This window comes from Topomyia yanbarensis, unplaced genomic scaffold (assembly GCF_030247195.1).
Source record: "Topomyia yanbarensis strain Yona2022 unplaced genomic scaffold, ASM3024719v1 HiC_scaffold_198, whole genome shotgun sequence".
NCBI lineage: Eukaryota > Metazoa > Arthropoda > Insecta > Diptera > Culicidae > Topomyia > Topomyia yanbarensis.
The window spans coordinates 4457-68000 of record NW_026683380.1 but is presented as its reverse complement, the minus strand read 5'-3'; the positions used below and the strand labels follow the sequence as shown (position 1 = coordinate 68000).

The 63544-nt window shown below is 40.2% G+C and overlaps 6 protein-coding genes across 8 annotated transcripts; 3 read left to right on the top strand and 3 right to left on the bottom strand.

The window, feature by feature from the left end:
• Positions 1-3020: 3020 nt before the first annotated feature.
• LOC131694915 (dynein axonemal assembly factor 5-like) lies at positions 3021-18811 on the bottom strand. 2 transcript variants are annotated; one of them, XM_058983432.1, is made up of 7 exons: positions 18732-18811; positions 17848-18669; positions 16763-17792; positions 16526-16601; positions 16208-16317; positions 5041-5380; positions 3021-4312 (listed from the first exon to the last, which is right to left on the bottom strand). In XM_058983432.1, the coding sequence occupies exons 2-7, from the start codon at positions 18660-18662 to the stop codon at positions 4197-4199; spliced, it is 2487 nt and encodes an 828-aa protein (XP_058839415.1). In that variant the 5' UTR covers positions 18663-18669; positions 18732-18811; the 3' UTR covers positions 3021-4196. The 2 variants fall into 2 exon arrangements, with proteins under 2 accessions (XP_058839415.1, XP_058839414.1); XM_058983431.1 differs by having other exon boundaries at positions 17848-18809.
• Positions 18812-24885: 6074 nt separating this feature from the next.
• LOC131694910 (general transcription and DNA repair factor IIH helicase subunit XPD-like) lies at positions 24886-27761 on the top strand. The gene is made up of 8 exons (XM_058983426.1): positions 24886-24992; positions 25068-25656; positions 25724-25847; positions 25905-26001; positions 26060-26723; positions 26783-27309; positions 27373-27511; positions 27576-27761. Exons 1-8 carry the CDS (start codon positions 24988-24990, stop codon positions 27711-27713), a joined length of 2283 nt encoding a protein of 760 aa, XP_058839409.1. The 5' UTR covers positions 24886-24987; the 3' UTR covers positions 27714-27761.
• On the bottom strand, positions 27744-30230 carry LOC131694911 (transmembrane protein 104 homolog). 2 transcript variants are annotated; one of them, XM_058983427.1, is made up of 4 exons: positions 30026-30230; positions 29363-29877; positions 28348-29306; positions 27744-28276 (listed from the first exon to the last, which is right to left on the bottom strand). In XM_058983427.1, exons 1-3 carry the CDS (start codon positions 30062-30064, stop codon positions 28349-28351), a joined length of 1512 nt encoding a protein of 503 aa, XP_058839410.1. In that variant the 5' UTR covers positions 30065-30230; the 3' UTR covers positions 27744-28276; position 28348. The 2 variants fall into 2 exon arrangements, with proteins under 2 accessions (XP_058839410.1, XP_058839411.1); XM_058983428.1 differs by having other exon boundaries at positions 27744-28273.
• A 3636-nt stretch (positions 30231-33866) lies between these two features.
• LOC131694909 (uncharacterized) lies at positions 33867-35048 on the top strand. The gene is made up of 3 exons (XM_058983425.1): positions 33867-34065; positions 34145-34310; positions 34375-35048. The coding sequence occupies exons 1-3, from the start codon at positions 34048-34050 to the stop codon at positions 34944-34946; spliced, it is 756 nt and encodes a 251-aa protein (XP_058839408.1). The 5' UTR covers positions 33867-34047; the 3' UTR covers positions 34947-35048.
• A 2320-nt stretch (positions 35049-37368) lies between these two features.
• Positions 37369-39400, top strand: LOC131694912 (beta-1,3-galactosyltransferase brn-like). Its single transcript, XM_058983429.1, has 3 exons — positions 37369-37685; positions 37750-38782; positions 38859-39400. Exons 2-3 carry the CDS (start codon positions 37767-37769, stop codon positions 39052-39054), a joined length of 1212 nt encoding a protein of 403 aa, XP_058839412.1. The 5' UTR covers positions 37369-37685; positions 37750-37766; the 3' UTR covers positions 39055-39400.
• A 24-nt stretch (positions 39401-39424) lies between these two features.
• LOC131694914 (microtubule nucleation factor SSNA1-like) lies at positions 39425-40426 on the bottom strand. Its single transcript, XM_058983430.1, has one exon. It carries the CDS (start codon positions 40261-40263, stop codon positions 39913-39915), a length of 351 nt encoding a protein of 116 aa, XP_058839413.1. The 5' UTR covers positions 40264-40426; the 3' UTR covers positions 39425-39912.
• Positions 40427-63544: the final 23118 nt, after the last annotated feature.

Genomic DNA, 63544 nt, shown 5'->3' with positions numbered 1-63544 from the left:
CATGCCCCAGCACGGTGTGGTAGTGTGACAAAAAATCACAGCCACTTTTTCAAAAGCACCATTTAGCGAAACCGATAGTTTTTCCAGCAGCTATTTTGTATGATTTGAATCGTTGTGATCTGATAAATCGGCTGATATTCTTCTTTTAGAGTTTTGAAAAGGTTTAAATGTATAATCCGGTGGCAAAGCTGAACACAATTTTTCCTACCCATACTACCCAGCGTTCAAAACTAATACATGCTCAAAAAATGTAACTTGAACCTTAAATGATTCATACTTAAAATATTTAATCCAATTTCTTTTGTTCATTTCATCTGTCTTACTATCAGCTTAAACAAAGTTTCAATCCTGACGTCCGTTGGTAATACATTGGGACGGGAAAATGTTGCCTAACGCAGACGGTAAACGTGTTGATCGGCTTCCCATTGTTGTCACTGGAGCAGGAATATCAAAACTACTCTCGGTACCTTACCTTTCATGTGGCACAGCAAATGCAGAAACTGCTGCTATAATGGAAACAATTGGCGAGTGGGGCCTGAAGGATAGGTTAGTTGGAATGAGTTTTGACACAACCAGCGTAAATACCGGCATAAAAACTGGCATTATAAGCCGTCTTCCAGCATTACTGAAGAAAAAGATGCTAGCATTAGCATGCCGTCATCACGTTGCTGAAATAGTGCTTAAGCATGTTTTTGAGTTGTATGGAGATAAATCCAAATCTAGTAATCTCGATTCTTTCAATGACTTCAAGAAAGAATTCAACGAAAACTACCGCGATCGAAAATACAGAACAGTCCTACACGATCCTAAGCTAAAAGTCCTAACTGCACCGTGGAGGGATACCATCGTCGATTTTTGCCATAATCAGCTGAGAGTACGTCAACAACGTGGAGATTATGAGGAGCTTCTCGAGTTGGTTATAATGTTTTTAGGTGGGTTGCCTCTGAAAGGGCAAAGATTCCGCAAAGCAGGTGCACTAAGTTGAGCCAGATGGATGGCGCGGGCAATATACGTGCTGAAATTGTGGATGTGCGATGAAATTTTAGGAGACCAAGAACTAATGGACCATTATACAACAGTGGCAATATTTATTTCACAATGCTTTATACGATATTGGTACCGACTAAGTAACTCAGTTTCCGCCCCTCGTGTGGATTTAGAATTTTTAAAAGATATGTATAACTTTCACGAGCAATACTTCGCCTCAGTCGCCATAAAAGCGTTTAAGAACCACTTATGGTATTTGTCCGAGTGGAACGTGGCGTTGAGTTTTTTCGATGCGGATGTCAGCAGTAATGAGAAAAAGAGAATGGTAGTAGCTTTGAACAAGCCAAGAAAATCGTTTGAAACACCACGTAAGCGCAAAAAAACAGAAAATACGGAGGACAAGACACCAGTAAAAGCTGTTGAGGCAAATCAGTGGTCAACTTTGTCCTGCTTTATAACGGAAGCTTCAAGAGAATTTTTCACCATTATGAATATATCGACGGATTTTCTGTGCGAGAATCCAAAATATTGGGACAAAAATCAAGAATACCTGAGTGCACAAGAGCGAGTGAAGGCAATTGTAGTGGTAAACGATGTCGCGGAGAGGGCTGTGAAGCTTGTTACAGACTACAATAACAAAGTCACAAAGGATCCTGAGCAAAACAATTACCTACTACAAGTCATCGAACACCATAGGAATATTAAGCCCATGAAATATTAATTTTACACAATCATTAAATGTAAATAAAAATAATAAAAAAACATTCTTTTGACTCATCAAAATGTACGACAAAGTTCTATTTTCAAAATATCATTTATTCGCAGCAGGGTTTGTAAACCAGGACTTCATTTTCTTAGGAATCCCGAAATTGGCATAGGCTAGTGCTATAATTCTAATGACACTGAGAAGCTACACTATCATGCACATTGATCTTATTTTCGCGTTACATAAGTTTTTAAAACTATTTTAGTATTTTCGGGGTCGTAGAATGTCAAGAAATTGCAGTTCTATTTTACACCAAAAAAAGAAAGGCAATATTTTAAAACTACCATATCTTTTCAACTACAAGAGATAGACATTCGATGTCTTTGGTAAAGTTACTGCATTTTATTCATTCTTAAACTTTGCCGAAGAAACCTACTTTGTATCTCTTTCATTTAAAAAGTTTGTTTCCGTAGTGTCTTTACAGTGATATTTGGAACATGGTCGTTAACTCCAAAAGATGCCTCATTTTATCCCTAAAAATTCTTGTGAAGAGACCAAATAGCTCAGATCAATGGTTTGGACACAATAAGAGAAAGTTGTAAAATTTGCATACAATTCGACCGGCAGCAGCAGTGGTGCTAGAATAATTGAATATTTTACCAATCGTCAGAGGACCAACCGGTTTTTGCTTAATAACTTTTTCCATGAGCCTCGGATTGTTTAGTGATCTTTGAGACTTTTTTTCCTTGTTAAATTTGCTATTAAAAACACATATCGATTTATTTTTAGGGACCAACGGGAGAGTTCTAGAGGAATTGTTTTGTAAAAGTCAATTTCCCCATAAGAAATCCCATATAAACTTTAAACCGCCGGCGCGAAAATATAGTTTCACCGATCGAGCTGAGATTTTGCACAATTGTTCTGGGACCCAAATGGAAGCTAAAAAGTTGCTCGGAGCAAGATTCTATTTTTTTCATACAACCATGTCCCACTCTATTGTTCATATGTCAGTGGCGCCATAATTTCAAATGTGGCCACAGTCCCAACGACAAATATATTTAAAATGACCGTTAAAGCGGGTGAAGCTTTGTTTTTGAGTGTTATGTCTGTTAGTCTGTGCTTAAATTCTAACTACAAAATCTGTCATCTTTGAACAGGAACGAACCATGACGATTCTATAGTTCAAACAGTTTAACAGTTCAATAAATATTTGAAAAAAAAGTTTGAAATTTTTATTTGGTTCTTATGTGAACTACATCTCATACCTAGACTAATAAGGTTGAATCTTTTTCCAGAAGAATTCTTTTGAAAAAATGGAAACCAAAAATTCAATTCAGTTCAGTTTTATTACAAAGCAGTAGGTTCAAATACTTCTCACATCAATCCGGTACGTCTAAACTATCCTCGCAGCCGTCGCCACCGCCAATCGCAGTCGATTTCCACGCCAACTTTGGCCTTCGTCGGCACGAACGTCGTTCCATTAGGTTAAAACGCACAAAGCATCATAGATAACTAAATTACATACAACATTTCCCATTGGTAAGGAGAAACAAGGTGCAAAGTGACAGTAAATACCAGATGCAAAAATCACTTCTATTCTTTCGCGCATTGCCTGCCCCACAAAACACAATTTCATCACATCACAAAGGAACGATCTGGGGGCAAAAAATTGCTAAAAGCTTTTTGGCTTTTTCCTTCAATGAACAGGACATTGTGTGAAAAGATAAAAAATAACACACAAAGAGTATAAAATTATGCGACATCACCGAAATAGGGATAAAGTATTTAATCGAGCTTTCACAATCCATAAGAAAAAATTGATTGATCAAGGGTAAATAGAATCGATAGCGTGAAGAACGCGAAAAAAAACCCACTCAGATGGATAAATTGAAGATGAACCAATAATAAATTTTATTTATTGATGCATTACTGACACAGCTAGAATGTGCTCAGAACGAAAATGGGATCGGAATTCATCAGATGCGACTGGGACAGGATTGAATGGATAACTTCCGCGTTTCGATTCCCTAGCACGATAGATAGAAGAAAGAAAATTCATAATTGCAATTACGAGTAAAAGGATGTGGCGTAGCATCAATTGCAACTCGATTTCGGCCGCTATGCCTCTGATGAGCAGTAAAAAGCTAACTGTGAAAAAATCCTTTGGAAATCTCTACAAAACGCAGACCAATTTCCCATGCCACGCACCAATTCGAATCTTTGATGCGCCGGCTTCATAATCAATAGAACAGAACGCGCAAAAAGAACAGAACGCGACAAAAAAGCTCTGGAATCCCTTTACACCTAGCTCCAACGAAACAGTGGCAATGCTGAAGATTACGAACGACTCGAACACGATTTGAATCAATTATCCTGATGGTTGTTGGTCGCCACTTTGTATTCGACCGGTACACGGTGATGCTGCTGTTGATGATGAGGATGATGGAGATGATGCTCTGCTATTTGAGGCAATATAGAGGGAGAGAGACAGACAGCGCAGTGTTTATGAACGAGCAAGGATTTCATCCAGATCCATCTTGTATGGGCATCCCGGAGCAACTTCATTAACCAGGCCTTTGATTAGCGCGCGATGATGAACGACCAGACGTGCGATGGAATCTGTTGAGTAAATTGGAAGAAATCAAGCGTTGGTAGAAACGGATTAGCAATCGTATACGCAGTGGGAGCTTAGTATGGTTTATTTGAAGTTAGATTATAAAAAGTCTCACGATAAATCTATTATTCGATAAAAGCAATGGTTTTGTGTTGATTTCTTAAAAACTAGGTATATGAATTTAAGTGCAAATTATTTTTTAAATAAATGTTCATTAAAAAATCGACGAATAAGGCACATGGATTAAGGAAGTAGTCTGCTTTACCATAACACAAAAATTAAATTTTCTTATTATTTAAATAGGTTTATAAATAATCTAATGCCGTTTGGCTTGAGCCCAAAATTGAGTCAGGTTACCATTCCAACCGCAGTCAGATCATACATTTTGACAGCAGTTGGGGTTAAAACCTGGCTGAATTTCGCTTCAGGCAAAACTGTTAATTTAAAAAAAACTCGAAAAAGGGTTACGTATTGAAGGCGCTTAAGGTTGACTTCTTTACCTTCGCTTTACTTAAAACCTGGTTCAAATGTTAGGCGAGGGTGAAGAAATCGACCCTTATTGAGCTATAATACCGCCATTTTGTGACATCTTTTAGCGAAAAAAATAATTTGGGCTTTTAAAATACGTATACAAATGTATCTTAAACTTCACGATCTCTAAAAAAATCGCGAGAACTTATTTTTGGTCTCCTACAGCACACGGCGAACTACATGAACCGTTCTGTTCACTTACCTATAATCACCTTCCGCAGTTTCAGTTCCGGATTTTCCAAGTGCAGAAACATGATCGTTAGAATTGGTTTGAGCGTTTCCTCCCAGTGCGTGTGTTCAGTTTCGCTAGTGCCATCCGCCTCCAGTTGTAAGCAACCCAAACATCTGGCCGCCACTTCGCGAACCTCCATGCTCGGATCGTCCAAACGAGTGACGATAGGGAATGCAATTAATTTCAGGCTTTCGAAATCTAGCGGACCCATCGCCAGCAGGGTCCTAAGCGCGTAGGCCCGTGTCGCGATACTATTGTCTTCGATTAAACCGACCAGGAGCTTGAGTCGCTCAGGAAGTAAGGTTATAAACTGGAAGATAAATGACATCAAAAGAAAAATGAATTAAATTAAGATTAAATAACGCAAGCTATTTCAATTCAGTTGATGGAAATTGACTATTATCTATGTTTTAATTTATTGCTTTTGAACGGAAAGCACTTAACCATCCATAATGATTTCTGATTAGGCTTCCAACGATAAATGTGGTCAAAGTTGAGCCATTTTCCGAAATAGTTTTACTATAGTTCAATAAAAAATAAAGATGCCCAATAAAACCGAAAACATCTGCTTCCGATCGATTAGATTTGCACGACAAGGTCAACCCGAATCTTCGAAAGGAAAACGTTATTTCGCATCTTACTGTGAGCAATCTTAATTGGGTTCGTCATAATCGTCGACACTGGCATCGGAAATAGTATCATACACGTAACCAGGAGGAAGGGCTTAAGGAGCTAAAGAAAAACTGAGTCCAGCGAGGAACGACTGGTTCACATTCGTGATCCATAAATTTTAGAAGTAAGGAAGAACATCTGATCACTGGTATGACATAACGGCATGTATATGAATGATAACGAGAGAAAAGTTAAGGTTGGACAGAGAATGGGCAAAAATCGAAAACGAAAAAAGCAGTTTTTTTTCCACACCGTTTGTTACATCATCATCCCAGGAACCAAAGGAGTGACATTAACCCTCTTAGCAAAGTCACTCCCACCGATTTATTAAACCCCCGTCAAATGGAAATGGTTGCGTACGGTTATCCACGTTTCTTCCTTATTCAAGGTTCACAATAATCCGTTGATTAAATTATTCATTAAATGAATAATTTTATTGCCGTATAATTTTGAATCATCTTTATTTTGTACGCTGCACAGTTGGCCTGGCCGCTTTAATATGTGTCATATTCAATATTCATATTCAATATGTACCACCAACATAATAACAAGAAAAATTGTGGGAGAACGACTGCAAATTTCCAGGATCCCTACATGTATCGGCTGTGTATGTGTAGACTAGACTAGACTAGAAACCGTTTGTTAGATCATCATAAAAATCAATCAGCTTATGTAGAATGTTGTTACAGTACTGCTGATTGATTTTTATGAAGATCTAACACACGGTATGGAAAAAACTGGGGCCACATTATGCAACCAATTCGAATCGACTTTTTCATACAAGCTCGCATACAATAAACCTTTCGTTTCAAGATGCGTAATGTCACCCCTGTTTTTTTCGTTTTCGATTTTAGCGATTTTTTTTTAGATTTTTTCTCTGTTCAACCTTAACGATCCCCAAGCTACCGTTGGTAAGAAAAGAAATGATTCCCCGCCGCGAAAAAGAGATCTCGCGCAATAGTAAGTTGCGTGCAATTGACAGACACTAATAGTCGTTTAATATAAATATAGTTAAAAGACCGACGACTGCGTAAACTATCGCGTTGAGTTGTGCTTAGTAAACGGAGGCCCGTAACGTGCGTTTGGGCATGTCGGCCTCCGACAAAAACGTCAACCTTAGGGACGAAATTTTTATCTGGTTTATAAAATAAGTCAGGATAAGAGTGCCAGTTTCTTGCGTCGTGCTGGCACGGAAAAAATCCTTTCATAAATTCATGAAAAAAGATCACGATTTCGTGAACTGAAGGATTTACGAAAACCATGACCAAGTTCCCAAAGTTATTAAAAATAAACCTGGTATTAATGTAACTATCTGGGTTTCTAAAAAATTGGTTCGCTCCGAATATATACATGGCGTTTCATTCGAATGTTTGGTAGAGTTACCTTGGTTGTTCCCTGGATATGTTTAGTTTTTGTTATGATCTTTGTTCATAATTTGAGAATACACCACTACGTCAATAAAACGAAGTTCATGATTGCAGGAGCTTATTCGCGATTTTTGTGTGCGTGCGTGTTTTTTTATAGTAAGGTTTAAAAAGCTTCAAAAGCCTGGCCTGTAGTGTATTGGCGCTGTGTGGGACTCATGACTAAACAAGCCTTACCCTTCTTCCCCACGGATCTACGACATGGTATTACTTCGTGGGGGGATCGTTGTACAGTCGCCGCTCCTCTTTCTTCTGCTCTATCTCGCAGCCTCACCAGGTTCGTAGAGTGGCTCGACCTATGAGCTTTGATTTAACCCTCGACTCTTCTCTCGCTTCTTGTCGTCATCTATTACGTTTAGCTCTCGTCCTCGTGAGCCGTTTAGGTGCTGATTCCTTGAGCCATTTAGCTCAAGTTTCCGTGAGTCTTTCAGCTCCCGGCCTTATCACGATCTACACGTATAGTCTCCAACGGTGAACTCACCCTACTCCGACCTATACTTCCCTGACGGAGGAATTTCCTCCGACACCGATACTCGCTTCCCTGAGCCATTTAGCTCCCAGCTTTATCGACACCAGCTCGGATATTATCCTACTCCGACTGAGAGTCCTCCGGCAACGGGATTCCTCTCGGTACCAGTATTTGTTTCGTGAGCCAATTAACACCCTTTTTCGTCACGATACTGTCGGGTAGTCAACAGCGGCGGAACTAGCCTATCGTGAATTCCCAGGCGGTAGATTGCTCCCGATACCGATGTACCTTTCTGTCAGCCATTTAGCTCCCCGCTCCGTCTAATCGGTCTAGTCACCGGCGGTGGACCTAGCCTGCTCAACAGGCCAGACAGTAGGTGCTGAGGTCCGTCCAGCGGTTCCGGGTGGAGCGTTGCTTCCAGTTCACTGGCGCCCCAACGACCCACTACTAGCTATTCGACACGGTCTACTCGGTCTAATCCCCGGCGGTGGATCTAGCCTGCTCACGTGCTACCCGGTAGTGTGTCGAGATCGGTCCGGCGATTCCGGTGAAGCCTACCGTCCGGTTCACTGGCGCCCCGACGACCCAAGCCCGATGCTATGTCGCGTACTACTCAACTGGTCCTCGGCGATGAACCTAGTCTACATCGTCGAAGAGTTCCCCGGCGGTGGAATTTCTCCAGAAACACGATTTTTGGTTTCCCGGGGCGTTCTAGCAAATGGCGCTACTTTGTTGATCCCTTCGCCACTTCCTCTGCAGCTCGGAGAGTATACTCGTAACCACTCTGTTGACAGCGTCCCAGATACACTCCGGGCAAAGGGGTGACGAAGCTTGTCCAAACCGATGCAGGTACTTCCGGAAGCATCCGTTGCTGACCACCTCTACCTCGGTCTTGACGTCAGCCATCCAGGTTTCCACGATGCCTATTGTCTGTGCCGTCAACATCTACACCTCCTCAAGGGTTTCGCCGATTATCGTCAGGACAACATCACAGAGTAACAGACATAACACTTTATTCACAGTCCCAAACACTTATTTACTGGTGGGTTACCCCTCAGGTTTGGGAACAATTTTTCACTAGTGGTCTATCCCCCATATGCTTGTTCATATGTCAGTGGCGCCATAATTTCAAATGTGGCCACAGTCCCAACTACAAATATATTTAAAATGACCGTTAAAGCGGGCGAAGCTTTGTTTTTGAGTGTTATGTCTGTTAGTCTGTGACAACATCATCTGCAAAGCCGACGATCTCAACTTCACTGGGCAGTGCCAGTGTTAGCACTCCGTTGTACATTATATTCCAGAGCGTTGGGCCGAGTATGGAGCCCTGAGGTACTTCCGCCGTGACCCTAATCGACCTCTTCCCGATGTTCATTTCGTAGACCAGTACTCGGTTCTGGAAGTAACTTTTCAGAACCTTACATAGAAAGTACGGAATCCGCATTCTGTGCAGCGCTACGGCGATAACCCCCTGTTAGCACTGTTAAACGCGTTCTTTACGTCTATCGTTACCACGGCGCAGTAGCGATTACCCCTTCTGTTTCGCTTTAATGCTTTCTCCGCGTTCGCGATGACTGTGCGGATGGCGTCCACTATGCGATAGTCCGTTCTTACTTTCAGCGTAGGTCGTCAGCCTGTTGAGGATGACCCTTTCCAGGATCTTACCAAGAGTATCCAACAGGCATATAGGCCGACACGATGCTGGATCTCCTGGTGGTTTTCCTGGTGTTGGCTGCAACACCCGCTTCTGGATCTTCCATCTATCCGGGAAAAGGGCATCGTTCAGGCATTTCTTTAGGACTATCCTGAGCATGTCCGGAAACGCCAGGATCGCAATCTTGAGTGCCACGTTGGGGATACCATCCGGTCCGGGAGCTCTCTTCGCTTTCAGCCCTTTTGCCACAATAAGGAACTCGTCGTTGGAAACTCGATTGTCACCTGCATTTCCACCGTCTGCATCAACGTACGATGTAGGCGGCCGTGCGGTTGGCTCCAGCTTCGGGAAAAGGCCCTCCACGATAATTTTCAGTTTGTGGGCGCACATTTCGACTGGCGTCATTGGACCCTTGATCCTGGCCATACGACACGGTAAGCATTGCCCCAGGGGTTAGCGTCTACTTCTCTGCACAGCTCCTTATGGCAGGTGGACTTGCTTAGCACTATCTCGCGTTTAAAAGCGGCCCATAGCCGCCCGGAACGTTACCTTACACTCTCCTCTGACTGCCTCAGATCTTGCTCTCTGAACGCGTCTTCTGGCTCTTAGGCAAGCAGCCCGGAGGATGCTGAGCCTATCGCTCCACCAGTACACCGAACGCCGGTAGTTCCTCGGCTCCATATTCCTCAACGTTGTTACATCGCTACTGTTTCCGAAAGCTCATCGGCACTCGGAATTGGAATGACGCTGTTAGCACGAAGTGCTTCCACTAAAAAGGTCCTTGTCGAAGTCCTTTATTTTCCACTTCCGCTCGCCAGTCCTCACTCTCGGTGTTACCGTACAATTTCGCCGACCAATTGTATAGTGGACCGCTTGGTGGTCACTATGTGTGTACTGCTGACAAACTCGCCAATTCATGTTATCCATCGACGAAGGGCTGCAGAATGTTATGTCGATGATGGATTCTCGACCGTCTTTACGGAATGTGGTAGCAGAACCTTCGTTGAATATTCTCACATCCAGCTTCGCCAAGGCTTCCAACAAGCTGTAACCTCTTATGTTGGTCAGCCTGCTACCCCACTCCACGGCCCAAGCGTTGAAATCTCCTCCTATAATAACCTGCGTTCGCCCGACTAACGAGCCGGTTAATGCGTCCAGCATCCTATTGTACTGTTCTGGTGACCATCTCGGGGGAGCATAGCAGCGACAGAAAAATACGCTGTTGATCCTAGTGATCACGAAGCCTTCGTGTGTGTTATCAACCACCTCTTGGACAGGGAAACCGCCCATTACTTGTATTGCAGCCATCCCTGCACTATCCACCACCCAGTTACCGTTATCGGGAGGAACACGATACGGCTCTGCAATAATTGCAACGTCGCACTTCGTTTCTGTTGTCGACTGCCACAACAGTTACTGTGCAATGTCGCCATGATTGAGATTAAGCTGGGTTATCTCCATCCTCATTGGCCTGCCTTCGCCTTTATGTATGCAGGGCATTTTTCCGTCATGTGGTCGTTTCCGTCCTCCGGTTTGCAGATCATGCACCTTGGTTGCTTCGTGCAGTCTCTAGCAACATGCCCTTTTTCTCCGCATTTTCTACACGGTGCAGACCTGTCCGAGCCCTGGCAGTTCCTCGCCAGGTGTCCGAGGTCAAAGCATCTGAAGCATCGCTCCAACTGCTTGGAAACTCGCGGAGTGACTCTCATCAAGTACACCGACCATCCGACTTTTATCTTTCCGGTCTCCGCCAGCTTGTTGACAGCGGCCACCGGTAGTCGAATCGCCGCCGTTTAAATTCTTCCATAAGATTTCCAAATCCGGATAGCCACCGGTACATCCAGTTGGCACTGCTCGATCAGTGCACGCTTCAGTTCCTCGACGGTCGTTCTCATCTAGACCCTTGCACTCAACTACGGCTTCCTGCGATAGGGCTCTCACGTTCGCTTCGCATCCATACTCAAGCTCATGATACGTCGAGCTCTTGATGGAAGGATCCTTATTCAGCCCGAAGATCATCTCGCCCTTCTGAGTGCGCCTCGTTCTAACAACGTTCTCTCCCAACACCTTTAGCACTGGGTTCACTTCGACGATCAGTGCATCTTCTTTTGGCACCTTCTGACGAGCCGAAGGTTTTGCTTCCTTCTTTTGCTCCCTTTTTCGCTCTTCCTTCTACTTCTGCTGTTTCCCGTGTTTCTCCTTCTGACCTACAACGGTACTCCAGCTTTCTCCCGGTTGGGTGTCGTCTTTTTCTTCGGCATCAGACACAGCATCCTCGAGCGTCTGCTTTTTGGGTCCGCCTGGTCTTCCGTCTCCTGGCGAGGATCTTGTCCTCTTTGGGGTTACCGGAACTGGCGTGTTCTATACACCAATCTGCTTCTCCTTACCCTGCTTCGGAGGGGCTAGGAAGATTGTATCCTTAGCCGACGCCAATGCCCACTCAGCTACATCAGCGTTGCCGTGTCATACTCATACACGGCAGATAGTAGCGCCTTCCGGTGAGGTGTAATTCATCCCGCTCTGCTGTAACATGATTTTCTATGCTACTAAAATCTTAGCAGCAGGGAGGTCAAGCTAGTGTTGACACTATCCTTCATGGAGAGTAGTGTTCAGAGCCAGATCGGCGTAAAATCGGGAATGCTCCAACCGAACCTAGTACCACCTACCAAATGATGACGAGTTTCGAACGTGCTCGGAGACCTGCTAGGGTTTTGTTGGGACGGAGGCAGCCATGCTGTTAGCCTACTCGCCATTTCAAGTCGGTGTCATCCTTCCTTACTTAGGGAGTAGAACAGCACGCCTGTCAGTCCAAAGTCGCCGTCCAATTCGTTATCCGTGTCCTGTCCGTTGATGTTCGCCATAATCAGGATGTTACTGGCGTCGATCCTGATGTGCTGGTTGGCAATCTGGTTGGGCTAGAGTGCTTTTATTGCTAAGATCTTAGATTATTGGAATCTTAGGATCTTAGCTGAAGTGGCACAGAGTCGCTTCGTCGGAGCTGCTTTCGAAGTAATGGCTTTTTTAGAGGTTTAGAAGAGCCCAATCCAAACCCCGCCGTATCCTAGCGAAACTCCCCAACTCGCAGTAGGGCTGAGGGGCGGTTCGTTAAGACTCTTGTCCTTCCTGTCCCTGCTGCCCCCTGTGTGTGCGTGTGTGTGCAATCCATTTCCCACTTCCCGGCAGTGCTTTTATGGAAGAAACATGTCTGCATCTATGTATTGATATATTTGTTTTCATCCATAGATATACACATGTTTAACCCTGGAAACGAAAGGCGATAGCTCTACTGTACATCCAACGACACATTTCAAGAATGCCTGTTCCTACACGTACATCCTAAGGCCACCTTCATATACAATAAGCGCCGTGCTAATACATCCACGTATCAATTGGATATTTGTAATATATTCGCACTTTCAGAATGAAAAATATTTTTTTATTCTTGCACGTATTTACAAAAAGGAAAATATTTGGAAAAGTATACAAGTATCGAAAAGTGACATGAAATGATCTATCCAGCTCTGAATAAATAAATTCATGAGATTTCTGTGAAGAATTCTCCTCCGTCCGTGAAATTGTTGCATCAGCTACTCAGGTCCAGATGGCGCTGTAGGCGTTAAGGGGAACAAACGAACGTATTTTTTGGCGACTTGCTTCACATACTTCAATGGCAAAGTTGTGACGAAAAATCTATGCAAAATCACACTTTTTTCACTATATTTCAACTTACTAACACGTAACTCAACAGGAAAAACGATTGACTTCATTTTCCTGTTTAATATACTGTATATCACGGGAAAACTCTGAAAAATATTGAACTAATTCAGCATTTTTTATTAAAAACATAATGATTATTCTTCAAAAAACGTCGATGAATATTTGAGAAGGGGCCCTAGTCAGCCGTACGACGCAACTTAGTCGCGATGCTCTTACAAGAGCGTTGGACGACACTGATGTCCATCTTCCGGATACAATTCCGGATCCTGGTGGTCAATTGCTTCGCTTCCTTGGCCCTCCAATTATTTTTGTACACTAGGACACTGAGGGAGCCGAAAAAATCCTCAATGGGATGGCACTGGTGCAAGTTGGTTGAGTTCCTTTCTTTTGGCACGGTATCTTTTTCTGCTCAAGACTTCTTCTTGGCGCTATGGGAAGACGCCTTGTCCGACCAGAAGACGTACTTCCCATCCACATGATGCTCTTTTAAGAACTTTCTCAAGACACTCCTCCTGGTACACTAGTTGATTGATGGCCAGACCGCTCTGCTTGAACCACGACTGTGAAAACCCCCTGTCTCATATGGCGATGTACAGTATAACTTTTTTTTTCAAATTTATGCCTAAACTTATATTTTACTTCGGGGGGTGTGGCCGACTTGTCGCTGGAATAGTAGCTGTCATTTCCTGGAAAGAGGGTCGTCATCCAGCACGAATGACATGCCGCGGTAGTTCTTCGTCATCCACCAGCACTGCGATTTCACGATCGCTATCTGCTCATCCGCACGAGACTTGGACCATGCTCGAGGAGGACCTGCAAGCGCTAGGAGTTTTCGAGCGACGTGTGCTAAGGACGATGTTCGGCGGTGTGCAGAACGGTTGATGTTGATTCAGTTGTATCATGAAATTGATGTTGAACTAAATAAATGAATGAATCTGCTCAGCCGTGTACTCAGGGGGACCGAGTCTTCTTCCGACAGATGATGTCCTCCATCTTGAGGGTTTGGCGAATCAAGGTATGGGAGCAGTGATATATTCGGCCGGCGTCACGCAAACTAGTTCCGTCCTTGTTGTCGAACAGCTTTTTCAACTCTTCTTTCTTTTTCTTCGTCATTATCTTCGCCGGACGGCCGCTACCGGCCTTCCGCTCCACGCTCAAGGATGCCAGGATCCGGGGAACTGTACTAACAGGCACGGTTTCCTCTCGAAAAAGGACTACCGCAAGCTTTTTTCCACGATGACCACGCGTTTCGTAAAACCGTACAACACGCTCGAGCTGTGCTTGCTGTTTCGATGCCATCTTCGATTGAGCTGACAGCACCCGAGCGACAAGAAACATGCCATTCATTTCTAGGGAGCTCAGAGAGCAATTCTCTTGGAGAGAAAAAAATACACTCTGTACACCCTTTATTCAGCAGTAATATGAGAAGTGCGGTCACGCAAGTCGACAGGCGGTAAAGAGCGAGATGAAGCAGTTGTTCTACATTCCGCAACATGACGCAGTAATTTGGAAGGTGTTTTCCGTATGGTGCAAGGTTCACCGGTCTCAAGTGCCACAAATGGGCACGCTACTAGTGTAGCGGGTAACACCGAATCGTTGCCCCTTTAGCTACAGGATGAAGTTTCCGTCCGACAATGAGACAAACTTCCCAGGGGTAAGTAAGAAATTTGTGAGAGTTCGATAAATCTGCGAAGATTGTTCGGATCAGCTGACTAGAGCGAAGTCCCATAATTTATTAGATTAGTGGACATCAGTGTTGCCACAATTAAATCTGTACCGGGAGTTGAAAAATCTTTCCTATCTGTACTCTGCTATAGGAAAATCTGTACCGGATTCTGTACCGAAACAATAACAAGGTTGTTTAGAAAAAATCATTTTTCTTATGCATATTTTTCATTTGGGGAAATCAAAAGAAATTTTGACTCTTCTCTTTCACAATAAACCTCTTCACTCCTATGTGTTTTGCGCCCATGTGTGCATTCTACTCCATGGCCGCACACCTCAAAGAGTAGAAATAAAGAGGCTCTTTAGTGTGCATCATGGTCCCATGCGCACGGAAGCAGAGAAGACAACCAAAAAACATTTTAAAAACGTTCTTCCGATCAATCTTTATCTGAATCTGAATAGTTTGATTCCCCTTCCTCCCTGTTTGCCAGTGAGGGGAGGCACAAAAAAGTGGCTCTTCAAAGTGACTCAATGTGCGAAATTTTGCATCTCTTGGTGTACAGCTCTTTCTCTTTTTCGTTTTCAAGTTTCTCTTTAGGCGGGTGATCTCCACATCGCAGTGTTCTTGTGCCGCTCTTTTTTTGTGTTTCGCTCTTTGTGCACATTATGGGATGCATCGCAAGGTTAAATTATTTTACTCATCTGTCATCTAAAAAAATCTGTACCAATCTGTACTTTTTTACAAAAATCTGTAATCTGTACCGTACAGAATCTGTACCAAAAACGCTTCAAAAATCTGTACCTTTCTAGATAAATCTGTACTTGTGGCATCACTGGTGGACATACCGTCTCACCTATTTATGACGCTAACGTACGAGTCTCAGCAGTCGACGAAGTGGAGGCGCTCACTCTAAACGTGATCTCGGATCGTTGAGGCAAGAGAACGATTCTCCTGTGAGCCATAAGACTAAGTAGGTAGGAGACTTGATCTAGTGGAGTCATTGTGTCCGGCAAGGGACGAATTCACCAGGTCTGGATACGCAGCCAAGCTTCTTACTTACTTAGTCGACTATATTGAAGTTGATCGCACTTCACAGGGTGGTATTGTCTATCTCGAGATAATCTAGCATTTCGTCGAGTTGTTTCTATATGGGAAACAAACGAGTTGTTGCTATAACAAAAACATTCTTCGAAATGGTTTCTCACTCGCACTGATGCAAATTAAATGGGCGCATAATTTAACGCACGGCCCGGTGACGCATGGCTGAAAAGTCGCAACGTGGATTTAAGAAAAGATTCGCAATAATAGAAAAAAATGTATGCCACTGACACACAATTTTCAAACGGGATTCAGAATTATTCAGAACGGAAACGCTTCCGCTACACCTAAAGCCGTAGTGACCTAAACTACATCAAGATGTAAACTGCCGATAATCGCAAGTCAGTCCCATAATTCTATGAGATTTACCACCCACATGAGACTGACTTACGATTACAGGCAGTAAATGCTTAGAATATGAAAATTGTGATACTTACAACAGCATTTTCAACTCCCTGTGACATCGAACAGAAGCAAGCTGTAGCCATCGAGCGAACTGACTCAGCACTTCTACCTGCAGCCCATACCATGTTCGGGGCAATTATATCTGTAAAAAAAATAATTTAGAGTATTTTAGGGTTTAATGCAGTGATTGATTTGTTCGGTTAGATTTTTATAAGTCTGTCCAAGAGAATGTCTAGTTCGGCGATAGAATCTAGTACCGCGTTAGATTACTACAATCTACATATTTGATGAACAACACAGATTTAAAACGTACAGTTTATCATTATCATAAAGGGAAAATCCATGCCAACCTTCGATAAAATCTCGTAATAGCATAATCTGCTCCGCTGCCGGAATCAACATTGTTTCCCTCCACTGGAGCAATGCCTGCAAGCCATACGAATCCAGAAAAAAGAGAAACCACATGCAAAGACAAAGCAAAAAGAAATGTGATTTATTTTCCATCGACGATTACCTCTCCTTTCAAAATGTACTTCGTGTAACTCGTAAAGTGCTGATGAAAAGGAAAAGCAACATTTGCTACTCACGATAGATATCGAACTGAAAAGTTTGATTTTTCCCTGAGGAATCGCGTGCTTCAGTGCAGTTTCGAGTACCGTCTTGAGTATTTCGTGATAGGACTTCCTAAAACCACACATAAACACCAACCCCGCCAGTAGCACGATGCTGTCCGCTGAATCCGAATTGGATGATTCCAAATTCTCCAAAGAACCACAAACGTCTGCCAGATGACGCTCGTGAATATGTGCAATTTCGGAATCAAGCTTGAACAGAACTTCTAGAGCTCGGTCTCGAACTGGACCGACATCTTCGTAGCAGAAAGCTGCTACTTTCAGTACTATTGTATAGAGCATTTTTTCCACCTTGAGCTTATCGGTTTCATTTCCGAGACCGTCGATTTCGTTTGCGCTAAACACTCGGTGATAATCGGTGACAAGTACATTACAAAACTCTAGCAGTTCCAACTGGTAGTTCTGCTTCAGATTGTGACAAACTTCGGTGTCCGTTAGAAGAGACGCGATTTTCACCAAGTCTTTGAACTTATCTAAGCCAGCAGATTGATACATAGTCTTAAGACATCTTAAATGCCCCAAGGTTGGGAATTTTTTGAATTCGACTAGTGCATGTTTACTCCAAGTATTGTATTCTAATAAAATACCACACAGTCGAGCTGCTTTTAAAGCTTCATTCACCACCTGCATATCAGCGTCCATGCAGGTTTTGCAAAGAACAGGATTCACTTCCAGAAAATGTGTCGAGAAGGCCTTCTCGGAGTGGAGAATTACCAACTTTAGAAGTTTGGTAGAATGTAACCTGATACCCTCTGTCCACTCTTCCATTTCGTGAAGAATTAAATTGACTATTCTTAGACTGCGTTGAACTATTGCCCTGCAGGGGAGCGTAGGTCTTTCGTATTCTTCCGGGTAGTTTGCTGGAGTTTTGTCAATCAGTTTCAATTTCGAAAGCTCCGTCTCATTTTCTGTGTAGTACAGCTCACCGGCTTCTTTCCACCGCGGAAGGATGTCCTCGTTAACCACGGGTGTCTCATCGGTCAGGCTAAAAGCAAACAATAATCATTTACATTCAAATAATTGGTGATACCATTCCTTACCAATTCAAAACCAGCGGTAGTATCCGGGGAAACAAAGAATATCGATCTCTCAGTTTTAACAGCATCATGCATCCAACCCTGCCGCAGGTCATCCGAACAAAGGGTACGCTGTCCATAAGAAGAGGTGAAATATCGACAATTATTTTCATCACGCAATCCGAGTTCGAGCTAATATGAAGTGACAACATGCCCAGCGCTTCGATTGCAGCAATTCTGTTGGCCGAATGGCGATGCTTCAATATGGATGTAGCAGGACTCACTAAAGCTTCGGCACGGTAGTGCATACTTGGTGTGGACTCCGCCAACAACTTTACCAATTCACAGCTTTGTTTCTGCACTGCCGGGTAAGGATCTTTTAATGTCTTCACCAGAATATCAATTATATTATCGTAAGACTTTAGCAGTGGATCTCCTCGAGATCCTTTCGGATCGGCGTACTTCCGAACGATACTATTCAGCTGTTCCACTAGTTGTAGACGGATTTCTTCACTTTCCTCGTTTATTTCCGATTGGCCAATCCGGCGAGTAATAACTGGGACGATATAGCCTAAATAGAAATCGTTCGCGGGTAGTTTATCCAACAGCTGTCCTATCAGGGTGATGGCCAAATTTCGAATCATTTCGAACCGATCAGCGTAGCATCGTAGAATGTGTAAATACGTGCTGTCGAAGATTTCTGGCGCCTGTGCTGCAGTGAGCTTCTGACGAGCGAAATCCAGAAACTCTTTTAGGGCCCGTTGGCGTACCATTCTTTCGGGGCTTTGAACGTTGCTGCAGAAACTGTCCACTAGATTTTTGTGCTCGTTTTCGTCCATTTTTCAACTGGAAATGGCGACACCTTCTTGAAAACAAACGGGTAGGTATATATCGTGAGTTATAACTACTTTTTTCAACAACCATAGCAACTGTTGCTATTGGAGAATAATGGATGAAATAAACACCCACCGGGGGGTTTCACGTGTTTTTGGTTTTGTTTTGATTGCGAATAGTGCGCGCTAAAGGAATAATAAAAATATGCGCAGGCGTATACACTGAAAACTATATACAGATATTATTACGAAAATATGTCGGAGTGATGGAGCGGCCAGGAGTCGTTGGCCCAGAGAGTCACTTCAATAAAAAAAATCATGGTTCAGTTAAAAATTCGTGCACCTCAGGGAATTTCGGGATTTTGAGCCGGATTTTGAATATGGAAAATTTTCCGCCGTAATTTCTTCAAACTGTCAAAATAAAACTTCTGATGCTTCTAAAAAATACCAGCTGTTTCCGAAAGGCATAGATTTTTAAACATCGGAATAAATTCATGTTGAATAGGGTATGCGGGTTACAGCATTTTTTGATGCGGACTACAGAAAATTTTCCGCCCTAATTTCTTCAAACTGTCAAAATAAAACTTCTGATGCTTCTAAAAAATACCAGCTGCAGTGTTACGAAATTTCAAAATCAGTTACCTATTTCTGCTTGCATTTACCGAAACCGACATTCAGATTCAACGCCTCCCTCATTCATTTTTTATTATGTGGACAGTTTCAAGGCAGAAGTTAGCATCTTCTACATTTTCGAGCATAAGGGAACTGCGTAATCTATATTTGGTGCACTTTTGATCAATAATCCCTCTCAGAGCTAGAATAGAAAAAAAAATCACTTTGCTTCTGAAACCGAACATGTCCGTACCTGAAAGCGCTGCGTCGGCCGAACGAATGACGATTGAAACGAACCAAAAATTTCATTCATCGCTGCGGGCGTGAAATGAATTTTGTTTTCTTTCAAGTTCAGGCAACGATGTCAATTTTTTTAAGCTCTGACCAGCTGTTTCCGAAAGGCATAGATTTTCAAACATCGGAATAAATTCATGTTGAATAGGGTATGCGGGTTACAGTATTTTTTGATGCAGGTTAATACTTTTAATTTGTTTCCTTCTAGGACAATAACAAATTTTAAAACCCATGACTCTAGTACGACTCTATAGGTTGCTTTATCAGATTTATTATAGTATGCAATTGAAACTTCGGATTGCAAGCTGCTAGTGGATTACAAAAGTAGGAAAACTGAATTTTATTTGTTTTTTTTTTTAATTTAAAAATCAGAAAAGACTAATCGAGGTTTAAAAATAATATGAGTGCACTCATAAGGACGCCCGCCATCAATACACTGAGATAAATTCTCCAAATTAAAGATCCCCATAGTCGGTTGATATAGCTTTCCAACCCAACACTATATATTCCATTTTGTCGGCGCACTTCTACCCTCAATAAGAAATTAAGATCACCAGAATCCGTAATTTCCAATCTTTTCTTCAATTGTTCGTTCACTATTCGAATTTCTTCTTCGTCTTCACATTCAATCACTATGTTATCAATATACATAAAATACACTGTAATTTTCTTCCATTGCTTTGTGTACACACATGGATCATTTTGGCCTTGCCTCAAACCCATTCCCAGCTAACCAACAAGCAGTAGTGTATGCAGTAAAGTAGCATAAAATTTGCATTTCAGATACTTCTTGCAGTATATTAGCAACAAGATCCACAAATCGATTGCACGTCGCAAACATCGGTCTTCATAGCGATACCCAGACGTCGTTGCCATAAATGTTGCCATATTAGGCGACGCTAGCATTACCGTTTCCGGAAATTGCTTGAGCTGGTACAGCCCATCTTTACGTTGTCCCACTAACACTGCTTTCCCTACTCTCAACTCTCGACAACCCACCTTCTCGAAAATTACAGTAAAACCCAAATCTGCAGTTTTACTCACCGAAAGCAGCCTTCCAGCAAGCGTCGGAACATGAAGCACGCTGCCAAGTTTAACGTTGATGCGAGCACCAGCTTCGTTTTCGAAAATCAACGTACCTGTGTCACAACCAGGCGATTTGATGAACATTCTATCCGCCAGATACACAGTGGCCATTTTTGAACTGCCCAGCATGTAGGAATTAGCATCAGAATCAAGGTACCAAAAACCACTTCCAGCCACACCAGCCATCAACCACAGCTCCTGTTCACCAACGGTACATAGTACATTTAGCAATGTGTGCTTTCTCCGACGTTTACGTTTTCAGTCGGTCTTACTTTAACTTCCGGCAGTCCCGTCGAAAGTGGCCTTCTTTCTTGCAATAATGACAAAGATGTGTCTTTTTTGCTTTAGGCTTTTCACTCACTTTTGGTTTTCCAGATCTAGTAACAAAAACCTCAGATGAAGCGTTCTCAGTACGACAGCACCCTTTATCCAGAAGCCTATTTATTACGAAATCCACTGCGAGGTCCGTATCAGGGCGACTTACAAGCGCAATAATGAGGGTGGCGTAGAATTCAGAAAGACCAGGCAGCCTCAGAACAAACCAAAAATCTTTTACTTCTCCTAACGCAACCAACCGCAAATGCAAAGAAGTCATCTACTTCAGCTGATCCGCCATCTAGTATCAGGTTTAAATGGGACATGATCATTTTATTCCCATGATTTGCGAAGAAATAATGGTGTCAGAGATTCGAATAACAGAGTGAGGGTAAAAGCCAAAATACTTCGTGCGCGACTGGCATATTTTAAACCCTCCAGTCATTCATTCCTCGGCACGGAACTACCCCATAGAAAATTTGACATTTGTTAAATTTCCCAGCCGACCGACGAAATCCGGTGGTTTGGAGTAGACCGATTAATTGACCGACTAAGTTGGTGTTCGTCAGTGAACAATTGTCGTCACCATCGCAAGATTTAATCTGTGTAAATCTGATTCCAGTTTTAAACTACCAACTAATCGATCGATTTAATTGGTTAAAGTAGACCGATTTTAGCAGATTTCGTCGGCCGTATTTAATCGGGTGTCGCGTTGGCAGACGTGCACGTTAGGCTCCCATAAGAGTCGGTGCAACAATCGAGCGATTAATTGGTGGCATAGTCGGCCGATTGTGCCGACGCAAATCGATGGGATACATCTTTGTCGTGACGCTTGGAAGCCATTTTGGGGTTTGCTATAATATTTGCAGTCGATCCGCTCGCTTCAAATATATAACACAGAATGAATCGCTGAACTCAATTCAAAGCTTAGCGATGAAACGATCATGGTATGTTCTCTTTCCAATCTGCCATCATCCGTCTCTCTCAATCGTGCCCGTCGAACAAGGCGTTTACCAGCTGCTCGTTGGTGTGAAGCAATTTCAGCGCGTAAAACGCCCAAGAGGAAGGGGCGTAAATTTCGTCTGTTGCTTTACCGGAGGATTTAGACGATACAATTTTTCGTAGCTCCTTCCGGTAATTTGTGCGAAAGCTGTTGATTTTGCGTTTCACATCTTGTACACTCGCTTCCGGCTAATCTCTTTATATACCGGAAGTAACTTCTCTAAGGCCTGTTTTATTGGTTTTGTTCATGTAGTGTGGATGATCTGAGTTCCACAACTCCGGGAGACCTTCGAATGTTTCGATAAAACTTGCAAGTAAATCGTTTTTTGATTGCTCATTTTCAAAATCCTGCATTTTTAAAATATTCCAAAATGACTTCCGCCTTGCACGATCGAATAACAACTGCTGCTTGAGATTTATTTAAGTCTGTGTGTGTTAACAGTTCGCACGCACACAATTGAAAGTTCCCCCTCCCGAAGCAGTATAGCGGGCTTTACACGTTCAATATTTTTGTCAATACTAGACAGTATTGACTGAAGTATTGTACGTGTAATGGAAAAAAAGTTGTATTGACGACATACATTTCAAATGGGATTGACGTACTGAAGCAATATCGTCAATACTCGTATTGACTAAAATAATGAACGTGTAAGGGCCGCTTATTGTCAGAATTGATGGGAAAATCTGTTTTTTGTCAATATTTACGTCAATCGAACTTTTTTTCCATTACACGTTCAATACTTTTGTCAATACTTGCTAGTATTGACGAAAATATTGAACGTGTAAATATTTCTGCTCGTATAAGGTCCGCTATAAGGGCCCCGTACACGAGACGTTAGTAATGTCATTACTGAGCAGTAATGTCACTTTTAATGAACGTGTAAGGCGAGTTATGATGGAATTCTCATACAATTCCAGTAATGACACTACTTAGAAATGACACTTTTATTGCGCGTGTAAGGGTCCCTATAGAGCGCACAAAGGCGATTCCTTGACAGAGAACTTCGGCAGACGTCGCTTTTCAACTTCCGTCAGCAATACGTTCGTCGCATGCTTAAGAAAGTTGCGTTTCGTTTACACTGAGTAAAATTATCTGTTGAATTAGTTTGAGCCGTTGCTGCATGATAGTATCAGAAAGATGCTGAAATCATCACCTAATTATTATTACTATTATACAGTTCGATTCGCATTATTTTATTCTCCTCATATACCCCACAATCTTGACTTAGGAACTCCCGTTTTAAAGTTGCCTTCTATAACGTGGGAGCAGGAACCCAGTTGCTCAATTCTTGGCCGGATGTCACGCGGCCTTTGGGCAGGTTCGTCTGTACACATCGAAATTTGATAGACAAAACCCAGTGAAACTGCACTGATCCGCCGAAAGCCTCAGCAAATACAAATTTGTATTTGATCTCTGCAAACCCCTAGCCAACAAAAATAGTCGGAAATGAGCTGGAATTTCGGCTGGTTCCAGTTAGCACTCCGGCTCCAGTAACACAACCGGGCTCATTTCCGGTTGAACTTCACTGCACGGTAAAAAAAACTTTACCCATTTTATGTGTTCAAATTGCCCATTTTCAGAAGTTATTTGAGCTGTCAAAAAATGGGTATTTTTTTGTTTCTAACAATGAGTACTTTTTATCCATTCCACAACTACTCGATGAGGTAATGTCAATGGGTATATTGATCTTGATAATGGGTGAAAAATCCTTAAGAATTCTTTCAAGTGAGTTAACCTGCAAACTAAGGGTCGTAGTGAAACCTGCAAATTATCGCCCTGCATCGGAATCCGTGGCGGAAACGGAACATTTCGGCAATGCTCCGAAAACAACGCCTGTTTAGACTATTGAGGATGTTGAAAATATGCGCCAGTTCGGCATTTTTAGAGCAGCCAAAAGATCCAGCCATTAAATGTATATCCAGTTGGCGGTTTTTTTTGTTAAGTAGTTTTAGAATAGGATTTCTATCTAGATTCCTATACTTTTATAAGGAAACAATAATGTAAAATGAATGTTATTTTATGTTTTTTTTTAATTCAGAAATAATTCTATTGACAGTATTTTTCATTCTGGCGCGAATTTCATGAATGGGTATTTTTTACGCATTTTGTTGTAACCGTTCCGCGAAAAATAATGGGTGAAACATACTCAGGTTGACGTACAAGGTCTGTACTCATTTATGGGTACAAACGCTTTACCCATTTAATGGGTTATTCCACTTTTATTGAAAATGCGTAGTTTTCTACCAGCGATGCCAGATTTACAGACATGTCTGTATTTTACAGACTTTTAATGTCTCCTACAGACGTAGCCAGAGATCTACGGACTTTTAAAAGGGTAATAGTGTTTAGTAAAATTGCACTAGAAGAACTGTTTTCGAATACGAGTGATTCCTTCACAATAAAATTCTACTTTCAATCTATTTTTAAAGTAAAATTTTAGTGTAACTAGGATTTACACAACCATCTACAGACTTTTACAGACATTTTAGTTATTCTTCTACAGACATTTCAAAAAAACATGTGGCATCGCTGGGCTACTTGATTTTATCAGTGTGGGACAAATGAAGACTTTTTTCAATAGGTCCAATCTGCAAAAGAGAGCCTCTCTTTGTTTACTTTCTCTTCCGCGAATTACTCGGTCGCCTTTCTGATTTCCCGTCAACTGTATGCATAATAAGCTAGTAAAAACCTGGGTCTTTCGAAATATACTGATAAATGTTTAAAAAGTTTTATGTTTTCGCAGTAATAATCGAAAGAGAAAGCGAAAAAAGAGGGCTCTCATTTGCAGATTGGTCCTAATGAAAAAAGTCGTCAAATATTATCAAAAATCTCCTGGTGCCTGTATTACCCCGCACTTCCCTAATTCCGACACAGAGAAACGTCAAAAGCGATAAAAATATTGAGCGAATGAATGCCTCACTGCTTGTTGAGTGTAAACAAACACGTTTTCCGATTAAGCCGAACATAGTTTATTGCAAAAGTTCTGCAATTTGTTACTAATACGCGATACAACCGGCAGAAATGAGGTAAATTTAGTTGTAGACCAATAATGCAAATTCAAGAAGCCCTTACTATGTTAATATTATGCTAACTATTCATAGGATCAGCGTCGACGGACTGCTGGTGTACTTTCCGTACGAGTACATCTACCCGGAGCAGTACGCGTACATGCTGGAGCTAAAGCGAACCTTCGACGCCAAAGGGCACTGCCTTCTGGAGATGCCCTCCGGGACAGGTAAGACGACAACCCTGCTCTCACTGATCGTCGCCTACATCATGGAATATCCACACATTGTTCGTAAGCTGATCTACTGCTCGCGTACCGTGCCGGAAATCGAAAAGGTCATCGCTGAGTTGAAACATCTGATGAATTACTACGAAAAGCAGACGGGTGTGATGCCCAACATCACGGGGCTGGTGTTGAGTTCGCGGAAGAACATGTGCATCCACTCGGAGGTTAGCAAAGAGCGCGACGGAAAGATTGTCGATGCCAAGTGTTACGGCATGACGGCCAGCTACATCCGTGAGCGGGCTTCAACGGACGAATCGGTTGCCGTGTGTCAGTATCACGAAGGTTTCCAGGCGGAGGGAAAAGAGAGCACACTGCCACCGGGAGTTTATTCGATTGATGATATGAAGGATTTTGGACGCGAGCGGAACTGGTGTCCGTATTTTATGTCCCGATTTGCGGTTAGTGGGGAATATTAAGGGTAGGATGGAAGCGATGCTAATTGGTTGATTTGGCGCTTTTTTGCAGATCAATCAAGCGCAGGTCGTCGTTTATAGTTACCACTATTTGCTGGATCCGAAAATTGCGGAAGTCGTTTCGAAGGAACTTGCAAAGGAATCGGTGGTGGTCTGCGATGAGGCTCACAATATTGGTCGGTAGCTTACATATCTGCCGTTTTGCGATGTAATTTATTTCTCTTTTTACACAGACAATGTTTGTGTCGATTCTATGAGTGTAAAAATAAATCGGCGGTTGATTGAAAAGAGTACAACCGGTGTCCACACGCTGGAGAAATACGTTGCAGAGTAAGTACGGTTTGGTATGGACAAGTGACTTTATTTTTATGTTTCATTTAACCCAAAGAATGAAGGAAGATGACCGCCAGCGATTGAACGACGAATACCTCAGACTGGTTCAGGGATTGAAGGATGCTTCGTTCGCTCGTGAAACCGATATGGTGCTTGCCAATCCTGTTCTACCGTCGGAGATACTCAGAGAGGTCGTCCCCGGTAACATCCGAAATGCAGATCATTTTCTTAGCTTTCTAAAGCGCTTCATCGAGTACATCAAATCACGGCTTCGTGTTCAGCACGTGGTCCAGGAAAGTCCGGCCGGTTTCCTTAAGGACGTCCAGATGAAGGTCTGCATCGAGCGGAAACCGTTGCGTTTTTGTGCTGAACGCTTGTCCTCGCTTTTACGTACGCTGGAAATTACCGATCTCACTGAGTTTGGTGCTCTTACGGTTATAACTTCCTTTGCAACGCTTGTCTCCAGTTATACCAAGGGCTTCACGATTATTATCGAACCGTTCGATGATAAAACGCCGACAGTGTCGAACCCGATCCTGCATTTGAGCTGCATGGATTCATCGATTGCGATGAAACCGATTTTCGACCGGTTCCAAAGTGTAGTAATCACTTCCGGCACACTGTCACCGATGGATATGTATCCGAAGATTCTGGATTTTGAACCGGTGGTGATGAGTTCATTCACGATGACGTTGGCGAGGCCGTGTCTTTTGCCGATGGTAAGTTATTCAATATATTTAAGACCAAAGGTTAGATTGTTTTAGCGATTCTTCCGCAGATTGTGTCCCGTGGCAACGATCAGGTGGCAATCTCTTCAAAATTCGAAACCCGTGAAGATACTGCGGTAACACGGAACTACGGCCAACTGCTAGTGGAAACGGCAAAAACTGTCCCCGACGGGATCGTGTGTTTCTTTACGTCCTACCTGTACCTTGAATCGGTAGTTGCCTCGTGGTATGATCAAGGTATCATCGACACCCTACTGCGGTACAAGTTGCTGTTTATCGAAACGCAGGACAGCGCGGAAACTTCTTACGCACTGATGAATTACGTTAAGGCATGCGAATGTGGGCGTGGAGCAGTTCTGTTGGCTGTGGCCCGGGGACGCGTTTCGGAAGGAGTGGACTTTGATCATCATTTGGGCAGGGCGGTTCTGATGTTCGGTATTCCGTACGTCTACACTCAGTCCAGGATTCTGAAGGCTCGATTGGACTACCTGCGAGATCAGTTTCAAATCAGGGAGAACGATTTCCTTACCTTTGATGCATTGCGACATGCGGCACAGTGCGTGGGGCGTGCCATTCGGTAGCTGAGCGGCAGGCGGGAATATTTCTCCTGGAATTTAAATATTTTCTGTTTGTTTTACAGCGGCAAAACCGACTACGGTATTATGATTTTTGCGGACAAACGTTTCTCTCGGCAGGACAAAAGAGGCAAATTGCCCAAATGGATCCAGGAGCATCTGACGGACAATCACTGCAACCTTAGCACGGAGGAAGCGATGCAGGTATTGTTCTGTTTAAAACGTATGTTATTTAATCTAATTTTGTAAATGATTTTTCCATGGGCAGCTCGCAAAACGTTGGCTCCGTCAAATGGCGCAACCTTTCACCCGAGAGGACCAGCTGGGTGTCTCGCTGCTCACGCTTGAGCAGCTACAAAACACGGAAAAGGAGAAACTGGAGAAACAAGCTCAAGGAAAGAAGTGATTCTGTTGAGGAATTAATTCAATAAAACCATTATTTAATGGTTGCAAATCATTGATTTATTTCTGGAGTCGCGTTTCTACACGATTGCAGCTATTTCATTAGAGTTTACGACCTAAATCTACACCGTTAGCAAACGACACTTGATCTACAGTCATTTTTTGATTCAAAGTTTGTCGACGTTCATTACTCTTGCCATCTAGTAAATATTGTAAAATAGTTTGATTCTCTTTCTGTTCATTGATGGATAATTTTGAAATATGTGCTGTCAAAATTATAACCTCCCATACCCTGATTTATTTCCGGTTAAACAGGATACGGAATTTCCGTAGAAAACGATAAAAAAAAACTTGAGGCAAACTTTGTTTGTGGAAGTCTGGGATAAAAACACAAAACGCGACTGTCATCATAACCTCAATCACATACGCTGATATCCCCCTTGCACAATTATCTCCCAATCCTAAAACTAATATTTGGAGAAAATAACTTCAGAAATCGGTTGCTCCAATGTTCAGTCTCGTACGTGTTCTAGACGGCAATACCATCCTATCGTGTGCATTTGTCTGCTGTAAGAGATCCGATTAGCCGGAGATGTTCAACTTTACCGGCGTAGCTTCCTCCCATCAAAGACACTCACCCTACTTTATCAGATCGATTGTCACCAGCACCAGACAGGTCACGGTCCAGCCAAATACCAGAAACAACCACAGATTTCCCTTGAAGGGACTACGAAAGTCGTTTACGATTCCACGACCGATCATACTCTCGCAGGTTTGTCTTGCCCGGAAAACTAGAAATATTGGAATCAAATACTGTATCCCGGTTCCGGCGTAGCACCCGGTAAACCCAACCAGCGAAATAACACTTTCGGTGAAAAAACAGACCGTGATGGACGGTAGAATCGCCAGTAGCGGGAAGAACACACGACGCAGGAAAAAATTATACGAATCCAACTGATTCGTGTCGAGGAACAGCGTCTGCAGATTGCTGCGCAGTGTTATGGCAATTATCGGGAAGCTGGTTGACAATGTGAACACCGGAAACAGCGCCAGGAAGTATTCGATTGCTTTCAAGAAACCGCTGTCCTGGTCCGAGTTCGGGACAAAATTCAGCGTGTACAAATCTTTGATGTCGCTGAAGGCAAATATGCCAGTTAGGGCCAGTGACAGATAGAACGCGCATATTAGGAAATAATCCATTGATATTAGTGACTTGACTTTCTGCTTGTTGGCGATCGGTGTCAGTAAACTGGGCAACGAGTGGTGACACATAAACGAATAAATACAGGTGCCAATCAGGTATGGAATCCCGTTGATATCAGCCCGCTTGGGCACTATCGGTGGATCCGATTGTTGTGCGAACAGTCGATGAATAGCTATGCTGATCATTACCGAAAATGCCAGCCATCGGAACAGAACCGTCACCAGTTGTAGGTATTTGGTTTTCTGCACGTTAAAAAAGACAAATGGCCCCAGGATGCCGGTAAACAAAACCAAACACAGCCGGTAGATGTCAAATCGGGAAAGGATGCTGTCTTCCCAGCAACGAGTAGTCACATCATCGCTGTCAGTTGCATTCATAGAATGATTGTGAGCGCTGAAACGAAAGTAAATTACCAATCAACGTTCAACGACATTCTAGCGTTTTTTTACCAAATAACATCTCTCAAACTTTTTGCAACAGCCGCCGAATAGATGCTCAAATCCCCATACAGATACACTGCCAAGCAAAAGTAAAACAAAAATCTCCCCACGCCACCAAAGAACAGATTAGCCATTTCCCCCAGTTCAATCTTCGACGATAGGCTGTAATACTGATTCCGGGAGTACATGATATTGAGCGGGGTTTGTTCGATACCTGCATCCGTTAGCTGATCATCTATCGCGCCGTTTCCATCCAGCAGCAGCGGCTCCGTCATCATTTCCACGTTACTATCCTCGTCGTGTTCGATGACACGATCCCGCTTGATGAACTGTAGTCGCTTCCAGTTCTGGATGGCGTTGGCACAGGCCATCGTTTCGATCACAAAAGTTACCGTTACGTAGCTCGCAAAGGCGAGCACCACAATCAGCACCGTTCCCAGCAGCCATCCTGCGTGGCTGAAGGCAGATGGAAGCGTTAGAGCACCAGTTCCGACGATGAGGTTGAACACAAACACAAAACCAATCTGTGAAGGCGTAATGAAATGGCATGTAACTTAGGTTTCATGTTATCGTAAAATGGAACTTAATGATTCGTCACGTATGACTGAATCATCAGTTTTCACGCAAATTATTGTGCTGAGAAATCAGTGGACTTGATCGGGATTCACTTACCCAAGTTGGGTATTCTTCCTGTGCGCTTCTAGTGGGCATTTCAACAATTGTATTGACTCTTTTTGTTCATTTATAATATTTCTAATCAGTCAACGTTGTGTTTCAATGTAATATATCTTATATTCTGCCCACATAAACTACTCCTTTTTGCTGTTGATTGGTGATAAACGCAAAACAAAGAGTGCGGGTGACCAAAAAATACATAAACAACAGCTGTCAGGCTGTCACATTCACTTTTTAATGAAATTATTTTTGTCGGAGTTTGTTGTTTGTGCACTCAAAAAATAAATTTCGCGATTTTGCACTCATATAAATGGTTTCCGTCGTCAAACATACTTCACTTTTTTTTTATTTTGATTATAGAGGTTTTACCCTTAAGGTCATTCGCCTCTTAGAACATACTTTACGTGATTCTTATAAATCACATATCAAGCATGATTTTTGAAAACAGCGAAACTCGCACTTGATCCAAACAGAGAAAACGGCGATGACATTTTCGTTTTGTTTTAAATGTTATTTAAAAACCATACCGATTTTTACACCAAATATTCATCCAAAATGCTCACCAAAGACGCCTTTCCATTGAATGGAACGAACATTCGCGATCAAGATTTTTAAAAGAGCGGATTGAAGAAAAATTAAAGTTACGATGTTATTAGTACCACGCTCACAGTTTCGTCGTTTTACTTTCGTTGGTTTGGTATCTTTGTTGCACTTACGTTATTTCAGTTTCGTTAATTGTGGTGACTAATCTTATCATTTTTTAATCAATTCTATGACTGAACTGTTCCGCCGAGGCAGTATGCCAATGAGGACAACCAACATTTGTAGTTTGTCACTTTTGAGCAGTGTGTTGAAGACAAATAAAGGTTACGTTATTCTGAGCATCACTCTTACACTTTCGACATTTTTCAATTAGTCGATTTTAGTGTCTCATTTTTGCTCGCATTGTCACAAGTATTTAGATTTGATCTACTGTAGGATAGATTTAGATAATCAAAAATAAAAATGTACTGAAAGTGCATTAGTGGTGCTTAGAATAACATCACTTGCATTCTTTTTCTCTAAAATATTTTCTAGAATTAAGGAACTGCGTGCTCTTGTTCCCCTTATAGAAACATTACCTATATTGAACATTTTAGTAGAAAAATTGTAGTATATTTTAATGATTTAGTTACAAAAACCGATTAAATTAAAATAACGTAAGTGTTACAGCAGTACCAAACCTAACGTAACTAACATGACGAAACTGTATTTATGCACTGTTGACGTGTCAGTTGTTTGTTCGTCATTATTTCGATTGAGCATTTTTCAGCTGCATTACCGAATAATGAAACGAATGTTTGTCAGCATATACATTAAGATGCGTAGAATGCGGGGGAGTGATAATCTCAGTTTGTTTACATTTGTTAGTTACGGTGTTTTCAAAAATCATGCTTGATATGTTCGTCCGCATTTTTTCTGAGAGGGATCTAGCAATCATGTACAAACGGTAAACATTACCCATTTTATGTATTCAAATTGTTCATTTCGGAAGTTATTCGAGCTGTCAAAAAATGGGTATTTTTTGTTTCTAACAATGAGTACTTTTTATCCATTTCGCAACTACTCGATGAGGTAATGTCAATGGGTATATTGATCTTAATAATGGGTGAAAATCCTTAAGTATTTCAAGCGAATTAAGCTGTAAACTAAGGATCGTGGCGGAACCTGCAAATTATCAGCCTGCATCGGAGCCCGTGGCGCAAACGGAACATTTCGGCAATGCTCCGAAAACAACGGCTGTTTAGACTACTGAGGATGTTGCAAATAAGCGCCAGTTCGGCATTTTTAGAGCAGCCAAAAGATCCAGCCATCAAAAATATATCCAGTTGGCGGTTTTACTTTGTTAAGTAGTTTTAGTATAGGATCTCTATCTAGATTCCTATACTTTTATAAGGAGACAATAATGTGAATGAATATTATTTTTTGTTTTTTTTTTCAATTCAGAAATAATTCTATAACAGGTTTTTTACGCATTTTGTTGTAACAGTTCCGCGAAAAATAATGGGTACAACATACCCAGGTTCGCGTACAACGTCTGTACTCATTTCTGGGTACAAACTCTTTACCCATTTAATGGGTTACTCCACTTTTATTGAAAATGCGTAGTTTTCTACGCATTAATGGGTACTGTAAATAATCGTTCAACAGACGTCATTCGTTGGACCCGTGTTGAACGATTTTGAAACAATTTTTTGGACGTCTCAGTCTTAAAGAAAATTAACATTGAGATATTTGACGTTTACAATACTCACACTGATATCTCGCATTTTTATATTACCGCCCCTCCCCTTAAGCCCAGAAGCGGTTGGTTATTCCTCCCAATTGGCGATTTGCGGCAAAACTAAATTTAGTCATGCGACACCTATGATTCAGCTCATGAACTGGCAAAGTGATACAGTTTGTTTTGTTTTTTTTTCACTCGCGAGTGAGTCGTAGCTTCCAACAACAACTTCATTTTATTCTCAGAATCAACTTATCAGTGCCAAAATATTAATGAAACGAGTAGGAAATTTAGTTTTATTTGCAATTATTTTGATGATTCAATCATTTGAAAGTATTTTACTTATACATTTCTTCGAAATGTAATCGCGCTATTGTGAGGGTTATAACAATATTTTCAATAAATACAAATAAAGTTTCAACTGGAAACCAGGATCAGTACCAATGCTCAACTCTCGACAAACATGTGATTACGGCCTAAAATTCAACTGTCAAAATCCACTTTGAATGGAAATTCCAGACAAACCGTTACTAGTCGAACACAGTTCACAACAGTTTATGAAAGAGAAAAATTTTCTCTTTCGTTTACTACTAACATCTGTGATTGGCGTGTAACGGTTTGTCCGGAACTTCCATTCAAAGTGAATTTTGACAGTTGGCTTTTAGGCCGTAATCACGGCCTAAAATTCAACTGTCAAAATCCACTTTGAATGGAAATTCCAGACAAACCGTTACTAGTCGAACACAGTTCACAACAGTTTATGAAAGAGAAAATTTTTCTCTTTCGTTTACTACCAACATCTGTGATTGGCGTGTAACGGTTTGTCCGAAACTTCCATTCAAAGTGAATTTTGACAGTTGGCTTTGAGGCCGTAATCACATGGCCGTAAGAACTCTTTCATATTTTGGACTACGTAGGAAGTCCAAATTTACCCAAAAATAATAATCCCCAAAGACGACTAAACTTCATCCCATTAACTTTTAGTAAAAATATCATTCCCGCTCCCTTGTTTTCCGGTAGTGACATAAGGACAGTAAATTAATATTACTTACTGGTAGGTAATGGATTTTAAGTGTGTAGGTATGTTTTCACGTAAAAGCAACGTGATTTTTGAGTGTTCAAAATTAACGAACCACATTCATCATGAACCCAGTTCACTCAGAGATGCAAGATTTGCACATGTCTGGTAATTCGCAGACTTTTAATTTTAGCTGCAGATTTTTCGATGACGCAGATATTTGCAGATTTTTTAGTTTGATTGCAAATATTTACAGATTTTTGAAAATAAAGGCTTTTGGTTACACTAGTTTCAAATCTACTTTAGGTTTTTCCTCCATAAGCTATTTCTCTCTACTTATCTCTGGCAATAAATGCACTATTTTCATTTAATATAACACATCATCAATAAGTCATTTTGGGTCAAGAATAGATTACTGACATTTTTTGTTCTTCACAGACTTTTAAAATTATTATTGCAGACATTTGAAAAAAAGTATCTGGCATCTCTGTAATCACTTGATATGGTTTTTGACATTTACCTCTACTGTTGTTGACCGAAGTGTTTACCTAGCTGTTTATATGGATGGTTATAGTGATGGTTGCCCCTTTTTCTTCGAGCGAATCCGCGAATCTAATCGTCCACAAAACATTGTTGATTCCATGTAAACAGTACTAGTGAACTGTTAAAAAGTGAAGTTAACTGTACCAGTAAAGTACGTGTTGATTGAGTAGGACGTTTTGGTGAACGAGCGTTATTATGGTGGAGGAGGATGAGGTAAAGCATCTAGCGATGTACCGATTTTATCTTTTAGTATTACGAGAAATTTTTTAATACCCGTTATTGTATGCTCTAGGAATGCTCTTTGACAACTTCTTTCTCACAAAAGCTACTCGTAATTGATTCTGATGAGACCGAACATGAGATATCGGGCTCGAGCAGTAATACGAACATTAGCAGAGATCACCAACAAGCTGCTATCATTGATTTAACAGCTTTGTCTTCATCCGATACATCGCCCGGTAAGTGAAGCTTGCATGTTTCTTTGATTATCAATTTGTTTACATTAAAACAACGACTTTTCAGCAAATGCTCTCAAACATACGACGGAAGCAGAACTAACTGATAGCTGGACATTTGAAGAGCCACCAAAGAGTTCACAATCATTCCAAACAACCAATGAGCGACTGAATTTCGTTGACAATATTCCTGAACCTATTCAGCGGAATAGAAACAGTATGCGCTCCAATGTATCCTGTGCAGAAGGTGTTTCCACTGACGAGACACGGAGCCCGTCAATAGATAGTTTGTCTTCCTGTTCTGAGGAGTATAATGACCGCAATTCTAACCGTAAAATATTGGAAAGCTTCAAAAATCTAAAAGTGAATATATCAGCTAAAATAAACATTAATATTCGTTTTGCGGAGACGTGCAACGACACTTCGTTGGAATCAAATGAAGAAGATTCGTTCGAGATACGACGAGCATTGAATAGGCGCAAATCGCCCGCTGAGGATGTATTCTTTATCAACGAAGGTATGGCAAACATTTTGACGGATATTTACGGCAGTAAATGGCAAACTTATAGAATGAAGAAATACTGCCATCCCAGCAGTGAACATGTAGCTGAAAGTAATGACATGTGTTTTTACAAATAACATGAAAGTTGAACGTAATGCACAATCGCCCCAAATCTGTGTTCATGTCTTATAGATATTCATTAGTGTTAGGTAAAAACATAACATTTCAAATATATATTAAATTCTCTGTGATTATTTGTTAAAAAATCTAGAAAAGTTGTTCCTAATTTCTTTCAACATAATGAATATAGATCATTTTATAAATGCCAGAAGAATTATATAAAATTCATTGATAGTGGTAAAAAATGATGATGAGTTATGCTCTGTCACTGACCATGCGGGGGTGATAGAGCAGTACTCAACCCAGCAGTACTCGGGGCCAACCACTACCAGCCGAAGGCACAAGATTCTTCACCCTTTCCTTTCGATCATGTCCATATGAGCCAGCCTAGTCCTAGCTTTCCGTTCTTAGTTTAGAACTGTTTCGCTCTAAGATACCTATCCGTCTTCCAACTTCGTAGCTTTCGATTCTCTTAGTATTAAGGTTGAACAGAGAATGGGGCAAAAAGTGAATACGAAAAAAGCTGTTTTTTCACACCATGTGTTAGATCATTAGACCTTCATAAAAATCAATCAGCAGTACTGCAACAACATTCTACATTAGCTGCTTGATAGTTTTGATCTATTTGGCTGCAATTTTTGACACTTCGCTAGTCTGTGTATAAAGTGTCTGTAGTTGAAACGGTCTAACCCAAGATGGAGAGAAAGGCGCGGAACATTTGACACTTTTGAGTGTATTAGTTTTATATTTGCAAAATTAAGCATGGTGGAGGGGGCCATTGAAGTAAACATAAACATCCGAACGAGCATCAGATTCTTTGGCGCACGATGAAAAGTGAGAAAGGGCCGGGCTTCAGCTCCGATCTACCGATTAGAACACTTAGGGACACTTTTTAACTCGAAAAAACCGATTAAATGAACTATTGACGAACCAAAACAAAAATTATGGCAACCGAAAGGCCTACTACATCAATTGTTTGTGCTTTTCTTCTTCATATCCTCATGCTTTTTGGGCTTCATCAAAGAAAAATGACAACCGCACTCACACACCGAAAAAAATGTGCAACTACCTACCTAACATTAAGTACTTTTGACTCAATCTCGTGGTATCGTGCAGGAAGGTAAAATTAGGTAAACCGTGTTGAACTAGGGGCAGATCACTTGTGATGCATTTTTAAAAATCAGCGAAATTAAATGCATTTCTTTCCATGAAAACAGAAAATCGAAATGCATTTTGTGTTGCGTGCAATGTATTTTGCGTTGCGTGTAAAGCGTCAAAACTCTACAAGAACAGCCCTACATTCAACAAAACATCGAATAAAGTGGATCAGCGTAGGACGATTGTTAAGTAAACTTGTCTGCGAGGGAGTGCAAAGTTGATGCAAAATAGAAATTAAATACATTTTTTCTAAGTTGATGCAAATTTGTTATACACTCCTAGAGTGATCTGCCAGGGATACTAGGTTTCTTGTTCAAATGTCTTCACATTTTATAGAAAATGTCTTCATTTGTCTTCAACGGTCATTATTCTGAATTGGTTATTGAGCCAGAATTCTGCCAGAAAATTTGTTTTCAAAATGAAAAACTCGTCTTCACAACATTTCAAATGTCTTCAAAATGAAGACAAATCTTCAAATCTGGCATCTCATTCTGCCCCTATGAGTTGAAGGTAGTTTCCATAACTCAACCTTGAGTTTAATTTACTTAAATTTAAGTTGAATTTACCTAATTTTGAGTATACCCCAAACAACTTATGGCGATTTCGCTTGAACCCGAAACTGAGTCAGGTTCTAACCCCAACCGCTGTCAGTTCATACATTTTGACAGCAGTTGGGGTTAGGAACTGACTCAGTTTCGCCTCAAACAAAAACCATATTAAAAATACCTTACTGCACGGAAGACCTCGACTGAGTCGAATCTTTCGTTTTGTTTTTGACAACACTAATAAGTGCGAAAGCGACGCACAACTCAAAAGTGCCTAAATTTACGTTAAAAGAACTTATTCTGTAGAGGTTGTTTTATTTTTGCGTGCAGAGAACGATCATACACGCAACCATAAAATAACCTACAGAATAAGTTTTTTTTAACTTTTAAAATTAGGTAAATTCAACTTAAATTTAAGTAAATTAAACTCAAGGTTGAGTTATTATTTTTGCCGTAGTTAAATAGAAACTACCTTCAACACGGTTCACCTAATTTTACCTTCCTGCACGATACCACGAGATTGAGTCAAAAGTACTAAATTTTAGGTGGTTTTTCGGTGGCGTGTAGGAAGGGCAATCCCTCGCGCTCGCTAACATCTATTTCAACTTGCTTAATCGTCATTTCGTTTACTGGGAAAATTTACTTTGAAAACATCCAACTCCGACAAATCTGTACTAAATTGATCAACATATGTTTTAGCACCACCCTAAAGTTTTTTGGCACCTCTATCACACAACATTGTTCAACTACATGCTCGCGGGTGCAAAAACATAAACAACAGTTGTGAAGCGTCAGATTTGTGTACAAGAATTTCGGAAGCATTTCGTGATTCCTGCTTTGAACAGCTAGAACTTGTCTCTAACTCATCGAATTCACTATCTTTTTTGCCTGCAGCTTTTTTTGGCATCTGATTTTTACCATGTTAATAGTAACTACTACGGAATACATCTGTATCAAATAAGGTTCTACTAATTAAATTAGCTAATTATGTAAGTGAAAAAAAAAACAGTTGAAAGCATACATTTTTTTTCTCGCCGCACCCGCTCAGAACAGGTATCTATGCACCTCGTTAAATATCTAGTTTCCAAACTAATGATGACTCCCTTTTCATATAAAGCCAAAGAAGAATACAAGATGCTTCCCCGAATCTGCATCAAATTCAAGCTGAAATATATCGTCTCGATGGCGGTAACCATTCTGCTTCTGGATTACTTTGGAGCCTTCACACACATGTTCGAAACGGATTTCGAACGAACCTTCAGTTATCCCATGGAGGGGGACATTCTGTCCAATGTGTACCAACTACGCCATGGACAACGGCCAGCGGTGGATCCGATTAACGTATACAACTTTTCCTACATCACAGACTGCCAACACAAATGTAAAGAAGACGATCGGCTTATTGCCCCCCGATTGGTGCTAATCGTCAAATCCGCCATGGAGAACTTCGATAGGCGGGTGGCGATCCGAAAGAGCTGGGGCTGGGAAAAACGTTTTTCCGATGTGAAAATAAGGACCATCTTTGTGTTGGGTCGTCCTGCGGAGTCGAATCGAAGGCTGCAGTCTTTGATTGATCTCGAGTATGCTAACTATCGGGATATCGTTCAAGGAGATTTCGTTGATGCATACTTCAATAACACTATAAAGACCATGATGGGCTTCCGGTGGGCGGTCAATTATTGTCCCCGTGCCAAATTTTACATGTTTGCCGATGACGATTTCTACATTTCGTCGAAAAACTTGCTCAAATACGTTCGCAACCCGGTTAATTACCCGGAATATCTGGAAGAAACTGACGAAGCGCTTCGCAAGCTGGCCCGAAGACTGAGCCAAACAACGAACAATAACAACAACAGCTCTCAGCAGGTGGACGCGGTTATAACGGGGAACTCTTCAGCTGGTGTATCGAATGTGCGATCCAAGCGACAAATTTTGAACATGGACATGGAACTACCCAGCGATGTGAAGTTGTTTTCGGGTTTCGTGTTTCGGTCTGCACCCCATCGGCATCGAAGCAGCAAGTGGTATATTTCGCTGCAGGAATATCCGTGGGATATGTGGCCAACCTACGTGACGGCGGGAGCTTTTCTACTATCGCATGAAGCTCTCTTCGAGATGTATTATGTTAGCATGTACACTAAGCATTTCAGGTGAGGATTTTTTACTTCTCAGATAAAAGCAGCTACCTTTTTATAACACAAACCATCATTTTTTCATACAAATCAGATTCGATGACATCTATCTGGGGATCGTGTCACTAAAGGCCGGAATTGAGCCGCTACACTCGGAGGAATTTTACTTTCACAAGGCACCATTCTTGGGACCGCAAAGCTACAAGTACGTTCTGGCATCTCACGGGTATGATAATCCAGAGGAGCTGGTAAAAATTTGGAACGAAGTTCGCGCTGCCGGATATGCTTAGAAACGAAATCAATTGGTGGAGCGATGAGGCCAAATAAGAATTGATTAGCATTTGCTACCATTTCTTCAGTTTTGATGTGAGCTATACCGAAGGTATCCAAACATTTGCATTTGTTTGTAGTCAACCAACGAAATTAGATAAATTGCATGGATTAATTATCTCACTATAATCATCGATTAGAATTTATCGTAGGAAGCTACTAGTTCGGAAGTCAGTTTTCAGACTTTTCGTAGACTGATGTGTGATAAACAAGTTGAAAGACAAACACGTTTATTACGTGTTACAAAAACAACTTCTTTCAATAGAGTTCAATAAAACTATCGAGATATATTTCATAATTATAAAACCTAGTTTTTGTTTAAATTTATTGAGCGATAGCCTGCTAGTCTCTTTACTGGTTTTCAACGCAAGGAAGTATTTATGAGGATTACTATGGATATTTCGATGCGAGATTCGTCATTTGATTTATCACAACTTTATAAAATGGGGTTGGCGAATCGTTTCAAACGCTTTCGAACGAATCTCGCATTTGTCGTAAATAAGAATAAGGGTGATTATGTTAATCTTAACTTTTTACGTAGAACAAGAGCGAACACAGGTTTATTACTAACATTCTTATACAAAGAGGAGCTATGTATCAATGGGAATCTCTATTTTACTTTAGATTATCATTTTAAAATAACTCGTGTATATCGGGACAGACAATTTCAACTATCTAGAATTGAGTATCAAACCTTAAAACGATTGAGTTATGAACAAGAGATTGAACAGAAGCTCCCATTTTTTAGGTCTGACAGCTAAGACCATAGTTGATCCATCTCGCCGGTGCTCCCATTTATACACAGGACATTTTTCCACCTATTCCTTCTCAGTCTCGCTTTCCGCATTCATATCGCTTTTAACGGACATCAGTAAAATTTGCATCGTGTCTACCAGCTTTCCATATCCGATATCAGCTTCTGCTAGTTTGGTATCCTGCTTTTGCAGCTTCTGGCGATTCTGTTCTAAGTTCTGGTCCAACTCGCTTAGTTGACGGCGTAGACGAGATATTTCCTTCTCCAGCTCTTGGCGTTCTTGTTCTTGGCTCGTTATTTTGTCTGCCATTTTTTGACGCTCCGCGCGCAGGTAACTGATGCATTTGACCATGTCCTGGTTGTGCATTTGTAAACGGGCTGCGGCTTCAATCATTTTCGTTGGCAAGGTATCCATAGACTTTGTCTGATAGTCTGTTCAATAATGAACTGAAAGTCCCAGCGATTTAAGGAACAGAACTCTTTTTTCTAAATCAAACTCAAATAAGTTACCGTTCGAATAATAAATTACAAACTTCAAAATGTACACAACAGCATAATTTGAACTCGTTATGTTAGTACTAAAAATGCAATCGTTTGATCCATGGTCAAATATAAAAGGTGTAAACATAAATCTACACCAGGGTTGCCAAAATTAAATCTGTATTTTTGTCCTAAAAAATCTTTTCATCTGTATTTACTCTTTGAAAAATCTGTGTCGATATCTGTATCGAATCAGTTGAGTCCTTGAGAGAGCGAACCATTTCAAAAGTTGACATATGGATAGTTATTTAGAATTGACCACAAGTTGGTAGAGGTGTGAACATTTGTCGATATTTTAAAATTAGTTTTTTTTTTCTTATTACATTAAGTATGACAGTCATAGCCTCGAAAAGTAAACATTCACATCATGAAATAACCCAAACAAATCTTTACACAACACGTTATCGTGTCCATCTTTATCCCTTCCATCTTTATCCCTTAATTTTGTATTAAAAAATATTGACAACCTCAATTAGGTACAGAAAATGTTTCCACCTTTTCATTCTGCATCATGGGAAAAAATTTAACCATCGAGCTGTCAAATTTAACTATTGCTCTGTCAATTTTAACCATGCTCCAGAGTAAGGTTATTTTGCAAATAACTTTTGAAGTGTCAGATTTTAACTAAAAGTTAAAAATTTCACCAAATGGTTCACAGCCTAAGTCGACCAATGTAGCTGTCTAATTTTCGGACAAAAAATTGAGAATTCACAAAGTCACAGAGCATTACAATTAACGTTTCTGGAAGTAGACTTCAGCCAGGCGTTTGCTGGGTGCTAACCAGAGTGCATTACAAACCTTTACCTTTCAGAATGAGCGACCACTCGCAAAAGTGAAAATATATTTTAATTAGGCTGTGCACGCAGACGAAGTCGACATAAATAATGACTTTTACTGTGAGCCGTGTTTACCAATACTGCCATTAAACTGTGAAGCAATGTTTGTAAACACAGCTCACAGTAAAAGTCATTTTTAAGTCGATTTCATCGGCGTGCACAGCCAAATATAGAGGGCTAAGCTGAGAGAGACACAGAGGAAGTATTACTGAAACTAAAAAATATATTTCTAAAATAGGTTTTGTAACATCACTTCTAAAAAATCTGTATATCTGTACATACACGCAAAAATCTGCATATCTGCACATACAGATTCTTGGTCTGAAACTGGCTGAAAAATCTGTATAAATACAGATTATTCTGTATTTTTGGCAACCCTGATCTACACGCCCAACAAATTCTGCCCACACTGAGAAAAAATCTATAGTATATATGACCAGACTTTTATGGTTGTTTTGACTATTTGCCAATAAAGTAGGAATGACCATGAGATCGGTAAGACTAAACTTCTGTATCGTAAACAATACTAGAAAAATCGATTACCGCTCAACTATAATGTTGGTATTTATGACAATTTGATCATGGTCACTCCAACAATATTTGTCATCTTAAAACTGATAATGGAATAGTCTGAATCACTATTAAAATAAAGTTAAAATGAAAATATGGGCATCTTAAATATAACCAGTGTCATTGTTATAAATACTTTTTGTGTCATTGTTCTCTGCACAATGTATTAATAAGTCCCGAAGACTTAATATATAGTTGTTATGAAAACACAAAGGTTAAATTAACTAAATACATCGTTTATGTGGACGAGACCCATGTCGAAAGCACCATTTGCGTATAGTGCTTTTCAGCTGACTATACTTTGTATTATTATCAACTATAAAACTGGTCAATTTTTGCGTTCCCAAATGTATTCCTACATGTCGCGGCCATTACAGTGAATAAACGTATACATAACATACGGGCGTGCTTCGAAGACTTCAATTTTTTTTACGATTACTATAATTTTGCGGTAAGGCCTTATAAACCATCGCATAATCGAGTCCCAGCCGGAAAGGATTCTTAGTGACCAAATAGGAGTTAGCACTAGCCTTAAAGGTCTCTACACTAAGAATCGGCTTAAAAGTATGACGAAACAGAAAGTCGCAACGGAATGCAGTACCAGGAGTTTGCTTTACTCATTAGTATTGCACCAGGTGAGTAAATACTGAAATTTCATATGATAATGAACTGTAACGTTCTCAAACCATAAATTTTTCGATCTATTTTTTTAGCGTGACTGCAGAAAAATGAGACTAAAATAGCTTTTTTAAGATAATTATCGAGGATTATTAGATTAGATCGTCGTAAGTTTATCGAAGCTGTCCAATGCTACAATGAACTGTCCTACCGATCTATTGTGGAAGAGGGTGAAAGCAAGTATTAATATGTACCGTTCTTGCTTCGGCTGGTCATCAAAAATCGCGCATGCTGGCTACTCTTTTCAAAGATGAGCGCTGTCCATATCTTCCTGCATATTCTATTTTGGAGAAAATGTATTTGGACCGTATCATTCGTCGATCAGCGCAGCAGGATTTTGCAGTCTTGCTTCAGGCTCACCATCCTCGGTCGAGCAGTATTTGGGCACAATCTATTGTCTGCTGGTAAATTGCCGCTGTGATTATTATGTGAATTATTATTTTAATAAAAAAAATATACGGAACGCTTTAATTCACTCTTACCATCCATTTAGTTATATTAACAGGCGTCATTTTCAGAATAACAATATCCTTTCTCAAAATAACTAGTCAACAAATGTCAAAGTCCCAATGTTTTAGTTATTACAAACAGGCCTAGGTCAGGATTACTATGCTTATTGTTATACCAAGCAGCCCACTTATAATGGTCATTTTAACAACATAGTGTTCAATTTCACTATTATGATAAAACGTTAGGTCAACATAACTACGCATATTGTTACACTGAACATTCCACTCACAATAGTCATGCTTTCAATAGAATGTTCAATATTACTATTATGGTACAAAGCTCAAGTATAGTGAAAGTGAGCATGGATATAGTTAAGGTGAGCTAATGCTATAGTCGGTTAAAAACCACTATACTCGCAAAGTCTAATTAACCTCCTCATATGGTAAGTGTTGTTATATAATTTTTCTTAGTGTAGTACTGAATCAGTGAGGGGTTATTGAGTTGTACAAGATGACATGAATTTACTCACGATGAATGAATTCTCGACAAACATGATTAGAATGTATAAGCAAACTATTAAAATTCTCTTTGAACGGAAAGGCAATCCTTTAGACGTTTCTGCACTGAGAAACAAAAATATACAGAGTTAGCATGCTTTCTATTCCCGTCTCTTTTATTATGCTGTGATTTTTATGCATTTTCTAGAATATGCTTCTTGTAAGCATTCATTGAGTGGATAGACCGAATATATCCAATGCATAAAATCTACAGCAGAAAAAACGAGAGGCAGATAGAAAAGTATGCTACCGATGACTAAATAACGTTTTTCGTGTGATCAGCTGATTATTGAAGAAATTTTCTTTTTTATTTCTTCTGACGTTACTCGACTGGGCCGACAAAATCGCTGATTCGATCCGACATCAAGCGAATCGAAATAACGAAATATGTTTGTCGGACGGGTCTTTCTGTTCACAGTAGTAGAGTAAAACCAACTTGTTGACAGCACCCACTACTGAATTAGCATATAAACGTTTCGTGGCTTGCCTAATTGGCCCAACATAATATACAGCAGTTAATTAAAAGGAAAAAAAATCTATTGTTTATTGCGAATCTTTTCTTTATTCCGCATTGAGACTTTTCAGCTATGCGCGGGTAAACCGGGAAAACATGTGTTCATTTTTTCTGACAGGGCATCATTTGTCGTGAAATTCGAAATGTCAAATCCTTCTGATAGTGTCAAATCCAGACTGTCAACATATTTCTTTATTTTAAATTTAAATTTTATTTTCACGTTTCCTGAGTTGGAAAAATACATTGTTGCAATCACGAAAATCAGCTTTATCGATGTATGTAATAAAAAAAGAGTTTTTTTTTCTCATTTAATATAGAATATGCTGCATGCAAGATGGAGAATACTAAATATTCTTCGCTTTTTTCATTTTCGCCTAGTGTTCGACTACCATAAATACTGGGCAGTATGCAGTATCCTGAGAATATCCTATTGCATTCGCCTGTAGGCATCATTGCGTTATACAAATGGGATGTTTGCCATTAGCGCATTTCCCCTAAATTCCACGCGGCCTTTCCTGATCGAAAGGAACGGCCGCGCTTCATGAAACACCGCGTTTAGCCAATCTGTCATAATGTTGCAAATTTGCATAACGAAGGGCTGAATGAGTAAATAAGTTGTTCCAACAAGCAGCCCTGCGTTAGGCACATTTTGTGCAGGTTGAATATACTAGATGCAAGTGGTGCCAAATTTGTAATCTTTTTAGATTACAGAATTGATAAAATTGGTTTAATGAGCTATACTTATCAATAAAATTCTGTTTTAAAAATTGTCCTTGCATTTAAACCAAATTAGGAGGCTTGGTACTACTGCAAATAGCAAATACAAGTGCTAGTTACACAAAAAAAAAACTTGCTGGCAACCTTGGAGCGGTGTTTAGTAAGCAGTTGGTGCGGCGTGTACGTTTCGGTGAATGTCTCAATAGTCCAGTTCGAATCTCGCAAAACTTCCGGTCGTTCGGACATCATATTCGATACAATGACGTCAGTGTCAGTAACAGCACTAATGCAGTAGTCTCTGATGCAAGATGAATCAATGGCAATGTTGACTACGCTACACCAACTGACGAGCCCCACACGCCCCACGTAGGAAACAACACACACCGACAGTGTACCAAATAAACCCTTACCGAGGAATCGTCTGCGAGTTTGAAGGTGACCTACTATGGGATGGTAACGGTAATTTGTATTTGCATATACTAATGAAAAATATTTAGGGCATGTTCAGTGTTTTGATAGTTCTATAATATAAAACTGAAAATTTTAAAGCTAGAACTTGCTGTCCCCAGCAGCAGTTTTAGCGGGTGTTCTATTCAGTTTAAAATTCATATCCCGCCATGCCTTCAGCGTTACTGCATTCAAATTTATTTTTCCCCAGTCTATCGGGTGTAAGTGTCTGTGCTAAGTACTCTTCATGTATTTAAAACACAGTTCTAAATGTGTTTTAAAATCAGCAACAAATAGAACGGCATCGTATAACAGTTTTAAATTATAAAACAAAACTGTTCGAAATTATAAAACAAAACGCTCTGCTGGGGATGTGAATGTTTCAATTCCAGTTCTACTTTGAAACTCCTATACAAAATAAAACGCTCCTGAACATGCCCTTAAAGCAGTGTTCTATTCTATTCGTGTCTCAAATTGCGGCAAATTTAAAACAGAATAGTCGGGCTGTTATAAATCTAATCCAAAAAGTGCTCAAAAATAGAACTGCATCTCCGCATTGCGATCGATCTGTTATAGTCGGTGATGTAAAATAGAACAGCCCGTATAGAATACATCAGCGTTGCGGACAACCTTGGTTCAAATTTCTTCCGTTTATTGCTTGTGGTACTAAAAACTGGATTCTAACATCACTGCACATTTAGTATTCTTCTATTAAATTCTTCTCATAGACTGGTTAGTTCGACTGGTCTATCTATAGAAATACCATGAAATACATGTGTTTTGACAGCTCGCAATTTTCAGTAGCATTTTCATCACTCGCACTGTAAAAGTGCGGAGTCCAGGTTGGTAGGAAGTGCGCAATAATTCCAAGAAGCTTTGTGTTGTAAAAGAATCAATTCTCTGGGTTGTTTTAGTTTTCAGTGTTTATTGGGCACAGAGAAAAAAAAATGTTTTAAAAACCAATTATTGATATTTAGGAGAATTTTGTCCAACACGGATTTAATAGTAAATATCCTTTGAATGAAACATCACGTGCGCCACCCAAGGCGGGACCGACGAAAGGCAGCCCTTACTCGTTCAATAGTTTTGTCAATACTAGAGAGTATTGACAAAAGTATTGAGTTCTTGTCGGCCGATCTCACGAACACTAATGAAACAATCCCATTTTGTATCGTCTTTGTTTAATATACGTCCACCAGCTTGTGATGTAGTATTTGTGTCATGTGACGTGTACGTACATGAGCCTGTTGCACGTGTAAAGCGGCCCTTACACCTTCAATATTTTTGACAATTCTAGAGACAGAGAGCATTAACCAAAGTATATTGCACGTATAATGGAAACAAATATATCGACGATGTGGATTTCAAATGCGATTGAAATATTGTAATAAAATCGTCAGAGCTGTGTATTGACGATTAAAATATTGAACGTGTAAGGGCCACTAAAGACCCTCATTTGAACGATTTTGACATATACTTTTCATAGATGGACGTTTGATAACAAGACGTATACAGGTCTGCATATTTTTTCTATGCGTGAGTGCGGTGGTCATTTTTCTTCGATGAAGCCGATAAAACAAGAGGATATGAAGAAGCAAATCATAAACAAATGACGTAGTGGGCTTTTCTGTTGCCATAAGTTCGGGTCGTTCATAATTATTTTTTATAGGTAGTTTCGATATAAAAAATGTATCTAAAGGGGCCCTTACACGAATTGTTAGTAATGTCATTACTGCGAAGTAATGTTACTTTTAAAAATCGTGTAAGGCGAGTAATGACCGAATTTTCATACAATTTCAGTAATGTCATTACTTAGTAATGACAATTTTATTGCGCGTGTAAGGTGCTCTTAAGTGTTTGAATCGGAAGATCCGAGGTTAAGCTCGTGCCAAAGAATCAGAATGCTCGGTCGGATGTTTATGTTTACTTCAAGGGCTCCGGGCGCCATGCTTATTTTTACAAGCATAAAACTAATACCACAGATACCAGACGTTTTGGCTTGATTCGAAACGTGTGTAAATACCCGCTACTGAAATTCCGAATCAATCAGACTCGGAAACACGTTTGGCAAATGTTTGTAGGTGGCGCAGTGATTGAAGCAAAGCATTTGGAATGCAGTTGTCAAACACGTGTAGCAAACAGTTGCGTAGATAGCAATAGTGAAACACGTTTTTTCAACGTTTATCAATTTGAAAGTTTACACCGCTTTTTTAACAAATTTTGTTCTAGCTTAAATGTCTTTTATCTGTGCTAATACCAAATACAAATTACATATTTGTAAATGCTAATACACTCAAAAGTGTCAAATGTTTCCACCTTAGATTTCTCTTCATCTTGGCTTGATAGCGCCACTGTCGGAGTTCGTGTTTCACTCCCTCCCCGCGAGCATAACTTGTTCGCGTCACAGGCGTCACACGAAACATAACAGAACGATCGGGGTTGTGTTGTGTTGTAAAATTAAGGCTGATTGGCTGGGAGAAAAATACCCATAGTAACTGTTAAAATTTGTTCAATGTTTGCCTAATTTCGTTCCTTAACTAGTTAATGATTCGTGCAATAGATTGTTACTGTTTATGTGCAGTGTGCTGCTTGATATAGGTGCGAATAGGAAAATTAAACTTTTCCAACCGAGCTAACAGTAGTTCATCGACCCATTCGACGACGCTCTGCTCTGTGTGCTGCAATTTTTGACAGCCGTAATCCGCGGTGTGGCAAGGAACGTCAAATTGCGTATCGCGAGCATAAAAATCCGGACGCCGCCATGTTCGAGTTCGCTCTGTACTACTTCTAGTATAGCTGGTTATGCTGTTGCTATATACATATTCTGAATAGTGAGAGAACCAGGCGAACGAAGAAGTCGAGTGTTTTTAGTATTTTGCAACTAATTCGTGATCTACCCGCTTTTATTTACTAATCGGCATATTGAACTGTTTACTTTTCGAACGCTAGTTGAGAAAGTAGATAGTGCTTAGTGTTCTTGGTGTGTGATAAGAGCCATTCGCTTGGTTTATGTGCTAGCTGGTCGTTCTGTGCTGTGTTGTTGATAAAGAGAGACCAGTTCCCGTTAGGTTTTTTCTTCTGTCTGTTTCTGTGAGTTGGTGGTTGGGAATTGATCCGGGGTTGCTCGAGGCAAGATTGATATTCCAGTTGGAGCGGAGCCAGCGGTTTTGCATAACCGTTTCCCGGCGATGGATACCAGCGATCGAGGTAAGTTTCCTCGGGGAAGATTCTATTTTAGGGACGGCTAGGTAGCAAAATCGGTTCGGTCCCAATATTGGTGAATAGGTGGTACCGATTTCAGGGGCTTACTCAAACTCGTATTGAGCGCACGGCGAGGGGAGTGAGAGAACGCTGTACCGAAAAGAGACAGGTTTGACCTCGTTTGCGAATGTCGATTTTTTGGCGAACTGTGGCTGGATTTGATTGACGGAATTGTAAATTTGCAAAGGTGACAAACTATTTGTTTCAATGTGAATGATTTTTGGCATTCCAAAATCTAGTTGAATGAGAAACATAAATTCGACAATGCTCTGATAGGTATAAAAATCCACCAACGTGAAGGCAGAAAGGTAGATTATGATTTCTGGCAATTTTGCGCATAAACAGGTCATCTTCACTCCGAGCTTGCATCCCACTGAATTGCCTTAATTTATGTAAGATTTTGTACAATTTTGCATAAATTGAAACAGTCCACTTCTGTTTTGAAAATAAATACTGCATAGAGCCAGGCGTTTTTCGCTTTCTCGTCAGCAAACCAGAGCTTCTGTATTTGCTTCCCGGTACATCATTCGGGACTAGCCAGTAGCTTTAGGTGTGATATATGTTGTGTGATTGCTTTGATATAGTGTCTAACTTTTGGCATTAGCTTAGATATATCGTCGTGCAGTATATATCTAATATAATAGCATCTTCTACTCCTGTGCTTTCTTCCTCCCAAATATTTTCCGAATCTTTGTTTTTTTTTCTTTCTGTGTAGTCGCTTAAAATTTTCTACACCCCTCAAAGCAAGTCGTTCAGGCTCAGAACATCATTTTTGTCGTTCGAACTGTTACATTTGTTATTTTTTTTCTTCTATTTATCTTTTGTTTTGATCGATTCTGTCTCATTCGTTTTTTGTATTCAATATTGCCAACCGTCCTTCATCCTGTATGATCAATGTTTTTACTAGTCTATCAATATGAATTGTGTTTTTCTTGTAATATGGACGTTTTCACTAGATTAAACTCACTTTCTGTATATGCACTCGTTGCCGGAACGACGCCATATCGGAAGGAATTCCGACAAATGTTACCCCATAACGGCAATATTTCAATCGTTTTTTAAAAAAAATTCGATTTCAATGCTTTTTCCCCAATGTTGACAGAAATTTTTCGCTTTTGATGGCAGTTCAAAATTCGAGGAATCGCTTTCATTATGGTCGATATATTTTTTCATCTTTATTTCCTGGCTTTCCACAGGTTTATTAGTTTTTGTTAAATCTATAAGTTTTTTCACCACTTGAGTACTGGGAGATTCCTCCATTGCAAGTTCTAATATCAGTTTTTCTCCATCATTCAAGCTTGAAGTTCTATCTCCATTTTTTTCACCCATCGCATCGATGCAAATTGCTTTCATCGTAGCTCGACCGTTGTCAATACTTTCACAAATGATCAGTACACCAATTGCTTCTAGATAAAATGCTTTTATACGCGTACGAACAGCTTTTGACAGAAAAGTTGACAAAGTTCTGCGCTGCAGAATCGGAACGACAATTTCTGGATCAAGTTTATAACTCGCATCATCTAGTAGAGTTTCAGTAATTAGCACTATCTAGTGAGACGATGTATCTAAACTAGTACCAAAATTAGCCCAAAAAGTCCAAACGGTTCACACAACACATGTGAATGCCTATAGCAACTGACTTGTCGCGAGTGATGTCCCGGGAAGTAAGTACAGAAGCTCTGGTTTGCTGACCAGAAAGCTAAGGACATCGCTCGGGACAAGTCAGTTGCTTTAGGTATTCACAGGTGTCGTGTGAACTGTTTGGACTTTTTGTGTCTTACTAGTGCTAATTTTGGTGCTAGTTTAGATACATCGCACAGTGGCGTAACCAGACCAAATTCCTGGCCAAATTTTATTTTCACGTTTTTAAGCCTTATTATATGTATGTAGTTTTTAGTACTAGTGTACAATTGTTATGTGCTAGTCCTATGTCTATCTCTGTATGTGTTCGCCTAAGATTTGTGACAGCTGGGTCAGGGAATGGATGCAGAACTGCTGTATATGATAGAATAGTTGGAAATATTTCTTGGTTTCGCTGGTCACTTTTTACCGGTGTTCAATTCGTGCATGTGATAAATTAAGGTACGATTAATTTATCGACGCACGTGAATCATCCAGCATTAATCATCAGCATAGATCGAAACACTTCTAACGGAATGCAAGTGTCGTTAACGGTAAATAAGAATCACTTGCTGGCATTTAGACATTTTCTTCTACTTCATTTGCCTGTTTTGGTTGTACTTCTAGTAGTTTGCTTTTCCACTACTCCTGTAAACCATGAATAATATTGGTCAATTTATACACTCCTAATTAATCTCTTTGCATTGTTTTCTTCATTCGGCATGTTATGTTTCTTTTTATTACTATATCTTAAATTAGATTCATACTAACGCCCACTAACACAATTAATTGCATATTCTCTCAGATACACTTACAATCTCTCCCATTTTAAAAGCACAAACGCTCGTGACCTTCGCGATAACACAAACGTAGTCATAAACGCGAAAATGTATTTGTAATCATCCACACATACTTACGCCCGCGATCTCGCCAATATTGAAACACCGCGGTAATTAAGTGAACGTTTTAGCACCTATAAATTTAAAAACGCGATCTCAAGTATTAACTCACCGCTCGCGCGATCATGAATCGGAACATTCGGAAGTCTACCAGCGGTCCTAGCAGCCCAGCCTTCAGTTGGACCAATAAAAAACTGACGCTCGTATGTACTAGACAACTCACTTTCTTATCGTATCTGAACCGTACACCGAAAATTAAGTAGCAGATTCACGGTCCGCGCGTGATCATACAAAAACACACGCGAATATGTGAAAGGACACACGGATATAAAATACAATTCATACACACGAAGTTACATACACGTTAACATACGCGATATGCAAACGCACACGCAAACGAACACATCAACGTACAAACGCTCGAGCTGCTCGAGATGATACACGCGATCGCGAAGTCCCCTACGTCCGCACATATCTGAACCGTGCAATGAATATCACATTCAGAATCACGGCCCGCTGCAATTGGCCATAAGCAGTGTTTTAGTGAGTGACATTGCCTGTTTTGTCTGTAATTGCAATGTGTGATTCTGATGGGGTGCCCTGCCGAGACCCTAGCTTTACAGGTCCAGTGGAACAACTCGAAAAAAACATCGATTTGAAATTAAAATGCTCCAAAAATTTTACGAAGTGTTTAAAGATATTTTAGATTGTGTTTAAACAAAAAGGATTAAAATTCATGAAACTACTTTCATAAGTTGGACACATTTCTTTATCAAAAACAAAAAGTTTTTTTTCGAAATGAACATGAAATTTCTCGTAACTTACCTCTGAATACCTTACAATAGCTACAAGGTAACAATATTTGGAATATCTTCTTGAACTTTATCATAACTTTATAACTTTTTAACTTATGAAAAGGTCATGTTTATACAGAAAACATTCAATTTTAATAGTTCGTGATGGAGAAACAATATGTCTTGAAAACTATCACATTCCGAAGGATTTTTATTGAGAGAACTTTGATGTATTTGTTTTTTTTTCTGTATTTGAAGGTTACGATAAAAAATTGGTAACTTTCGCGAAAATCCTGTCGAAATTTGCAAATATAAATATCTCCTGTGCAGAGGCGACGCGTCAGTACGTTCAACCTGTTCATTGAACAGGTAAACAAAAACTGACCCGAAATCCATTTCAGTCAAAATTAATAGCAGCAGCACTCAAATTAATTTAAATGAAAGTAATAATCTACCAACCTTGAAGTTCGACAATTTGATCCAAACGACAAAACCAACCTAGCATACCAAGCAAGTACATTTCAAAAATTGTCTTTCTGCCCATGACCGGTTCAATCTCAGCCATGCACGCATCTCGTACTCTCACCGCCTGCTCTGGATAGAGCAGCTGCATGAGCGACGGCTGGAACAGCAGCGAGAGTGCCATGGGTGACGGCTTTTTCTATTTCCTTTTTCACCGGTTCAAGTCAAATATTGAACCAGCGTGCATTGCTATAGCGTCCATATGGGCGTTAGAGTTGTGCGCAAGCGAGAGCGATTTATAATTTTTGAGCGCGTGGCGCCGTATGTTCATAACAGTCGGTCGAACGCCTTCTTTGTCGTTCTTGGTACTGAGAGTGGAAAAGGACAAACTCAAACCAGGGATTGTTCGAATGATCTCGTGTTCTATTGGTATAATGAACGGGTTGATGTTAAATATCTTATTCCTACGATATTTCACGAGAAATATATATTTTTTTCTAGATTCAATGAATTGCACGAGGAACATTTAAAGTTATATCCCATTTGAAATAGTTGAGGGAAGACTTTAAACCGGTTGACAATTATTTCAATGTTTATTATACAGAAGGACGAATATTTCTTTGTGTATAGAACACAAGATTCTACATTTCAAGTTAATTCATATCATACCATGATTTATAACTGCTCACGAAATTCATCGTAGTTTCGTTTTGTACCATGAATTTCGTGCAATGTACATAAAATATTTAAAATTACGAAAATTTTCGTCCATCAAATCGCCATGTTTTCAGTTAGTTCACAAAATTAAAGCATCTAATCAATTTTAGCAGATATACGAATAAATTCGTTCAGTGATATGAATTTTTGGTTCATATTTATGTTGGGGATTCTTCAGAAAAAATTGTTCGATATTATAAAGACATTCGTGTATTTTATGGAACAATTCGTTTGAATTATGTAACAGATTCGTAATAAGCGTTCGAAAGTCTTTTCGTGGTTTTTTACGAAAAACTCTTAATGAAAATAAAACCGTTTCCGTAGAACTACGAATGATTCATCATATGCACGAAAAATTCATATATATTACGAAAGTTTTCTGTACGAAACCTATTCGTAGCAGATTTTCAAATATATTCACTCAGTGTACTTTTTGCTCTTTTAAACATTCTACCAGACGTTTGTAAGAGAATTCACCGGTGGGTTCTGACAACAAATTTGATTTGCTCAACTCTTGCGAACAGAAAACCCGTCGACGAACATTTTTCATTGGTCCTATTCTTTAGATGTTGGATGGAATCGACGATTTTGTCGGACGTCGAACCCACCCGAGTAACGTCAGAAGAGATAAACAATAAATACTCAGCTGATCTAAAAACGTCTCATGGAGTCGAATTAGATATGATTGTGACGTTTTGAGGGCCTTTGTGGTACATTGAACAGGTTAACGGTGAAACCACGCGTCGCCTCTGCTCCTGTGACAGGGCATCTATTCCTATGGTTTACATTTACATCGCAACCCGATTATCAACCACGAAGTTTATGTGCAGTTGTGCCTGGCGAAACGTCTCTTGCCTTTCCTCAAGCAACACATTTGTTCCGTTTTGATTTTGCCGAATTTCTGTATCTTGCCATTACAGAAAAGGACATGAAGTTGTATGCCGCAAACAACGCTCAAGTGATGCCCAAGGGCATGAACCCTCCCAACACTATAGAGCTCCGCCCAGTGGAAAAAATATTGGGCATCCGTCAAACGTAACCTCCAGACGTTTTCTAGTATTCTTAACTACCTTATCGGCCGCCATGTGCCAAAACGAACAATTAGTACCGATCAACACCCTCCCTGGAAATCAACCGTCGTTAGACGATTAAAATCTGCCAAACGAGCTACATTTAAAAAATTCTCGAAGCATAATTAAGACACTTGTATTACGAAATCACTACTTTCATCTCTATCACGAATACAAACAGCAAAGCAGATGTGCCTTTTTTAGACACCAGCGAAACGTCGAGCGTCAACTGAAATCCAAGCCCAAGTCGTTTTGGAAGTATGTTAACGAGGAAAGAATCCGGTTTACCATCATGTATGTTGTTTAATGGAGTTTTAGGCACCGACAATAAGGAAATTTGCCAACTGTTCTCCGACAAATTTTCAAGCATTTTTTTTCCAACGAGCGCCTTTCACCACAACAAGTCGCTGCCGCCGCCAATTGACTTCTTTCTCTAGGACGAACCATTAACCCAATTTGTGTCGATAATGCTGCCATTCTTGCAGCAAATTCCAAACTGAAAGCATCAAGTTCCCCGGGTCCAGATGGCGTTCCCTCGATCTTTGTCAAAAAGTGCATCAGCGGGCTTCTTGAACTACTTCGGCGAGTCTTCGAGCTATCACTCACTACTGGAACATTCCCTTTCTGGTGGAAAGCAGCGCACATGTTTCCAGTTTATTAAAAAGGAAACAAATCGAACATTGACAATTATCGGGGAATCTCGTGTTTAAGTGCCGTATCAAAACTATTCCAGCTGGTTGTTTTAGACACTATTTTCTTTCACTGCAAACACTACATTGCAGATGACCAACACGGTTTTATGCCTAATCGATCGACAACGACCTACCTGCTCTCGTTCACAACATATGTAATGGATGGATTCGCTGACGGATTGCAAACCGATGCTATTTACATAGATCGACAAAATCAACCATGATATCGACGGCCTTCGACAAAATCAACCATGATATCGCAACAGCGAAGCTGGACAAACTCGGCATTCATGGACATCTTCTGCGCTGGTTTCGTTCCTACCTCGATGGACGGCAACTCCAAATCAGCATTAAGGACTGTATCACAAGGACGCCACCTCCTTTCGTCGACGACATGAAAACTTTTCGACAAATACGGGACCCGACAAACCCGAACAAATGCTCAATCGTTACGTTCACGCGGAAACGCCATCCGACTCAGTTTAACTACCATTTCTTCCACTCGTGCTTTCCAATACACGCTCACATCAAGGAAGTCATTATGGATTCGACACTAACGTTCAAACCAGATACTTCATACATCGTGGATGAGACATCACGACAGCTTGGATTCATCATCCGAATAGCGAAAAACTTCAGGGACGTATACTGTCTTAAATCACTTTACTGCGCGTTGGTCCGCTAAACGTTAGAATATTGTTCTGCTGTTTGGAATCCGTACTACCAGAACGGGATTTACAGAATCGAGGCTGTCCAACGACGCTTCATACGCTTCGCTCTTCGGCATCTCCCATGGCGAAACAGATTTCAGCTGCCTAGCTATGAAAACCGTTGCAGGCTAATACACCTCGATACACTCAGCATTCGGAGGAACTGCACTAGAGCCCTGTTCGTCTCGGACTTACTCTCTGCTATGGTAATACAATTCTAGAACGAATGAATCTTCAAGCCCGCATTCGAACACTGCGTACTAACTCTCTTCTGCGACTACCTTTTAGGAGAATCCACTACGGTCGCCACAGCGCTGTGACCGGACTTCAGCGAGTCTTCCATGGAGTTGCTACAGGTTTCGACTTTCATTGGACTAGAAATATGATTAAAAATATTTTTTTTTCTATACTTAAGTGTAACTAGGCTAAGAACCACCATTGGGGCCAAGGGGTCAGTTGGTGTTTATACAACAAATAAATTACAATGAATTGATCTCATAATAATAATAAACGGAAAATGATAATTGACAGAAGATACGAAAGATAGTTGTCAGCAAGATGCAGTTCAAGGCAAACTGGCGTTCTGCAGCGAGGAAAGTGACCAAGAAGGCTGTGCAAAACTTACTGGAAGGAGTCAAACTATTTGCATTCGGTTAAAAGGAAGCTTGAGGGAATATTTTTTCTTTGTTATGTATTAATTGAACTTGCAAAAGAAACATAACATGATTTTTGAATAAAAGCCAATGTACACACATTATTGCTTGACAATTTTTCTATTCTAACACCATTTAAAACATAGATTTTTGATTTTTTTTGTGAACTGTCACCACTTATTTTCAGCGTGAAAATTTTTCGCAAGGAATGATTCAATTCTTGCAACTCATTCTAGGATAGTCTTACTGTCCTACATAACCGAAGTGAAGTAGAATAAATTGTCGCAATAACTCTACACATATCACGTATGATAATAAATGACAACGAATGTAGTATAAGGACATTACTTTTAATGGAGAATTTCACTTATTGAGCCGCGAAATTCGCAAACAAAAAAGTAAAATGAATATTGGCCCATTTAGCCGAACATAAAATAAGGCTGTCTTAATTTAGACGTACAAATCTCGTGATACATCTGCATGTTATACATTTATTCTGGTTCTACGCATGATTATCAAACTGTATTTAAAGCATCCTATACGATGATACATAAAACGTTTTCCCAGTTTGTCCCGAGGACAATGTACTTTAAGTTTCCCCAAATAGTGTAACAATACTCTACAAACTCTTAAGTAAGCTTTACGGAGCAACTCGTATATCAAATCATCAGCAGAAAATCATAAAAACAGCATCCAATAAGCCAACACATTTCCTTTACACAACGCAACAACCAGTGCTAATCATATATAATCATCAAATATCAATCGCGCTCGCACTACCACTTGCCAGAGGAAAACGAACCACAGATCAGACGTCAGTGCACACTCCAATCTACATTCCAGAGTATAAACCGCACTACACTGTAGAGCGTGCGCCTTGCTGAATCCATCTGAAAACGCCACAGAGAATTTAAACAGCAAGAGAGCGCGGCTCTCTCGCATCAAACCACCTCATCGCCAGCGCACATTTGAAGTCCGTTTATTCAGCTTCATGAGAAAGAGTTTTTGTGATGTGTGTGATCATTGTATCCTCTGTGTATCCAATATACTGGCACGTCAATGCAACGTTTAAATGAAATGCTATCAGTGCCTGGAGGCAGTCATCGAATATAGGGTAATCAGCATATTTTTGGCCCTGTTTTTATCATATCTACTCATTTGAAATCGCTGGTTAGAGCAGCGTTTGTCAATTTTGTTAAACACATTGGCTCAAATTGTAGTGCGATAATTGGAGCATTCGATTGGATTTTTTTCCGCAGGCAGCACTCAAACAGAAGTATTTCCTCATTCTCATGTCATTTTTGTTACATTGAATCCTTGGAACGAAGCAAAGATGCTGATGCCAATTTATACGCATTCCATCAATTGTATGCCTTATAATTAATGAAACAGTGCAGTACCCTTCCTAACACAGCCAAAATAGCCCATCGCCACCAAAAAAATCGAGCTGACGTGAAACGCAGCAGCTGCTATGACTATCTTTTTTGTGGGGCTCTTTATAAGTGTGTCGCTGTTGATTTGTTGACAAAGGGGCAGTCCTACCAGCGCTCCCTCACTCGATGGGATGGTGCGGACCAATCATGGCGCAGATAATTGCTGCTTTCACGAAATCCATTATTTTAATTAGTACATTGTAGTCGTATATTTTACGGTCTTGAATACAATATAGATGCATTCTGATCAGATAGAGGCAAACACTAGTGATTTTATTCAGTAGGGGAGAGTGGGTATGCTTGATCCCACTTTTATTTTTTTTGCATAACTTTTGAATAAAATCAAAATTTTAATTGCAAAATTCGCCATCTTGTAGTCAATTCGAATTGTAAGAGCTATGAATAATGTGTAAATCCGAATACTATGTCCTGTCAGTAATATGAACAGTTTTGAAAATCATGCCAGAACGAGGTTTTTGCAAAAAACGTGTGGAAACTTGATTCCCCGCCTGCTAGGGCCAAAGAAACAAAGCACACTATGACATATAGACACGAAAATTCAGCTAACCATCTTTCCTGACAAGTTAATTAATAAGACTACCATTTTAGATGCACGACAAACTTTAACCACAGTAGAAAGTCAAGACAAGTATTTTCGGTAAATCAGTGCTGTTTAACTGGCTTTTACAACCTTCAATAACTTATACCGTTATTTGGTCACGGAAAAATCATTTAAAATCAATTAATAGTGCTAGGTTTTTTTTATGAAAATCACGTTTTTCTATTTCTATACATTTCTAAAATGTTTGAGATAACTAATGATAAATATCAAGAATACCCAGTGTTACAGGGATCAAAGATACCTTTTGTATGAGGTGAATAAAATTTAATTTTTTTTGTAATGTGTTGTAAAAGTTTTTATTCGGAAAACGTGTTTAAAATAAATAAATAAAAGCCTTTAGGAAGTAATCGTATTTGGAAATATTTGTAAATAATTAGTTCGACGATCTCATACAACCGTTCAAAAAATTTGTAAAAAGATCTTTGAGCTGGATTTAAACATACATTTTTTTAAAATATTACACAACTTTTCCAAACCAAACGTAATACAGCATATTTGTTTTTTAAACATCATAAACGAGCAAATATTTCATTTTCTTGTTATATTGTGATAACTTTATGCGTATAGATTATGAGATATGGCCAGGGAATCGAATATCCCCAAGGATCAAGTGTCCTCACTCTCCCCTACAGCGAAAGTTACACGCATTCAAAGATTGGGAAATTATCCCAGCAGACATATTTGAAACGTGGCCCCTGTATCGAAACGTTTCAAGTATTCTACTTCAAAATGCGGTTCTCGAACCATATTTTTGTTGAAATGTGTGCTTGAAAAAACTCCCTCCCCAAGGTTTAGGGGTTTGACGGTATTGCAAACATCATCAAGCATCAATTGCTTTAAGATGGGTATTGCATTACGCTTCGATAGTGGTGCATCAAGGAGACCGAGAGGGCTTATGCGCCTTTTTGCCTTTCTCAATAGAAAGGTATTGCAATTGCTCTGAAAACCGACTTTTTAACGGAGGCCCGGAGGGCCGAGTGACATATACCATTCGATTCAGTTCGTCGAGTTCGGCAAATGTCTGTGTGTGTGTATGTATGTGTGTATGTATGTATGTGTGTGTGTATGTGACCAAAAATGTCACTCATTTTTCTCAGAGATGGCTGAACCGATTTTGACAAACTTAGTCTCAAATGAAAGGTGCAACGTTCCCATAGGCTGCTATTGAATTTCTAATGGATCCGACTTCCGGTTCCGGAATTACAGGGTGATAAGTACGAACACGCAGAAAATGTCGATTTTAATAAATTCTTTAATGAATGTATAAAGGTGAAAGTTTTTCCAAAATATGACCACAACTGCTTCGATTTGTAGTATTAGGTCACTAACATCCATTCAAAGTCTATTTGACCACATTGGCCACCATCCTCGGTTCCGGAAGCCCCGGCGGAAGTATCTAAATTCAGAATAACAGTCACATCGGTTTCTCGGAGATGGCTAGACCGATTCGACTAAACTTGGCCTCAAATGAAAGGTATTGCGTCCCCGTAAATGGCTATTTAATTTCATCCCGATTCGACTTCCGGTTCCGGAGTTACAGGTTGTGGCGTGCGATCACATAGCAAATTGTGATTCAAACCGATACTCCGATGAAAGCAAAAAAGGTAAAAATTTCGCTAAAATATCTCTCAAACAACTTAAATTTGCTGTTCTAGGTCACCGACGGCCAACTAAACTTTCGTTGACTACATTGACCACCATAGACGGTTCCGGAAGTGCCCGGGAAAAGCGGCCATCTTTCAAAATTTACGAACTCACACCAGTTTCCCGAAAATGGTTGGGCCGATTTTCACAAACTTAGTCCCAAATGATAGCTATAATATCCCCATAGATGTCAATAAAATTTCGTACGGATCGCTTATATGGGTCCGGAAATATAGACTAAATCGTCCGGTCACATATGAAATTCCCATATAAGCCGGAACTCAATTTTTTTTTCAAAGGGGGGACCTCATGAAATTTCAGAAATCGAATTCGTATTTTTGATGCCAAACATCTTTAAAATGCATGAAACGTCGAGATTTTATGTTATCTCGAAAAAATTTTTTTTATAAAAATCGACTTTTTGGGACTGCCAATTTCGCACCTTTTTTCAGTTCAATATTACCGTGGCTGTTTGTTCTTTTTCAAAATATTAGAACTCGAATAATAATTTATTTTCCTGTATATAGTTGTCATGTGATGTATAATAATAAAATGTAATATATGCATTTAAAAGTTTTTAATGAATATAAACAACGCACACATTCTCGTGATTCATGATTGAGAAAGGCACAATTGCACCGCTAGGTGGATTAAAATAGGTTTTTATGTTATATGTTGCTTCATACTCTGCACCTGCGCATACCAACGCTAAACCATCTGGTCTATGCTTGGTGTCGGGCGGATCGACGTAGATTGACTTTTGCTGTGTTCCGTGTTTGCAAATATTGTTCTATTGGTGGTATTCGTGGACGGGACTCACGAAGGGAGTCATTGTGTGTCCATTTGTCGGTCGACTTCGTCATCGTGCATATACCAATTAAATTAAATTAATATTTAAATTAATTTAATAAAGTAAAATAAATAGAAACCTATTAGTTGTAGCTTTGCAATAATCGTAGTTTTTCGCATTAGTGTATAACTGTTATGTGCTAGTCGTATGTTTATCTATGTATGTATTCGTCTGAGTATTTGTGACAGTTGGGTCAGGGAATGGATGCAGAACTGACGTATATGATAGAATAGTGGCTAATACTTCTGGTGATCAATCTGAGCACTTGGTTCTATTCATTCGGAAAAATCGGGTTGGATAAATTAGGGTAAAATAAATTTACCAACGCACGCGAGTCATCCATTCCCGGCCAGCATAGCATGATGAAAGTCTAACAGCATGCAATTGTCGTTAATGATAAATATACAACATTTGCTGCATTTAGACTAGTTTGATTGCATGTTACATATGTTTTTCTATTCTACTTCATTAGTCTGTTTCTTGTGTACATCTATTAGTTTGATTTTCCATTATTTATGTATACCAAAATAGTATTGTTCAATTTATACACTTCTAGTCAAGCTCTTTGCATCTTTTTTTTTCTTTATTCGGCATGTTATGATTCCTTTTATTAGTATATCTCTACTATACGCTATCTATACTCATATAGGTACAAATGCTCGTGGCCTTCGCGATAACACAAACCTGGCCACATGCAATTGCGGTAATCCACATATACTTACGCCCGCGATTTCGCCTACATGAAAACACCCTGGTAGCTGGGTGAACGTGGCATCTTTGGACTTCCAGAAGCGGTCTCAAACATTAACCCACCACTCGCGCGATCATGAAACGGTCATGTCCGAAAGTTTTACCAGTCTGGACTAATGCCTTCAGTTGAACCGATCAAAAAAGTAACGCTCACATTCACTAAACAACACGTTCCATGGTGACATGACCCGGAACTCAAGTGATACGGGGAAACGGACTACCAAAACAAAAATACACACTACGTCATTATAAAATCGAAGTTATACACGCGAAGTCACATACACGTGACAAACACGTTGATATACAAATGCTTGGGCCCTTCGCGATCATCCCCGGCATATACACTCGCGATCTAGTAATCATGATGGCATCCCAGTGATAAAGAGAATGTCTTAGCTCCTATAAAATTTTAAACGCAGTCTAGGTCCATGCCTTCAATTGGATCAATTAAAAAAAGAAAGCTCTCATATCCACTGGACACCACGTTACATGGCGACATGACCGAGGACTCTAGTGATATGGGGTAACTTACTCCCTGTCAGAATGTGAATTGTGCACCAAAACCATCAGAATGAAGGTCCGCGTGACCATCCAAGAACGCACGCGTATATAGGAAATGCCACACGGTTACTAAGACCCGTCTTGTACACGCGAAGTCACATGAACGCGAGCACACGTGACAAACGCGTTAGCATACGAACGCTTAAGCCCTTCGCGATTAACAACGCACACCTACGTTCGCGATCGCGCAAAATTAATAACACCCCGGTAATAAGGAGAACGTTTTAGCACTCACGAAGTTTCAAACGCTGTCTCAAACACGAACCTACAAACGTCCGTTTTCACGCGCTCATGAATCGGTCACGTCCGGAAACCATTAGTCTCTGTACTAATAACTTAGGTCCATACATTCAGTAGGACAAAAAAAACAAAGCACATATCCACTAGACAACACGTTCCATGGCGACATCACCGGACACTCTAGTGATATGGAAGATCTTACACTCTTAGCATCTTAGCAGTACACCAAAAAATAAAGTATTAGACTCACGGTCCGCGCGCGATTATCCAAGAACACACACGAATATGCGAAAGGCACACGGTTATAAAATAGAATTTATACACGCGAAGTTACATACACGTTAGCACACGCGATATACAAACGCACACGTGATCGAACACGTTAACTACAAATGCTCGAGCTCATCGCGATGATACACGCGATCGCGAGTCCCTGCGCCCGCACATACCTGAACCGTACAATGAAAATCACATTCAGAATCACTGCATGAATTGGCCTAATGCAGTGTTTTAGTGGGCGACATTGCCTGTCTCGTCTGCAAATTATAGTATGTGATTCTGACAGGGAGCCCTTCCGAGAACCTAGCTCTACATGTCCAGTAGGACAACTCTCGAAAAAAAATGTGTGCTTGAAAAAACTCCTAGGAACTTTTGAAAAATTCGCCAGTGAAAAATATACATTGGAAGTGGAAGCAACACATCCATAAACAAAACACAACTTTGAAAATTCGGAGATACAGTGAAGACCCGTTTTTACCAGCCACTTGGTGAATTCTAGGCTGATAAAACGGCGACATTGATAAAATCGGGACATTTTGCTTAAAAAGAAAGCAACAAAAGATCTTAAAATATTCTTCTTTAGTCTCTAGATATAGAGGGATTCCATGAGAAACCGGCCGACCGCAAAATATGACCATCGTAGATTCGAACGAAACTTTGCAGGTGTGTTCGGTGTATGAATCTCCATGATATTCTCTGACAATTGGAATATTTTGATACAAGAGCAATTTTTCAAAAGGGCGTAAACGTTTCTACGTGTATAAATTTCAAAATTTTTTTGTTCGTTCACTGTATTTTATACAGCAAAACTATCTGAGAACGAGTTACAGGGTATAAATACTTCTATCCAAAAAAATATACACTAAAAAAAATGTTGTGTCATTTTTCAAAAAAACAAAAATTTATGTTAAAAATTTAAATTGCGAAAAAACCCATTTTTTTTAATTTTTCTATTTTGTCTAAGAAAACCTAAAGAGAAAAGAAACATTTTGAATGTGATTGCATGATGGACAACTTATCGGTTAATAAAGTTTTTCTAACAATAACTTCATACATGTTTTAAAATTTCATACTAATTGACATGACATTGTAATTTTATCACAGAATATAATTCTAAGAATTTAATCTAA

What these genes read in the sequence shown, in the direction of transcription:
- LOC131694915 (XM_058983432.1), bottom strand. Translation starts at nt 18,662, where the DNA reads ATGGACGAAAACGAGCACAAAAATCTAGTGGACAGTTTCTGCAGCAAC. An exon ending in TTTTCAGTTCGATATCTATC is followed by an intron (nt 16,602 to 16,762) that starts GTGAGTAGCAAA and finishes TATGGCTTGCAG; the next exon opens with GCATTGCTCCAGTGGAGGGA. An exon ending in AGGGAGTTGAAAATGCTGTT is followed by an intron (nt 5,381 to 16,207) that starts GTAAGTATCACA and finishes TTTATCTTCCAG; the next exon opens with TTTATAACCTTACTTCCTGA.
- LOC131694910 (XM_058983426.1), top strand. An exon ending in CTGGAGAAATACGTTGCAGA is followed by an intron (nt 26,002 to 26,059) that starts GTAAGTACGGTT and finishes TTTAACCCAAAG; the next exon opens with AATGAAGGAAGATGACCGCC. An exon ending in GGCCGTGTCTTTTGCCGATG is followed by an intron (nt 26,724 to 26,782) that starts GTAAGTTATTCA and finishes ATTCTTCCGCAG; the next exon opens with ATTGTGTCCCGTGGCAACGA.
- LOC131694911 (XM_058983427.1), bottom strand. Translation starts at nt 30,064, where the DNA reads ATGCCCACTAGAAGCGCACAGGAAGAATACCCAACTTGG. An exon ending in AGGAAGAATACCCAACTTGG is followed by an intron (nt 29,878 to 30,025) that starts GTAAGTGAATCC and finishes ACGCCTTCACAG; the next exon opens with ATTGGTTTTGTGTTTGTGTT. An exon ending in AGTTTGAGAGATGTTATTTG is followed by an intron (nt 29,307 to 29,362) that starts GTAAAAAAACGC and finishes CTTTCGTTTCAG; the next exon opens with CGCTCACAATCATTCTATGA.
- LOC131694909 (XM_058983425.1), top strand. An exon ending in TTCATCCGATACATCGCCCG is followed by an intron (nt 34,311 to 34,374) that starts GTAAGTGAAGCT and finishes ACGACTTTTCAG; the next exon opens with CAAATGCTCTCAAACATACG.
- LOC131694912 (XM_058983429.1), top strand. Translation starts at nt 37,767, where the DNA reads ATGCTTCCCCGAATCTGCATCAAATTCAAGCTGAAATATATCGTCTCG. An exon ending in ATGTACACTAAGCATTTCAG is followed by an intron (nt 38,783 to 38,858) that starts GTGAGGATTTTT and finishes CATACAAATCAG; the next exon opens with ATTCGATGACATCTATCTGG.
- LOC131694914 (XM_058983430.1), bottom strand. Translation starts at nt 40,263, where the DNA reads ATGGATACCTTGCCAACGAAAATGATTGAAGCCGCAGCCCGTTTACAA.